This window comes from Oncorhynchus kisutch, linkage group LG24 (genome assembly GCF_002021735.2).
Source record: "Oncorhynchus kisutch isolate 150728-3 linkage group LG24, Okis_V2, whole genome shotgun sequence".
Taxonomy (NCBI): Eukaryota; Metazoa; Chordata; class Actinopteri; order Salmoniformes; family Salmonidae; genus Oncorhynchus; species Oncorhynchus kisutch.
Genome location: NC_034197.2, coordinates 11378672 through 11450760, shown reverse-complemented (window position 1 = coordinate 11450760; position 72089 = coordinate 11378672). Strand labels below are relative to the sequence as shown.

The following is a 72089-nucleotide window of genomic DNA, read 5'->3' as shown; positions in this document are numbered from 1 at the left end:
AGAGAGAGAGAGTGGACGAGAGAGGGGTAGAGAGAGAGAGAGAGAGAGAGAGAGAGAGAGAGAGAGTGGACGAGAGAGGGGTAGAGAGAGAGAGAGAGAGAGAGAGAGAGAGAGAGAGGTAGAGAGAGAGAGAGAGAGAGAGAGAGTGGACGAGAGAGGGGTAGAGAGAGAGAGAGAGTGGACGAGAGAGGGGTATAGAGAGAGAGAGAGAGAGTGTACGAGAGAGGGGTAGAGAGAGAGAGAGAGAGAGAGAGAGAGAGAGAGAAGACAGGAATTTGAAAAGGAAATAGGAGAGAATCTTTACCAAGTTCGATGGATGGGTGCGTAAAAGTAAGCTGACACATCCAAGGTTGGTTTTATTTTCCTTTTTTATTTTTAATAGAATGGAATGTGAAGATTTGGCCCTGTCAATCAGGCCTAGTGACAAGTTTAATCACGGTGTGCCCTCCACTAAATCATGGCTAAATAAGAATGCAAATAATGGAGCACCGGGGCCTCTTATAAATGCTAATCAAGAGCACTAATCAACTGACAGGCCCACAGATCTTCCTCATTCAAGGAGTCACTCAAACTTCATTTCTCTCTTTTATTTCTATCTCTCTTGCTCATTCTGAACTTTTTCTCTCACATTCAGCTTACACTCTTTTTTGGACACAGTAGGATAAACGGGAAATCTGAAAGCATAGTCGGGTCTGCTCTTCTCTCAACTCAGCTGCCATCCCTCCATCACAGTCTAAGGTTATTTGATTGAAGTCTCTCTCCGGTTTGATCTATTTACACAGCTGTAATGTGTCAATTATTATTGCCTTTGATGTTCAAGAGTATTTATTTTTCAACTTCCCGAGTGTAAGAAGAAAGGTTATTCTTCAGTCTTGTAAAGGGAAGGGTATCTATCTGATAACGTATCTCCTTTATTTTCAAGGTGGACCAGCAAGCTGCCTATTTCTGAACCATGTAAATGAAGTCTTGCCAATCCACTCCTCTGTGATCCCTCTCAAAAGTAGAGAGCTCCGTAAAAGACTTTGAAATGTTGATTTAGTCTTGGGGTTTGAGTATGGTGACTTCCCACTGCACTGCACCTTAAAATCAAAATACAATTGATCTTAAGTTTTATATGTGCTTCAAAGTTGTGAAGGTTGCCTTTCTCCCCAATTGTCAAAGATGTCAAAGCTAAATGTGAAACTCTGCCCTGCCACTGTTGTGTCAAGAGTCAGTCAGGACTATCTTTTTGAAGTCCATAACATCATAAGAGATGGGACAAAAAGCCAATACATTGTTATGATTTGGGGCTGTTGTTTTGGATAATGTATGATGTAGATTGTCCAATTAAATCAAGCAATGACATGGTGAAGAACATTTGTTTTGTTAGCAATCTCCATGCTGATACTATAATTTCATGGAAGGTATCTTGGAAAAGATGGAATGGGAAGTTAATAAGAAAAATAATCATCTCGAAATCAAAACACAGGGTTAAATACTAAACTCGTAGTTTTAGGGTCACAAACTTCAGGGTTAAAAAAGCTTCGTCCTCATTTGCTTTATGTTTCAGAATCTATAATTCATTATTTAGAATAAAACATTTATTCAAATGAGTAGAATAAATCTGACCATAATTAAATATGATTTTAGATGGTGTGGTTTGTCAGTAGGAATTAGAGGCTTAGAACTAGAATGTCAACTAGATCTAATATCTTAAAAACTATCCTTCTCTCTTTGCTAATGATAGTTTACAGGCAAAATCTCCTGGGCCTGTGTGAGTGCTTCCAAGATATCTCATCTTTACAGGCAATCGACATAACTTAGTCTGGCAATGCCAAAGGGAGGCATAAAGACAAGTCACGAGTATGAGTAAGAGATGTCAAATACTGCACATAACTCAGAGAAACTAAACATAACCCCAACAGATCCTAACTTCACCTCACTCTTTTTTAGCCCCAACCCTAACCTGACACCTTAAAGGGCGACTGCACTTCCTGATTTGGACTCGTTTTGAAGACTGCTCATTAAAACCTCTACGGGATCAGTGTCCTCCCCACAGGATGGTTGAGCTAATGTGCACTAATGTGATTAGCATGACGTTTTAAGTAACAAGAACATTTCCCAGGACATAGACATATCTGATATGGGTAGAAATGTACAATAGCTATTACAGTGAAATAATACCATGCTATTGTTTGAGGAGAGTGCACAGTTATGAACTTGAAAATACATTAATAAACCAATTAGGCCCATTTGGGCAATCTTGATACAACATTTTTAACATAAATGCAATGGTTCATTGGATCAGTCCAAACCTTTGCACATACACTGCTGCCAGCTAGTGGCCAAAATCTAAATTGCGCCTAAGCTGGAATAATACAGTGTGGCCTTTCTCTTGCATTTCAAAGACGATGAAGAAAGAATTAAAAAAAAATGAATTGTATTATCTTTTACCAGATCTAATGTGTTATATTCTCCTACATTCATTTCACATTTACACAAACTTAAAAGTGTTTCCTTTCAAATGGTATCAAGAATATGCATATCCTTGCTTCAGGTCCTGAGCTACAGGCAGTTAGACTTGGGTATGTCATTTTAGGTGAAAATTGAAAAAAAGGGTCAGATGTCAAGAAATGCTAGTTACCATGACCGAATCCAAACGAGAGTTGTCTTGGGGGTGTGGTTTAATGTGGGTGTGTTATGTTCGCATATTGTACCCTGGTAGGTACTGTTGTTTGTCCCTCCTGAGTCACTGTAGCAATAACAGCCACGTCCTCAAAATAGTAACTTCCTTCAAATAGTCAGAATTAAAATACATCAAGAAATCTGTAATTAATTTACACATTTTTGCTGAGGAGGTCTTAGTCGGGCAATTTTACATCTAGCTAAGGTGTTTGGTGAAGTATTTCTGTCCCGTATAGCCTACCTGAACCTATATGACATGAGCCTTCCTCGCACTCTCTCCCAGCTTGGATGCTAAGTTGTTGTGCATAAAACCAGTCTATTAATGCCAATCTCTCCTTTTTTCTATGTAGAGGCCTATAGTAACTACAGTATGTGACTGCGTCACCTTGCACTTTTTTTGTGCACGTGTTTTCACCACTGAGTATTGACAACCCAAACAGTCTTTCCTGAGCCATTGTGCATTATATGCCCATTGCGCTTCACAAAAGTGAAGCGTGGGCCTGCCAAGATATGCCAGAGATAAGTGACTGTTGATATTGCAACCACACAACTCAAACACCAGTTCACCAGTGTGAACACATTTTTTGTTGTTGTTGCCTTTAAGAACTGTTTGCATCTGCCAATTTATTGGCTGATCAGTATACAGACGACCTGTCCTAGAGCTTACAGGTCGAGGCTGACAATTAAGGAGAATGCGAGAGGCTCAATTAAAGATGTTACTGAACTGCTGTATTTGAAGCACCACTACCTTCTGCCCAGTTTCCCTGATGTTGCTATGGCAATCTAGCTGTTTTGAACCATTCCTGTAGCTGTCTCTTCTGCGGAAAGTCTTCTAAACTAAAACTCATAAAGAACTACCTAAGAAGTGTTAGGCTCTCGGTCTGATTTGCGCTTTTGAACACCCGTGTAAGTTCCACTCATTGCATTTGTTCACCGATATCCCCTTACTTTCATTCAGTTAAATTATTTATTTTTCAAGGCCTGAGGCACTTTGATCAGTCATATTCATGAAGTCCAAGAAACAAATACTTAGCGCTTCCTAGTACATATGGACATTTAAAAGGTTTATGAATTACTTTTTGAAGGGTTAGTGTCCAAATGATTTATTAAAATAAAGGAAATAGACAATAATGTCAGAAAGGCGCATGGACACCCAGAGCTCGTAGGCCCCATTGCCTTGCCTGAGGCAGTGTCTGGTACGCCAGTGTCTGCAAGCTGTCAAACTATTGTAAATAAAGCCCAAGTTACACGCTGTTTATCAGTGCCCAAGATCACTTGCTAGCTAGCTAAGTTCCAACTATGTGTTTGTCAATGAAGCTAGCAAGTAGCAGCTAGCACATTGAGTAGCCAGGCCACAGCCAGCTTATAAAGTTACTTGCGGGTGGCGACGTGTGTGCTTCGGTGACGTTTCGTTTTGTACAACTTTCTTACTATCTATTACCAAAGTGTGTGTCTGTCTCGCAGTGTTCGATAGGGAATAATTTTTACAAAACAGGTCACGGGGGACACAAGATGCTTGCAAATGGGTTTTGGAATATTGAGGAGTTGCATTTGGGATACCAGTGCGCTCTGATCTTCTCAACAAGAGACCACTCCATAAAGGGCTTAGGGCCAAGGGTTATTTCAACATATCATTAGCAATGTGTTGTCTTCTGTAAAAAAAAGTCTGCCATGCTGCATATTGGTCAGGTCTGCCTCACTGTCTGGAGGTTCTGGCTGCTATGAGTGTGCGCAGTTGAAAGAGCGCAATCAGCCCAGCTGCTTCTCTCGGATTTGTGGGCACTGGCAAAGTGGGCATGATTGTAATCCATTCCCAACCCTCCAGTAAATTATGACAAACCCACTTACAAACTCAGTTTCGGATGAGACTGACTGTATGAACAAAATTATCCTATTTACACTTTGTAGTCAATTTTGACACTATAATTCATGTTTCTGACTCATATCGATGCCATGTTGGCTGTTTAAAACCACAGCAGTTGGTTCTAAGGGGCAGTTGACCTTTCATGACTGACAACTGGTCCAGAGGTGCATTGATTTATGTTGATGTTTTTTGATTTGTGAGCTAAAAGCTTTGTGTTAAAATTACCAACATAGAGGGCCAAAAGTGTGGTAACGGTTGCGGCCTAAGATGCACCCCAGAAGAAGCCAGAGATATTTTGATGTCACATATATAGAACCGACATTACGAGAGTAACCCAGACATTCTGTAAGGTCGGCATTGTGCTTCATTGGGACGTCATGTACAGTAATCTGAATGAAGCCTTTGAATCTCTGATGCTCTGGACAGACCCTCCTGTGAGCTGTTACAATCACAGTAAGACTGGAGATGATTATGGGGCTCCCTGCTTCTGTCTGACCTTCAGAGGGGGATCATCCAGCAGACCAACTGAGTGACCAGACAAGACATAACCCGGAGCATCAACACCTTGAAGCCATACCCCTTCTGTCTACTCCCCCTCTGTGAGATACTGTACCACCTCAACGTGTAGTACTAATGATGCCCTGGGTTTGTCAGTTCAAATACAGGGCTGTTTGATCAGGTAGCAGATAAATACCACACCACCACACTGCTCCACCACTCTTCAGCAGTTAGTTATCACAGACATGTAGAGATACTAAGGTTACTGTGAGCCTTTTGACTGACCCATCTGTCAGTTTCAGTCTGTCTGTCTGTCAGCCTCTAATAATGCTCTCTTGTTGAGCCTTGGGATCCATCAGAATGTAAAGAAGTCAAAAAGCTGGAAAAGGAAGATATGTTCTGGATGTTCATAGAGATACAGACCATAAATATACCTGCAACCTAATAAGACCGGTAACAAAGTCTCCTTGACAGAACATCTTTGTGTGCCTCAATACACCTTGGTGTATGGTTTAAAACCTAGGTTTAGGTGTATACAAAGATATGGGAGGGAGATCTTTGCTGACACGGGGTATATTAGCTCTAGCCACAGACACTATAGTCCGAGCGACCCACGCCATGGCTCCTATCCCCCTAGACAAATGATCTGTGTCAGCCATCACATCACACCTTCTAGTCCGTTCACTTGAAGGTAATACCCTGTTGAAACCATTTATTAGAAACACTTTGTTTCTACAGCTTTTGCATCAGACACTCATGTTGCTTTCATGTGCAAACTTCAAAGAAACAACATGTCAATCATTAAAGAGGCACTGTGGGTTGAAATCTTTCATTTACCCTGTAGTTAATTAGTTTGACCTTTGTGTTCATGTGAACTGGCATAACCTGGTTTGGTTTAGCCAATTAAGCCTTGTTGACAGTGGCAGTTTGAAGTGATTCAAAAGATTTTTTTTGCATATCCGATTCAAATATGTTATTTTTCCTGCAGTCTGAACAGCCAAAAAGCACATGGAAAATTATATTTCAAGCCACAAACCTGATTCCTGGCCATGCGACTTGTGTCTGAACGGTCAAATCTAATTTATTTGCCCTAAAGTGATTCTTAGACTTATTTGGCATATCTTGCCAGCTACTCTGTTGACAGTTTGACAAGAACATGGTAGCTAACTAGCTTGTTAATTGTTTACAAATAAATTGAATGTGCTAGAAAGCTAACCAGCTACCTAGCTAGCTAGTTGACTGCTGTGCCAGCCAGAAAATAATTGTTTTGAAAGTTGGATTATCTTATCCTTTCATGCTTTAAAGGTGTTCTTATACTATGATTTTGAACATGCAAAGCAACCGGGAAACATCCATTGCAGGCATTGTTGTCACCTTAGCTTGCTACGTAACTTCTGAATGATAAGAAGCACGAGCACCACCACCAATCAGCCTACACCACTGTGCACGCATCAGCCATTACTATAACAAATAGTGTAGTCATGTCAGCAAATTACTGCTGTCTGAACACACACAAATCCGATTTCGTCACCTGTAACTTGTTTTTTGGACAGTCGGTATTCCAAACACCCCCAAAAATATATAAACCGATTTGAGCAATAAGGCCTGCGGTGTGAACAAGGCTTTAGAAGCCAATTTACAAACTTTTCAAGCACACGAAGACTACAAGATTCGGTTCCGACTTAGGTGTCTGTTAGTGGGGAGAGAGTACTCGTCCCCCTAGATGTTGCGAATTTTGGATCTTGCTATCGGTTTTTGTGTTTGCTAAAAGCTAACTACTTTCTGCTCTGCTTGTGTAGCCAGTGCTTCCTTGCTTGAGTAAGATGGCCAGTGGTAAGAGTAAGTTAAAAAAGGCTCAAGTTTGAACCTCTGACCGTGCCCGGGGCCATGTGGTTTCACAATGAAAATTAAAGATATTAGTGCTGTCCTATTTTCCTTGGGTGGAAACACGCTCAGGAGGCTTTGGCTTCGGTGGGGGAGACTGAACCATTGGTGCTTAATGTGCCTTTGATGGAGCTGTGTCGTAGGGCAGGAGATTTCCTCTCTCCTTAGAAAGCAGGCCATTCAGGTGGTCCCTATGTCAGAAGCACAGAGCGGTTGGTACAGCTGGTACTTCTAAGATCCCAACAGCGATGGAACATTGCGTCCCATCCTGGACTTTTAATCAAGCACCTCAAGCACCTATTTTCATGTGGCTACAGTGAACATCCTCCCCACATAATGTGTCTTGTGTTTCATTTTGAGGGTGCCTATGAGTTTCTGGTCCTGCCTTTCGTGCTCTCCCTATCGCCCACACATTTTCTATGGTGGTGGAGGCGGCTTTGGCGCCAGTGCAATGCCAGAGAATCAGAATTTTGGTCTATCTGGACAATGTGCGTGGGCTACTCGCTTTGTATGGGCTACTCGGAAAGAGGGATTTGGTCAACAGTGCAACATATCTAGGGCGCTACACATTAATTATCTAGAGCTACTGACTGCTTTGCTAGAGCTGAGGCGTTTCCTTTTGATGTTGGAGGACCAGCATGTGTTGGTAAGGTTCGACAACAGGACAGCGATTGCGTACATTAACAGGCAGGGGTGGACGCGGTCTCTCTCTTCCAAACCTGTCCTTTTATCTGCATGTATGGAGCAGGGTGCATTCCTGTCACTTAGGATGACATGTCTTCCTGAATCTCTCAACATCTGTGCGGATCTACTTTCCAGGGGGATCCTATGTCTACGGAGTGTAGACTGCACCCCTCTGTGAATGCCCAGATATGGGACCAGTTCAGCTGGTCCGACGTAGATCTTTACACGTCACGAGAAAATGCAGATTGTCGTTTGTTCTTCTGAGTGAGTGATCTGTGCGCTCCATTGTGAATGGATGCTTTGGTGTATCAGAGGCCTCGAACCTTGCTCTATGCGTTTCCTCCGGTGGACCTGATTCAGTCCATCGTGGTGAGGGTCCATCAGGAAGGTCTGTTGTTGATTCTGGTGGCTCCCCGTTAGCACAGACAACCCCAGTTCCTGGAAGTTATCCACCTGTAGGGCAGGGACTCGTGGAGAGTTCCGTGTCGTTGGGATCAATTGTCCCAGCCGCATGGAGAGTTTGGCACCCACAACCACAGATATGGGATCTATGAGTTAGGTCCCTGAATGGTTGAATTTGAAGGCTAGGGGTTTAACCTTGGATGTGATTACAACTATACAGTCGGCGTGTGCGCTCTTTATGAGAGGATTGTATACAGTTGAAGTCGGAAGTTTGCATATACTTAGTACTTAGGTTGGAGTCATTAAATCTCGTTTTTCAACCACTCCACAACTTTCTTGTTAACAAACTATAGTTTTGGCAAGTCGGTTAGGACATCAACTTTGTGCATGACATAAGTAATTTTTCCAACAATTGTTTACAGACAGATTATTTCACTTATACTTATTTCACATACACTAAGTTAACTGTGCCTTTAAACAGCTTGGAAAATTCCAGAATAATTATGTCATGGCTTTAGAAGCTTCTGATAGGTCATTTGAGTCAATTGGAGGTGTACCTGTGCATGGCCTACCTTCAAACTCAGTGCCTCTTTGTTTGACATCATGGGGAAATCAAAATTAATCAGCCAAGACCTCAGAAAGAAAATTGTAGAACTCCACAAGTCTGGTTTATCCTTGGGAGCAATTTCCAAATGCCTGAAGGTACCAAGTTCATCTGTACAAACAAGAGTACGCAAGTATAAACACCATGGGACCACGCAGCCATCATACCGCTCAGGAAGGAGATGCGTTCTGTCTCCTAGAGATGAACGTACTTTGATGCGAAAAGTGAAAATCAATCCCAGAACAACAGCAAAGGACCTTGTGAAGATGCTGGAGGAACCCCTTACCCCCTTAAGACCTGAAGATCATTTACTACAAGCCTGTCCTGCTCATGACCTTGGCATCAGCCAAGCACTTTGGGTATCTCCAAGCACTATATGTACACCCTACCCGTTTAGAGTTTGTGCCTGACGATTACAAAGTGATGTTATGTCCTGATGCAGCTTTCGCTCCGAAGGTTAGGCCTATGTCTTACAGGTCCCTGGCTTTTGAGCTGTTCCCTTTCTGGTTTCAGTGAACAACGGAGGTTGCATGGACGGTGTCCGGTGGGCCCTTTACGCATGTATATGGATAGAACCAAGGATATCTGCATTTGTTTTGCTAATCCAGCTTGGGGTAGGGCGCTATCCAAGTAGCGTCTTTCTTATTGGATTGTGGAGGCGATCTCTGCGATCTCTGGCTTCTTGGGAATTTTTCAGGGGCATGACAATTGTTGATGTCTGTGTTGCAGAGAGCTGCGGTTCCCCACGTACCTTTGTGAGGTTGTGTCACTCGGATGTAATTGCTCCCAGTGTGGCTCATAGTGTTCTTATGGCTGGGTCTGGGAGTGGGTGTTAGGCAGCGCACAGGTTGTGCATGTAGCTGGGTTATCACAGTTTCCTGTGGGTTTGTGCAATGGGCTGCTGTGGCAGCGTGCCAGTACACAGTTTCCAGGTCACTTCAGGTTTCCTGTGGGTTTGCACCTAGGGCTGCAGTGGTTCATCGACTCCGGTAGAGGCTATGCAGTGCGCCCGTGCGCTTTACCAAACACACACGCGTTGGTCTTGTTTTGGTCTTGCGGTTCCTTGTATGAGTTCTAAAATTTCATGCTCCAAGGTAGATATTGTTCTTGGAACCATGGCTTCTATGGACTTGGGCTGCAGTTGAAGCATGTCAGTGCCAAGTTGCAGCAGGTTCTGGTTCACTATATGGGGCTCTGACAGTTCTCTGGTAAGTTTTTGTGGCATCTGTAACCCCTTTTTGCAGCCAGTGGAACCTGTATGTGTTTGGCTGCCGTGTGCCTTCTAGTTTAGTACCCTGTGAGCTTGGGGCGTGACTATATGTCCCAATAGTATGTTATACCGAGTGACCGACTGAAAGGGAACGTACAGTTATGAATATTACTACTGATCCCTGAGACGAGGTATAACATATTTTGGCCCCTCGCCATCAGGGTGTTCGGACTCACTGAAGAGCGATACATCCATTGGCCCATTGGGTGTGATTTCAGGTTCCTTCAGGTTAATATGATTGGTCGTTGACTCCCCATAGTATATTTGACCTCATTCTCTCCTTCAGGGAACAGTAGTTATATTCATAACTGTACGTTTTTGGGCCAATCTTGTGAACTCTAGGTTTACTGTTGCACAGGACTTTTTGTGGCTTTTGGACTTGTGACTCTGCTCAGGATGTGGGGAGAAAATATAGAAAGACACAATTTGTTGGTCTGAAACGTATAGATCTGTGAATATACGAATTGCGATTAGCAAAATGAATGCTTAATTTCATTTACCTGCTACAAGTGTAGAGAAGGTCAAGTTTAACATCTATCGAACTTACCTGAATTTTCCTAGTTTTGAGAATATAGCTAGCCACTTCAACAACAACTAGCCTAACTTTTGTCGGAATGGGGGCTGCAGAGGACGACTGTGTTTCGATAAGGGGTTGCTCCCTCTGCTGTTTCCTGAAGTCCACAATCATCACCTTTGTTTTGTTGACGTTGAGTGAGAGGTTGTTCCCCTGACACCACACTCCGAGTGCCCTCATCTCCTCCCTGTCTCGCCATTATTGGTAATCAAGCCCACTACTGTTGTGTTGTCTACAAACTTGATGATTGAGTTGGAGGCGTGCATGGCCACGCAGTCGTGGGTGAAAAGGGAGTACAAGAGGGGGCTGAGCACGCACCCTTGTGGGGCCCCAGTGTTGAGGGTTAGCCCAATTGCACAGGGCGGGGTTGAGACCCAGGGCCTCCAGCTTGATGATGAGCTTGGAGGGTACTATGCTGTTGAATGCTGAGTTGTAGTCAATGAACAGCATTCTTACATAGGTATTCCTTTTGTACAGATGGGACAGGGCAGTGTGCAGTGTGATGGCGATTTTGTCGTCTGTGGACCTGTTGGGGCGGTATGCAAACTGAAGTGGGTCTAGGGTGGCCATCTTGAAGCATGCGGGGACAGCAGACTGGGATGGGGAGCGATTGAATATATCTGTAAACACACCAGCCAGCTGGTCTGCACATGCTTTGAGGATGCCGTCTGAGGGATGCCGTCTGAGCCAGCAGCCTTGCGAGGATTAACACGTTTAAATGTTTTACTCACGTCAGCCACGGAGAAGGAGAGCAGGGGGGGGGGGGGGCGCAGTCCTTGTTAGTGGGCCGCAGTCCTTGTTAATGGTGGCACTGTATTATCCTCAAAGCGAGCAAAGAAGGTGTAGTATATGGCCAATATACCACGGCTAATGGCTGTATCCAGGCACTCTGTGTTGCGTTGTGCCTAAGAACAACCCTTAGCCTTTGTATATTGGCCATATACCACACCTACTCGGGCCTTATTGCTTAAATATTCACCTTGCCTGGCAACAAGGGCACGTCCAATTTGATGCATTGTTTTCGTCATTCTGGACCATTCACAAACAAGCAAAACATTGTTAAATATTAATTACGTTGGTAAAACTATTAAATAATGTGCACAGAATTTGAAATGTATTTTTATTCTATGTTGCGAAGAATTATTGAAAAAATTTAAAGGTTTGTTTTCACCTAGTATAAGCACTCGGTAGCAACGTTCATTAGCATTAGCATTCTCATAGAGAATGACTGGCGGTGTTAGGTAGTTCCTTTTGTGGCACAACAGATTGAAAATATCCAAATGTTTCTGTCTTTTGTCATTGATATTCTGTCTAAAAACATTGATACTTCATGCATTGATCTTTGATTGAAAAGGGATACAGCTTGGAAAACAACCATTAGATCGTCTAATATGCTAACTAGCTAAGACCGCCAGTCATTCTCTAGGAGAATGCTAATGCTAACGAACGTCACTATCAATTGCTTACTTGGTGAAAATATTATTTTCCTTAACATAGAATGAACATATCTTGAAAATGATATGCACGTTATTGAATAGTTTGACAAATTTTGTATATATGCTTAACTAGGTTTTTGCCTGTTTGTGAATGGGTCAGAAGGAGGAAACCAATTACATTCGATCAGGAACTGGGTCATGGGAGAAAGCCATCATAAGGAGAATACTGTATCTATTAGGAATATTCCTAGCCTCTTGCATTTTCCCCTAGCGAATCAATATCATATAAGTTAATTTAATCACCATTATTCCCACGCTGATCTATTCGAGTCTTCCATCTATCTATCTACAGTGCCTTCAGATAGTATTCATACCCATTGACTTCCATATTCCATATTTTGTTGTGTTACAGCCTGAATACAAAATGGATTAATATGTATATATATATGTATAATATATATATGTTTTCTCACCCATCTACACACAATACCCCATAATGACAAAGTAAAAGCATGTTTTAGACATTTTGGCAAATGTATTGAAAATGAATGACAGAAATATCTCATTTACATAAGTATTCACACCCCTGAGTCAATACTTTGTAGACACACTTTTGGCATGATTACATCTGTGAGTCTTTCTGGGTAAGTCTCTAGGAGCTTTCCATGCCTGAAAAAATTCTTCAAGCTCTGTTAAGTTGTTTGTTGATCCTTTCTAGACAACCATTTTCAGGTCCTGCCATTGATTTTCAAGTAGATTTAAGTAAAAACTGGAACTCAGCCACTCAGGCTCATTCACTGTCTTCTTGGTAAGCAACTGAAGTGTAGATTTGGCCTTGCGTTGTAGGTAATTGTTCTCCTGAAAGGTGAATAGATCTCGGTGTCTGTGGTGGAAAGCAGGCTGAACAAGGTTTTTATCGGATCTCAGGAAAAGACCCAGATGCAGACAGCTATAGTCACATATGTTTATTGACCCAAACAGGGGCCAGGCAAAGACAGGTCAAAGGCAGGCAGAGGTCCATAATCCAGGGCAGAGTCCCTAAGGTACAGAACAGCAGGTAGGTTCTAGGTTAGGACAGGCAAATCAAATCAAATCAAATCAAATTTATTTATATAGCCCTTCGTACATCAGCTGATATCTCAAAGTGCTGTACAGAAACCCAGCCTAAAACCCCAAACAGCAAGCAATGCAGGTGGAGAAGCAGAGGTTTGTAAACGGGTCAGAGTCAGGCAGGTACAGAACGGCAGGCAGGCTCTGGGTCAGGGCAGGCAGAATGGTCAGAACTGGGGTAACTAGGAAACAGAACTTGAGAAAGCAAGGAGATGGGAAAACACGCTGCTAAGACCTGACAAGACAAGTCAAACTGGCAACAGACAAACATAGAACACAGGTATAAATACACTGGGGATAATGAGGAAGATGGGCGACACCTGGTGGAGGTTGAAGACAAGCACAAAAACAGGTGAACCAGATCAGGGTGTGATAGTTTTCCTCTACAATTTTGCCTGTGCTTATCTCTATTCCGTAGCTTAATATTTAAAAAAATTAAAAACTCCATAATCCTTGCCCATGACAGGCATACCCATAACATGATGCAGCCACTATCATGCTTGAAAACACGAAAAGTAGTACTCAGTGATGTGTTGTGTTGGCTTTGCACCAAACATAATTATTTGTATATAGGACATAAAGTTCATTCTTTGCCAAATTGTTTACAGTTCAACTTTAGTGCTTTATTGCAAACAGGATGCATGTTTTGGAATATTTTGATTCTGAACAGGCTTCCTTCTTTTCACTCTGTTGTTTAGGTTGTATTGTGGAGTAACTACAATGACATTGATCCATCCTCAGTTTTCCCCTATCACAGCCATTAAACTGTAACTGTTTTAAAGTCACCATTGGCACAATGGGGAAATCCCTGAGTGGTTTCCTTCTTCTCCGGCAACTGGGTTAGGAAGGACACCTGTATCTGTTTAGTGAATGGGTGTATTGACACACCATCCAATGTGTAATTAATAATTTCATCATGCTCAAAGGGATATTCATTTTCTGCTTTTTTATTTTTTACCAATCTACCAATAGGTGCCCTTCTTTGTGAGGCATTGGAAAACATCCCTGATTTTTCTGGTTGAATCTACATTTGAAATTCACTGCTCGACTGAGGGACCTTGCAGATAATTGTATGTATGGGGTACTGTTTCTAGGCCGTCATTGAAAATAAGAATGTGTTCTTAACTGACTTGCCTGGTTAAATAAAGGTAAAATAAAAATAAATAAAACAGAGATGAGGTAGTCATTCAAAAATCATGTTATACACTATTATTGCATACAAAGCGAGTCCATTATGTGACTTATTAAACACAAGCAACTTATTATGTGATGTCATGACTGTCCACAAAAACACGCCCTGTTGTAAATCAAGGGAGAAGATTCTGGTCTGCACTCTCAAGATTCACCAAAGAAATGCCCTTTTTTTCAACAGACTTTTCCCGCTGAAACGCTAACACTTTCAAATGCGAATACTGGAACAATATTTCTAACATAGAACGTGGGGAATGGTCAGAGGAGATCTATAGAACACTAATGTAATTTTGTTTCTTATTTTGTGATGTCATTAAAAATGTTATAAAGGAAATACTGTAACTTGGAAAGTATACCCACTACATGTATGATGTTTCCATACTATGTGTTGTGCATGTAATATGAAAACTGATGAAAGTGTTTTGTTAAGAGAGGGGTGTGATTTGAGAAGCTATAAGAGATAATTGTTTTTTTATAACTGTGCACAGCAAGTAGTCACCGACCCTGAGAGAGGTCATAAAGCATGTCAGCCTGCCGGAACTGCCCCTTTCCTGCAAACTGTATAAATGAGCGGTTAAGAAATTAACATACCAGACCAAAAATATGTGAAGCTGCAGCTGCACATTTTTTTACTTTGAATCTCAACACGCGGTAGAGATGATATACTCACCTCCCAGACAATCACTTGCTGCTGATTAGCCCTCCTAAGTAAAGTATCTTTGAAAACAAATTGAAGTAGGACCATCCTGTTATTCTGCTCAAATCAGCGATACAGCTGGCTAGCCTATCTTCAAAGAAGCCTCTTCAAGAGTGAATGGAAGGGAAGTCAACTCTGTAGTTGACTTCCCTTCCTCTTCTGAGGAGGAGTAGTAGGAAGGATCGGAGGACCAAGGCGCAGTGTGGTAAGTGTCTATATTGTTTTATAAGAATAATGAACACTGAACAAAACAATAAACAACAAGGTGAAATAACAAAACCGAAACAGTTCCATGTGGAACAAACACTGACACGGAAAATAATCACCCACAACTTAAAAGTGAAACCAGGCTACCTAAGTATGGTTCTCAATCAGGGACAACAATTGACAGCTGCCTCTGATTGAGAACCATACCAGGCCAAACACAGGAATCCCAAAACATAGAAAAAGAAACATAGACAACCCACCCAACTCACGCCCTGACCATACTAAAACAAAGACATAACAACAGAACTAAGGTCAGAACGTGACAGTAGTTCTGTTTAGGACTACAAGACAGCAGTAGAAGATTTGTTGGAACCATTTCGGACAATCAAAGCCCTACAAGTGTGCAGTGAAAAGGCCCAACTCCCTTTCCAAGAATGCCCTTTTCACCGGGAGAGATCCCCGGTAAACCCAGGTATTTCACGGAAATACATTCATGATTTCTTACTCAAAGCGGGTGGCGGTTTGTGTGCAAAGTATATGGTTACTGAAGGTGAGAGTGCTTTCTAAATGTATCAATGTTAAGGGTCTCTGTCCCTCTCTCTCTCCCTCTCCATCCTTTCTTTAACAAGCAGCCATGTTGTTGTCATTCCGCTAGGGACCTGTTTTCAGCGTATTAAGTCCCCAATCAATAACCCGTACACAGTGTGTATGTTTATCCTGTGTTCCCATTTTAATTAGCTAGTAAATAAATAATTAAACTAATTTGTGTCATACTGAATCATAAGTAGGGCTCGGGTTTTTGCAGATGCAAGGAGGTTACGACTGTTCAGAATGATAAGATGAAAAGAGTTTATGATTAATAAGTTGACTGTTTATAGATGTGATAGGTCAAGACGTTTTAGAGTTTAATTCGGGAGATGGTAACTCTTTAAAGAACCGCTCTCGTGGTGCCCCAGATCCTAATGATTTAATTGTTACATGATTCATTTAATCGGGTAACAATTACACATAGTTAATTAGATAAATAACAGTCGTCAGATTAATGTTAAAGTCAAGTCACGACATTTTTACTCCTGAACTTATTTAGGTTTGCCATAACAAAGGGGTTGAATACTTATTGACTCAAAACATTTCAGCTTTAAATTTTTTATTAATTTGTAAGGATTTCTAAAAACACAACTCCATTTTGACATGATGGGCTATTGTGTGAGGGCCAGTGACACAAAATCTAAATTGAATACATTTTAAATTCAGGCTGTAGTCAAACATTTTCTGAAGGTATCTATCTATCTATCTATCTATCTACTATCTATCTATCTATCTATCTATCTATCTATCTATCTATCTATCTATCTATCTATCTATCTATCTATCTATCTATCTATCTATCTATCTATCTATCTATCTATCTATCTATCTATCTATCTATCTATCTATCTATCTATCTATCTATCTATCTATCTATCTTTCTTTCTTTCTTTCTTTCGTTCTATCTATCCGTTATATTACAACATGAGAATATACAATAACTGAACAATACTATAGAGTAGATTCATTATAGGCACATCATCCCACAGCTGCCATTGGGACTTCCATTAAACCCAGTGTTCCCGGAGACGTTCTGGTCTGATTTGATTCATCAGGACGACGTTGGTTGGCATGATTTATCTATGCCACTTACTTGTTTTCATTTTGCCCGGGGGCTGCTGCCAGCATCAGGGGCTTCTTTTTGCAACCTGACAGCTCCATCTCAAGAGAAAAGACTCCCCCAATGCAAAAACAGTGCATCAAAACAAATAAGGCCCAAGCCACTTAAGAGACGTGGCTGCGATCAGTTCCCATTTTCACAACATGTCAACCAAATGATGCAAGAGAACACATGGAAGTGCACCAATTGTATTCGTATAGGGTATTAGTCTGGCCTTGCCCCCTCTGTCTGGGTTGGTAGTCTTGTGCATGACCTTATAATATGGATTGTAAAAAATATGGGAAAACTATATAGCTGTATATTCGAATTGCACCGAATTTGGGATAAACATTTGGAAATGATCATTTGGAATATCATTGTTTGTATATGAATATTACAAATGTGATATGAATATGTCTTGTGTCTATGTACGAACAGGTTTCCCATCCCTACTGTACCTATCACTATAGCAAAACTGAAATTCTTAGAAAAATTCCCCACCACCTCTACAGTACCTACCCCTGCCCTTCCTTTCCCTTCTCTTCCCCAAATCCTGCAGGCAACAGGACGCTCTTGTACATTAAATAAGAACTGTCACCCTGGGCAACTTGCAGCAATGAAGCATTTATTCTGCCTCACATTTCTTTGCACTTAGAATTATTTCCTTCATGCCTGATAACCAAATTACAATATGGCAGGTCTCCCCGGAGCCACGGGATTGTTAGTGCCAGCTCACAACATACTTTCAACTGATGTGGCATTTCATGTACAGCTGCCAATCAAAGACACTGGAGAAGGGAAAGATGTAAATGAGGGCGGGCCCGACGATGTTCAATTACTGCTCTGAGCCCTGCATAATCCTCCCATCCCTGCTACTGACTGACTGACTGACAGAGACAGACAGACAGACAGACAGCTGCACATTTCCTCTGATTCCTAGTTTTCCTCCCCCAATTTCAATTCCAACATTTTCACTTAGACCAGGATTAGAACAGCCATTGGAAGTACCTTGGAACAGTGTTTACATTTGGCAATTATTGTTGTATGAAATCTCACACTTATCCGAAGGTTCTTAAAATGTATTGCATTGTGTCCTGTATTCTGAAAAATATATACGTTCACAATATTCTGACATGAGAGAAAACATGTCGTGGTACTTTCTGAGACTTTCACATTTTTACTGAATATCTAAGTGTATTCCGCCCAATAAAGATGGAGTTGGTGGATTACAAGACATTGACATACATTTCAAACCCCTCTTTCAGTCTCAAGGAGGGGATGTCTCTTTACCTGAGAGGGATGAAGTGCTCTGAGCTGCCTGTTCAGCATCAACCTTTAGTAAATAGTCAGATTAAGGAGATTCATGAATAGAATTCGTCTTCCTTTTTCTTGTAAAGGGAAGCTTTAAGATTTCCACTAATCCTTGTGTTAAAGGTAAGCCAGCTTAAGCAATGTTCAGCAAGTGTGCCAGAATTCAAAGACGAAGGAAAATATGTCACAGAGAAATGGTTTTATAACGTAGTATATCAACTGACGGACACTGTTTCAGGTAGCCTGACTTCATTCAATTCGTGTGTTTTTTCTCGCCTGTCACCTGATTTCATGTCTGGTGTCTCCATTGTCTTCCTTTTCTCCAACCTTCTCTTTTTTATGCGCTTTTGTTGCGTTCCAAGAGGTTGATAAATCAATCCATCAAAAAATTATTTGCGGTGAAACTCAATCAAGAAAGGTCATGTCTGCGGGAAAAGAACAGATTAAATTAGCATTGAATTAGACATGGAAAGTGAGCTCTGTCAAAACCATCACTGTGCTCAGCACAATTAGAATATGTTAATTATGCATTTCATTAAGGGCCTAGGCGCTCTTTGAATGTGAGATGAAATGTCACTGGTGTAGGCAGCCGAAAAATGGAAGATTGCCAGGCACAACTTTCTTTGTGCAGTGTGTGACACCTTCATTAACATCGGGGATTGCTAGTCTGATTAGACTTTTTTGTATTAGTTTAAGCCTTTAGGCTTTCAAATGCTCTGGCTTTTTTCTGCATTTTGATGTGGCAGCCTGTAAAAAGCCGTCTCTGTTTCCTTACAGATATTGTCTATTGGTTTGATTCTTTCTTAAAACATTCCTGAACATAATGCCATGACACTGGATGTAACATCTTGTTCATGGTGAGGTGTTTCATGAGTATTTTGAGTCAATTTAACAGATTACGGTGGTCTAAAGTACTTCAGTAGAAATACTTTAAAGTACTACTTAAGTTGTTTTTTGGGGTATCTGTACTTTACTTTACTATTTACATTTTTGACTATTTTTACTTTTACTTCACTACATTCCTAAAGAAAATAGTGTACTTTTTACTCCATACATTTTCCCTGTCAACCAGAAGTACTTTACATGATCAGGAAAATGGTTCAATTCACACACTTATCAAGAGAACACGTGGTCATCCCTACTGCCTCTGATCTGGTAGACTCACTAAATATAAATGCATTGTTTGTAAATAATGTCTGAGTGTTGGAGTGTACAGCTGACTATCCGTAAATACATTTTAAAAAATTTAAATGGTGCCATCGGCTTTGCTTTAAATAAGGAATTTGAAATTATTTGTACGTTTACTTTTGATACTTAAGTATATTTAGAACCAAATACTTTTAGACTTTTACTCCAGTAGTATTTTACTGGATGACTTTCACTTTAACTTGAGTCAATTTCTATTAAGGTATCTGTAGTTTTACTCAAGTATGACAATTGGGTACTTTTTTCACCTCTGTTAATTTGTGAGTGATTATTGCGTACATTTAGTGGCATCATGTTTGCTAGTATGAGCTTATGATAATGCCAAGGAAGTTGGGTTGTCATGCTTTATTTCTTCCTTTCAATGTTTTTTTCTGAGAAGCTTTGGAAACGTGTTTGTTATGGCGATGTTATGGCAATGTTATGGGGATGTTATGGGGATGTTCAGGGAGCATTATGGGAACATTATGGAGATGTTATGGTATGGGGACATTATGGGAACATTACGGGAATGTTATGGGGATATTATGGGAATGTTATGGCGATGTTATGGGAAAATCACAGGGACGTCATGGTGATGTTATTGGAACATTGTTGGGACGTTTTGGGGCTGTTATACAGATGTTATGGGAACATTATGGGAATGTTGTGTTGATGTTATGGTAACATTATGGGGGTGTTATAATGACGCTATATGGAATGGTTATGTTGAATGTTATGGGGATGTTCTGGTGATGTTATGGGAACATTATAGGGACATTATGCTGATGTTATAGGGCCGCATTTTTTAAGGAGCTATGGGGCAGTCAGATTTAAATTGTGTTGTTGTTGTCTGTATGATGAGGCATTGTTGCTAAGTCTACCTTTAAAATAAAGAATTGTGGAATATTACAAACAATGTAATGGTTGAAAATCCCCACACATGACAGCCATACAGAGAATACATGAGAGGTCGAAAGAATGAAAAGAAAAACTTGGACCGGAACAGCTTACAGATCAGTCAACTTGAGAAATTTCATTAAAACAAAATGAAAGTACTTGCCAGCACACTTAAATTAAATAGAAATGCTTGGGAGAGGGATGATGAGAGCTCAGAGTGGGAGCTGTCTGACAATTTCAGTGTTCACATTCTTTCATGGCATAAGATGATTCTTTGTGCCGAAAGTGAAACAGAGAAATTATTATCGTTGGAGGACTGCATCCCGCAGATGTAATATAGATGTCTTGAATGAGTGACTACCTGCAGGTCAGGCTACAGTATGTAGCCATAATGGAGATCAGAAATATACAGTACCTGTATGTACTGCCTGGGGAGAGAGCTGTGTTATTTGTCCTGAAGAGCATGATTGAAAACTCAAATACCTGTTAACCTCATATGATGACACAAGAAGAAGATGTTGGAATATGGTGTGACCGGTGTCACTCATAGCCACAACATTTTTCTTTTAACGTCTCTTACTGATCATAATTTCACCTGCATGTATATTGTCAAAAGCAAAATAGTCCTGCAGCAACAGGATTTGAATGTTTAGCTCATAATGTTGTTCGATCAGTGGTTAGGCTATTAGCGAGACAAAAATAGGCTACATGAAACGTGTAATATTGTTAATGGTGTGTCCGTGTGGGTTTTCAGTGAATTTCTGTAAATCACGACGCTCATCCGCAATTCTCGGGCAACAAAGGAGTGATGAAATGAAGATCCTATATCTCTATGACGATTGGTTTGCACTTGTTTTCAATTTTTTTTTTTACTTATACCACCCAAGTATGTTGGGACTTCATGACATTTCTGACTTCATGAACCATTCTGAGAAAATGTATTACACCATGCAACTATGTGACAATTCCATATTCTATGTGCCTATTGTACTTTTTCTCCACTGGTTGGTGTGGTCAGCATTATGTTTCATGTGGTTAATGGTTCTCAAACTCCACAAGGCTGAAGGGCCTGTAAATAATGAAGTCAGATCGTTCACTGTTTCAGCTCCATCTATGTTTTGGGTTCTGAAAGTCCAAGGGTAGCAGGACAGAGAACTCTGATGGGGAACATTCAAACTCTTTAATTTGCCACAGGTGTGTCATTTGCTTTTCTTGCCTTGCTGTCAAACGTTTGCCACATTAAAAACGGAAACAGTTCTGACAGCTACTCCCCTTAGAGAGGCATGATTATTGAAATGTAATGGAAAAACAAATACTTTTTTTAGCTCATACACCTACTACTTCTTGTTTGATTTCATAAGGACAGTTACATCACGACAACTATTGAAATGTTAAAAAACAAGAACCTCTACTTATAACAGCACCAACTGCAGGAAGCACTCAATCAAATGAGAGAAATGGAAGCTCACGTCCCGAGTCCTAAATGTATTCCGTGGCCGGAGAATGAACTTGGCGGCCATGTGACACATGATTTACGCACGAAAGGCCACTGACCCTCTACAATGATAGATCTCCACCTCAGTCTGCTCAGGCTCATTCTATGACATATAATCCTTCTTTTTTAAGCTGTAAAATAGAGATAGATAACAAAACGCTGTATTGATTTCCCTGTCTACAGACTGGCTGGGCTTTTTAAGAGAGCACAAGCACATCATGTCCATGTCTGAATCCTAGGCATAATGACAAGATGACTGCTATTGCAGTTTTTTTTCTTATTTTTCTTCTGTTGTAGATAATGTTATTCAACTTTTTACGACTGATGTTTTTACCGATTTAATATGAATTCCTATATTCATTCAATAACCATTTTCATTTTTGTTTCACATGCTATTATTGTATTGTAAATGTTGAATATAATGCTTAGTATGCATATCAACTTTCAGGGCATTACAATTACACTTTCTATTGCATTCAAATAACAGCTGGCGATGGTATTGGATGGAATTTGAATTTGGTTTTGTGAGTACATTGAAAGCAATAAAGTGGGTCATGAACCTGTCCTGAGGTCAGTGGTTTCAGGGCATGGGGAGTGCAGGGCAGGTTGTTATTTGGCTTTAGGCCTGCTATGTGAACTTGGCCTGTGTTTACAGACTCAGAGAAATGGTTTAAATCTGCTGGCGTCAACCCTGATTCATGTCACTGTGAGTGAAGGGTGACCCAGGAGCCACTGGTCTGACAGTGAGACGGATTACAAGTGAGCAAAACGCCAACAACCTCTGGCCTGCTGTGGGGCAACAGATGACAGGAGAGGAGGGCAAGAGGTGGAGAGGCAACCCTGGGCCTGCACTCGTACTCCCATCCCCCCTTTTATTTATCTCTGTAAGCTCTTAGACAGACTAGGCCGAATAGACAGAAGAGGGGACGAAGAGCATCCTGTATCCTCAATTTCACCTTTCAGTTTTTTCATAAATCTAATCATAGGCACATCATGAAGTACAGTATGAAGCATTTGCCACATATGATGATATTTGCTTATGAATTCTTTCCGAATACTATTATGTAGGTCTTATATAGGCTTTTATAAAGGCTTCATTAAGGCCTTCATTAATGTTTTGACAATATAGCTACATTCAGAGTTGGTTTTGTACCCACATTTTCTTCCCTCAAACAACCTTATTTGATTCGAATGAGCACCGAAATGATTGCAGATGTAACCTCTATTGATATCTCATCCATGTCTTTATCTCCTCCCGCTCTTCACCCATTTTTACAAGCGTATTAAAGTCGTCTGATAAGCATAGGTGTCACCCCCATCTCTGGCGCCCAGCCATTAGCGTTTGGTCTGTGAGTCCGGAGATGCTTGGGAGGCACAAGCAGCCAGTCGGCATGAATTAGGGAGGCGTCCGTGATTGTGCTGACGTCTGCAAGGGGGCTAGGCTGCACATTAGGCCCCAATAAAAATGTGTGATTTGTTGCTTTCATATTTGGGAGATGTCAGCTTCAATTTGAGCCAGCACGCTGCCTTGAGGCACGCTCGGTGACACATTTGAAGGATGCACTGATGAACTGCTGGCAATCAAGTGTTATTTCTCTCATCCAGTATATGATGGCAATGAAACGTTGCCCATGCATTCCTATGCTAAAATTCGTCCACAGTTCTCTGTGACAAACTCATCCTGTAAAAAAAAAATTGGGGGAAGGGGAATACCGAAACATGTGGACTTTAAACAATCTTTTGAATTAAAGCCACCCATGCAGTCTTTATAATTCTATTCTTAAATCATCACAATCACTGTGTGTGTTTATTTCATGAAAATAACAGTTTGGGGAAGGCCCTTTCCTGTTTCAACATGACAATGCCCCCGTGCACAAAGCAAGGTCCATACAGAAATGGTTTATCGACATCGGTGTGGAAGAACTTGTCTGGCCTGCGCAGAGCCCATACATATGGAAGCAAGGCCCCGCAGCAATGTTCCAACATCTAGTGGAATGCCTTCCCAGAAGAGTGGAGGCTGTTATAGCAGCAATGTTCCAACATCTAGTGGAATGCCTTCCCAGAAGAGTGGAGGCTGTTATAGCAGCAATGTTCCAACATCTAGTGGAATGCCTTCCCGGAAGAGTGGAGGCTGTTATAGCAGCAATGTTCCAACATCTAGTGGAATGCCTTCCCGGAAGAGTGGAGGCTGTTATAGCAGCAAAGGGCGGACCAATTCCATATTAATGCACATTATTTTGGAATGAGATGTTCGACGAGCAGGTGTCCACATACTTTTAGTCATGTAGTGTTCTTTAAGAGGGAGGGAGACTCTTTAAAAGTGACTTCAATTGACTGACCGGCACATCGGTGAAGCCTTTCAAATGTTCTTCTCCTCCCACAGAGAAGTAACAACATGCGTTTAGTTGTTGTTGTTGCGTTGAACACAGGAATGAAACCAAATGAATAATAAAGGACGACCATTACCAAGTCGAACCATAAGCGACGGACAAAAAAAAGAGGGACAGAAAATCATGAAATTACGAAAACAAAAAGTTTGAACTATTGTGATAGAAAGTTTTGAAGACAGCAAATGGATTATCACACTGTTCCTGGGTTTTCACCTTCCCTTTATCAACCCGGGTATGTTCTCGTTAGAATCAGGTATCAGGTTACATGATTGATAAAGCATGCATGTGCTATAATTGATCAATGACCCGGGAGTTGATATTCATGATGCACAATAAACATGCAGTGTCGTGCGGCTTAATTGATTGATCAAATGTTTTGCAGTATGTTAATCAAGTGTTTGGCGTGATTAGCAAATTTGCAACAACACAACAATCTCACAGAAAAGACGCAACAGATAGGCCTACCCAAAGGTGGTGGAATGGAGATTGCTATTCATTTTAGACCACGTCTTCCATCCAGTCATAGCCCATGTAATAAAGGCATGTACATGAGAACTGACAATTGAGGCCTGGAAGTAAGGACTCACCTGGCACACGCTGGCGGAATCAACATTGTTGCCATGTCATTTCAATGAAATTACGTTGAACCAACGTGGAATAGACGTCGCATTGACATCTGTGCCCAGTAGTGAGGGTGTGATGGCGAGATCCAGGATGCCTTAAAAAAGGACATCACAAATCATCAAGGATTTCAGGGAAGAAGAAATTAAACTCAAGGGCTCGGTTTCCGTCCCTTTTCGCGAACACTGTTCGACTAACAGGTCATTTTTTGTTGTTGAAAATAGTCATTCATTAAACAAATTAGACGAACATATTATGATGTTGTGTGATGAGTTTTCCACCACTCTTTTCCCTCTGTGAATCACAGATAATGCAGAAAACACATCCTTGTCTAAAGCCACAGAAGGACACAAAGTCAGGCAGATAGTAAATGTTTTGTGCGTATCCAAGCAGGCAAATTCCAGTGTAGATTTGTCCCATTACAGCACATCAACATCAGAGGGAAGCATGCCAAATGTAAGCTAGGAGTGTACACTTATCATTATTTGACAACATGTTTAATGACAGATTGACAAAGGATTTGCAAATGAGAGCTGGCATCAATTTTTGCTAAGTTTGGTTTTCACAGCCGCCTCTGCTATGCAAGCATACTTATGTGCATAATTTGATTTTTCTACTAAGCTATTAGTACGTTTTTTTTTAAAGAATCCCCAAGCCCTGGCCTGTGTGAAGAGTGTAAGCTGTTCTGATGTTTCGTATCCATCAGACTATGAATAATCAGAATCATGACATTTATAGACCTTAAGATGGTTTAAATGTTTCAAAAACAATTTTACAGCTAGACGTACCGCATAATGGTATAGGCAGGCTGTTACTTTTGATTGTCTGCAAAACATTGGGTAAGAATAATTTCTTTAACACGATATGACTAAGACAGAGAATTACACATACTAATATTTTGCTAAAATGTATTTAATGTACTTTTCCTTCATTCAAGTTTCATGGATGAGAGGGAACGTGATGACACATAATACAATCTAACATCGATAGAACACCACAACTTCTGGATGTACAGTACTGTGTATACCACTGTCTCTGCTAACTGTGTATAGAGCCCCACAGTGGCGGTGTCATAATACCCATAAAACCTTGTGATCAACTAGGGAAATGGTTCCAATCGTTTTTCCACCATTCATTTTTCACAAAGGGGATTTTATCCTGGCGTGATGTTTTGATAACATAGCCATGTAAATCTCTCTAGGATAAGGTGACTTTTATCAATATAGAATTGCCTGTAAGGTGTAAGGAAGTGTTTAATTAGGGTGTCCCATATTAGATCAACTGTATTAAAATGAAAACATCTCAAATGAAAAAAAAACATGGATTGTTTGGCAACTCCACTGACTTGATTACTTGATACGAGTCCACTTTTTTTTGGTGCGATGAAATGGCATTTTAACCTTGTGGAATATTTTTTTTGCTCATGGTCACATATACTTATATTTTCCTTATAGGCTACATCTTCTCCGTACAGTAGCAATACAAAGCCAATGTGACACTGACTTATTAAACCAAATTCAGGTAAGAAACAATCCTGCTGATTGCATTGATGACAGCATTTTATCTTTGCTAAGCCTATGCCTAATGTGGATCCCTTGCTGATAGAGCCAAACATTTTCATATGCTTTGAATGATAATATTGTTTCCCCACATGCAGAATTGCAGTGAATTTCTATAGACATTTCAAAAAGGATAAAACAACTCAAGCTAAATTGTGTAATTCTGAATGATTACAGCTGCAGCAGTACAGAGGCATATCTCCTTTTTAATAAGCCAATTCAATCTCACATTTCATTTCCATTAATAAACACAAAAGATCTGACTATTGCAATCAGTGTTTCACTATATTCCACCCATACCTTAGCCTCAATTTAAAATAAGTTGCTCCTCTACAACATAATGGCTCGACAGACGAATCAGGGGATCCATTGGTGGGGCGAGGCATTAAATAATTTATAGCTTTAATCTGTTCACTGAGGTGTGTGGTCTATGAGAGTAATTATACATGCAAGGAGAAATTATATCTGAATATATTTAACTGCATTAGGAGTCATCTGATGAACAATTGAGATTGCCTGCTCATTTCCAACAATAGAGGGCAAGTTGGTGTCACAGTATTCAAATCACCATAGCGCCCATGTGCTCTTTCTCCATTTGACATCAAATGTCAGTCGCCTGTTATAAAACCTATTTGATGGGTGGTGAAGGGTAGTGGTAATTGATGGACTTGATTGCTTGAAAAAAAAAAAGATTCATTGTGTAAAATGTCTATGAATTTAGCAGGCAATTATTTGTATAGCTGTGAAATAAGAGAGCAAAAGGAAATGTTTAATTGCTATGAGGAACACAGTCACTCCCAACCACACATTGGTCTATGCATATATTGTTAATCTATTTCAGGAGACATACAGGAGACTCGTGCAAACTTAAAATGAACACAGGCTGGTAGCAAATGTTAAGTCTTTATTTCAATTGGTAAAAAAAAAGGTGCAGGTATCATTTGTCTCACTGTCATCCTTTTCACATGAAACACTAATAATTTTTTTGTCTTAATTCTTTTGGGGTGTGTCTTTTACATGTGAGACATCCTTGTTTCCAACCTGTCTAAATGTGTTGGGTTCATGTACAGAATCTGAGCCTAAACTGGTGATTTAACATTTATTAAAGTGCTTTTCTGTTCTATCATTGCAACACAAAACATTTTTACATAGCAATATACTGTACAGTTCAGTAAATGTGTTAACATGTGTTTGGCTACCTGTTTAAAAAACTGCATATTTATGCAGGTATCATTGGAGTTAAAAATTACAATTGACCCATTACTTTGTCTTTGAAATAATACAACTGAAATGTGACATATCATACAAATAAATAGTAGTCATAGCCATAGCTATTGCATGCAAACATCAGCAATTATGTTTCAAGCATTAATACATTTCATTACTGGTGATGCATTTGAGCAGGGTGCAAAGGTATAAGTTGGTGTATTCTTTAACATTTTAGGGTTTAGTCTAGCCAGTGTGTCCATGTCATCTTCAATTAAATGTTTTCAATCATTATGCATACTACACAATGCTACTGGAAATATGGTTGAAATATCTGACCCGTGTTTTAAAAATCAATAACAAAACATTTAGCAAAAATGAACAACTCCTACTCTTTGTCCATTTCCACATATTGTGAATGGTTCTCAGGGGATTTGCTGTGAGTTTTACTCAAGTGAAGTTTAACCGCATGGTTACTAGCAAATGTCCTACAGCACAGCTTACATTTGAACTTAGCGTCAATGTCCTCCTCAGTGACTAGCGTCTCTGTTGCCCGGAAACTGAGAGCCTTAGACAGTTCTGGCTTCTCTACCTTCGTCTGATGTTCGATAGGCAGTTTGCACATATCTTTGATTTGGAACCCTAGGTGTGATTCCAGGTGGGAGATGAAGGCTGGTGGTGTCCTGAACTGGGAAGCACAGTCATTGCAGTAGAAGATCGGATGGCCAGTGTCCATGCTCTTCAGAAACTTGGTTCCCCCTGTTTTCCTAAGTTGGTATTTCACATTGGCCAACCAATGGCTGATGGTTGTCATGGACAGTCCAGTAAACTTGGAGATGTGCATTCGTTCCTGAGGACCAAGATCTGAGAGTAAGTACTTGCCCTCAGAAGTCAGAAAGAGGCTGGAGGCGAACTGGGCTTGGAGGATGAGAAGATGCCGGGGGTTCCAGTTCGACTGCCTTCCCTTACGCTTGTGAACTGAGTATACCTCAGCTGACACATCCTCAAAGCATCTCACATCTGTTTCCAATTTCATGGTGGGTATCCTCGATGGCATGGATGATTTTGGTGTGGTGGCTTTAGGAAGAACCTTGACCATGTCAGCAATGTCAGACAGAGCGTGTGTCTGTGGCATTGGGGCAGATGGCCGTAGATGTGAGGAACTTGGCTTGTTAGGTTTATATTTTGTCAGGTCTATTGGCTGATCATTGCCAGTAAACAGAAAGGCATTGTTAACTCTGTTCCTAGCAGGGGTGGCATGCACCACTGCTGGTTTCTCCATACTCCGGTTGAGTTCAGCGAATATAGATTGAGAGCAAGCAGAGAGTTGACTGTTTTCAGATCTTGAATTGGTGGGCTTATTTGCTTTACCCAAATGATTGTTCAGAACTGACTGCAGTGCACTTAGAGGGTTTATGCCCAATATTTCTGGGGTGTCATTGACAAGCTCTGAAGTAGCGCTTCGTCCATTGCTGGCAGGAGGGCTTGGTGTCTTGCCTCTGTCTAAGAACTCTGGGCTCAACTTCCCTTTGATCGCATCACTCCCTTCATTCAGACAGTCTGCTTCGAGCTTTGAAGAGGTAGAGAAATTGTCCTGACAATCGCTGTCATCATTCTCCGCCAGATCAAACTTAATATTCAGACTTTCTTTACCATCGCTAATGCCAACCTTTTCTTTTTTGATGTCCACATTTTGATGCTGTTGCTGTCCCTTCTGAGTTTCAACTCCCCCAGCGCCCTGAAGAAACTTCCCCTTTGGGGCGATCGATCTGAGCTTGTGGTTGAATGTCTGCTTTAGCTGAATAGGGGCAGACGCTGAGAGGGGATTGCTGCTCTTGATGATCCCAGAGAGTTGATAGGCAGCGTGGATACTGGGGTAGGCACTCCAGCTGGGGGTCCCAGTCTGAGCCTTGTTGATTGCAGAGGCCACTGTGTTGGCTAAAGACTTGAGGATATCCCCTCCTCCACCTGATGATCCCTGCTGCTCCAGATCCTCCTCGCGGAGATATGGATATTTAAATGCCCCTTCCCCTGCCTTTTGATCCTTACTCTCTGCCTTGTCATCCTTCACTTGACTTTCTTCAATTTTGTCCATGCCCCTCTGGTTATCTTTCTCACTGTCCCCCGGGGAAGCAGTTATTGGAGACACTTTATCGCCTTCAGTTTCATTAGCAAGAGGCTCAGCTAATACCTGCATCTTCTCTATAGCCAAGGGATCCAGAGCTAACTGTTTCCCCTTTTTAGAGGCGGAGTTTGTAACTTTTATGAAATGTCCAGTGACCATCATATGAGTGGTGAGCTGTTGCAGGGTATCGTGTGAGCTCCCACACTCCATGCATTTCAGAATCTGAGACTTGCATGTCTCAAACTGCCAAGTGTAGCTAGCCCCATTCTGATAACCATAACGATTACTGTTAGCATTTGAAATAGCCGCGGACCGTTGGGCCTCGCTGTAACCAGCTAACCCTGTGGTAGAATCAGGAGAACAAGGTCTATTGGCTTCGTAGGCCCGTTTCTTTGCTGGTGGCAGTAATTTGGGTGAGAGTACTGGGATTGGTTCTTTCAAAGGCACTTTTTGGTAATGCTTTGTTTTTATCATATGGACACTCAAGTCCTGGAGGGATTCAAAAGAATGGCCACAGAACATACATTTCAGAACTTTCTGTGCATCGTCTTTCCCTTCCATGTCTTGCAAATTTCTTTTTCTTGATTTGGAGGACGTGGAGGCATTGCTCGGTTTTCCGTGGTTGTTGTCCTGGTAATGTCCGCTCTTGTTCATGTGCACTGTTAAATCCACAATAGAGTCGTAGGCAGCACTGCAGTCCTTACACTTGAACCGACTTGCTCCTGTGAACACCGTCCCACCTGCTTTGCTGCTCTGTCTGTAGAGGTGGACCGAGCTGAAGAGGTTGGGTTTGGACACAGTCCTTGGGGACTGGGTTTGCTGGAAGGTTTTGGAGAGTGCATCCTGGTGCCAGTCAAATTCATTCTTGGTGCTCCCATTGGTGCTGTCACAGTTGGCTTTGCTGGGTGTTTTGCCAATTTTCAAGTCCATCCCAATCCCTGTCCAGTAGGAATCTGAGAGAAAGTTAGCATACGCAGCCCTCATTCTCTCCAGACTGCTGTGCATGTCATCCTTGTGTTTCGAACCGCTGCTCTCCTCGACTTTCTGACTTTCAGGTGGTGAGGCCATTTTGAAGTCTGAGAGCGAGAGTCTATCGCTGGCGTCGCTAAGGCGTGACTCCAACTCGGCCTCTTGATTGGAAAGGACACTGACGGGTGAATTCTGGTAGCTGTAGCTGTTACTGCTTTTGTTGTCCATCTCTTTGTCCTCTGAGGCCTTGGGACTTGTCTTCTCAGAACTCTCCTCTTCAGTTGGAGTGTCATTCTCTCTGTCATCCTCAGGGATGGTCTCTTGCATGATGCCATCTTCATCAGGCTCATATACTAACAGAGAGGGAGAGAGAAGAGATTCAATTCAGTGACCATTTCTTATTACTCTGTACAAGTCTGCTAATAATAGTAAGAAATCACCATTGGGAGAAGGAAATTATTTGCCTTGCAATCATTACAGGGCATTTGAAAGAGTTCCAATGTAAAACATGCAAGATATTTTTGAAAAACTGGAAAATCCACACAATGCTGCACAATGCAGGCCAGAGCTACTTGAGAGGATCAACGATATGGACGGACATAATGCCTGTACTAACACACTGCTGGTGGTCAAACAGCTCCTTGTGATTCACGGCGGGCCATTGACTTAGTGCTGTGTCAAAGGTTTCCCTGCCTCATGTTGAGATGTTTACAACAATCGTTTGACCAATGACTGACAAAATGCAATTGATTTCTCCTGGGGTTTTACTAAGTGTTTTTGCAAATGGCCTATTCCAAAGTGATGAGTGTCTCAAAACTGCAATGAAAAAGTGTACGCTTTCTCTCTTGGATAATATTTTGCCATGTGTGGACCTACCAGATTGTGTTGCAGCAAATTACACAGACATAGATATTCTAATTTCTCAGAAGTGTTCTATTAATAAATTAAAAAGCCCGAGCCCTGCAAGATGAGAGGGGTTTACTTCAATTTCATATGTTTTTTGGGGGGCTGAAATATATCATTTCTCCATTTAAGTGGTCACAGAGTATCTGTTACAAAATTATTTGACAGACAAATTGTGTTGACAGACAAATGTAAGTGCTTTATGCTAAATAAAACCTAAATATGGCTAATTATTAACAAATTATATTGTTATTCACAGCAAAGAAACAGTGCTATGTTTGAAAATAGATGTACTTATTATAACTAGATCATTATCTAAAATACCAAGAGATGGTCACGTCGTTATATTGCCCTTGACAGTCTCGTAAACAGCAATTATCTATTTCATTATTCACCTGTTCGTTCACACTCATAGGGCACAAATGCTATTACATCAATTAACTGATAATTAAACAACAGTATTTTTTAAATCAGTAACCATCATCTAATTTGTATTACTTGCGATACAGCATATTAGGCTATTTTGATGAGGTTGGTGGATACGTTAGTCAAAAGGTAATATCAGCAAAACTATAATCAATACAATACAATCAAGATATTCTCTGTTGATTAAGTTGCCAATCCACAATATGGATTCACAAAACACATCAACAGCAGTCACAACACTTTCGAAGAGACATCTTACAGTATATGCAGTTTGTCAGCTTTGTCATATATACTGAACAAAAATATAAATGCAACATGTAAAGTGTTGGTCCCATGTTTCATGAGGTGAAATAAAAGATCCCAGAAATGTTCCATACGCACAATTTTTTATATTTTTATATCCCTGTTAGTGAGCATTTCTCCTTTGCCAACATAATCTACCCACCTGTCAGATGTGGCATATCAAGAAGCTGAATAAACAGCAGGATCATTACACAGGTGCACCTTGTGCTGGGAACAATAAAAGGCCACTCTAAAATGTGCAGTTTTGTCACACAACACAATGCCACAGATGTCTCAAGTTTTCAGGGAACGTGCAATTGGCATGCTGACTGCAGGAATGTACACCACAGCTATTTCCAAATACTTGAATGTTAATTTATCTACCATAAACTGCCTCCAACATAATTTTTGAGAATTTATCAGTACCTCCAACCAGCCTCACAACCACAGACCGTGTGTAACCAGTCCAGCCCAGGACCTCCACATCCAGCGTCCTCATCTGCGAGATCATCTGAGACCAGCCACTCGGACAGCTGATGAAACTGAGGAGTATTTCTGTCTGTAATAAAGCTCTTTTGTGGGGGAAACTTCATTCTAATTGGCTGGCCTGGCTCCCCAGTGGGCGGGCCTTGCTCCCAAGTGGGTTAAAGGCCCGTCCATGGCTGAGCCCCTGCCCATTCATGTGAAATCAATAGATTAGGGCTGTTGCATGTTGCATGTTGCGTTTATATTTTTGTTCAGTATATAATCCGTTATGTCCTCTTCAAATTCATGTTTGAAAATGTGCATTTTGGGAGAAGTTATGGCAGATGTGCTTTTAGTTAAATATAAATAGGACACAATGGCCTTGTCCAGGCACTTATGCATTTCATGTGGGTAATATTTTTATTTTGAGTTAGGGGCACTCTATGGAGTGGAATGTTGAATGTAAGTAGCACTCAGTACACTGGGTCGGCCCATAGAATGTAGAATGTCATCCTCCTTCGCATTCTGAAAATAAGCCTTTTCTATCAATATTTCACAAGTGCCGCAGGAGAAACCCTGGAGGTGAACTCCTTGCCAGCTAATGGATGAAGATGGAGATGGGACTCAGCCTTTCAAAACAAACATGCAGAATGGGGCCTTTGTGAACAAGGAGACATGCAGCACACCAGAGGTTCCCCAATGCGCCGTGACCCTGATCTACCGCAGGAGAGATTTCTGGATTGGCCAACCGAGATCGTTGATGGTCTCAAAAACACCCTTCCAGGGTGAAGAGGGAGTGAGTTTTGCCAGAGTACTGAGACATGTTTTATTGATCGTTTTATATATAGTTCTCTGTGAAAAACGAGAATAATATCGGCTCTGACAAGCTTCTAGTTGATGTCTTCTCTTTCGAGTCTTGAGAGAGACTATGGACAGAAGTCAATGTAGCATAGCTTTTCTTGCCTAGTTCAAATGATTGTAGAACCTTTAATTTCTGTCTTCCTTAACTGAACATTGACTGATAAAATGTGCATTATCAAGTCAAGTTTCAAGAGGTTGTCAAGCATGGTCCTATGGAAAATCAATGGAGTAAAGATGCCCTACCGTATAACTGAGTTTTCCATGATAAACGTGCATGCTCACGATTCTGTAAAATTATCCATCCATATGTAACATTTACATTTGAATGATTATTTGAGGCTGTAATACAGTATACTGGTGAAATATTGCAGATATAGCCTAAACTGATTTTCTTCTTCATGGGATACTTTATGGAAATAGCAAGCTCTTATAACTAATTAACGGTTTAGGAATTAGCATGAATAAATATTTAACTAAGAGACACTCCGCAATCATACAGCAATGGAGCATGCGGACACACATCCAATAAATGGTTATTTCATGGCAATTAGATGATACGATTTACCACGTTCAAGTAGCTTTATCTACCCTGCCATAGAGCACTATGAAATCCAGCAATGCTATACAAACAAAAAGTGAATCAAGATAATGTCATTTTATTTTTGATTGGTGTTGACTGAACGCACACATTATGATACAGATTATCACCTGCAGTTTATTAAATAATAATTACACCCAAAAAAATGTTTCCCCAATAAATGGTTTGACTGACAAGACTGATTGCCATATAACATTAGCATAATCACTCATTATGCTATGGATATATTTCCAGATGACAATGACACAATTAACAGCAATTCCTGCCATTTTGCCCCTTAGATCAGAAGTTCTATACATCCAAAGGCACCAATTAAACTTCGGCAGGGGTCACTCCACCCACACGTCTACTTCCACACTATCCACCACTCCAGTTTGCCAACCCTTGGTTGATGCCAAGGAGCATGACTCTTCAATGCAAGATCAAATGCAAGGGCAGAGACATTGTGTAAGCTAGGGCCAGTCTACAAGACCTCATCTCTGACATGAAGAGAATACATGTGTAGCAATAGAACCGTGGAATATCCTACACGAGCAATAGATTGTCAACATAATTCCTGCAGTTATAGAATTATAACTGTCAAAATACGAGACGTAATACTACAAGTACATTTTATGATAATTTGTATGACTTTTATTCATTATTCCTAAACTTCAAACTAAGCCTACTGACCAAATGTTGTGACTTTAGTATGTTAAGGGCAGCATTCAGTTCAACTAGGCTTACAAAATAAGAGGGCTGGCACGCCAGGAATTAGATTTAGCATGTCATAAAACCCCTGTAAAGCCTCCAATCTGTGTCACTACAAATGTATATATTCAGACAGGAGTATGCAGAGGTGAAAAAACCTAGGGTGTCCACCATAAATCAGCTACTTGAAGTGATAATAACACGAATCCGTTTGAACAAACTCCTGGCACAGCAAGGCCTGAATATCCAGGAGTGGCAGCCGGTGTGGGAGTCAAGTGCAATTTTACTCAATGTTGAGAGCACAGCTAACTGAATGGGCAGTGGTAGTAGTTGTATAAGAAATCATGTTCTCATACTTACAGGAATTATTGGTTTTCTGTTAAAGCTATACTGAATGGACAACAATATGAAACATTTTAAAATGTACCACTAGAACTTTACGTTTTTCATTCAATCTACTCTCAACACAGGACAATCAGAGTGCAGAAATTTGTCAGTACGTTTCCCCAGTAACAGTATTCAATGTCCACTATTAGCCTGCTATTAACTTTTGTAATGGCAAAGATATCAACATTTATCCCATGGAAGGTCAACATTTCCCTTATTAAAGTGACAAGGCAATGTGAGTGAGCAGCCTGAGGGGTTTAGCTAATGGACAGCTTGCTTGTAATACCCTGCGATACTCTGAATATCCCAGGAAATACTATCTCACAGAACATTGGGTAATTCATATCTGCAAGTGCCAGGTCTGCATGTCTGTGCCACTTTCCCCAACTGCTCTCCGGTTGTCTCAAGCTACAGTTTTCCCTGCTCGCAAATCAATATCTCTTTTTAGTTCTCATTGATTGCATGGCGGTGGGACTGACCTAAGCAGGACTGTTATGACATTTCTAGATTTCCCCCTGTCCTTGGAACAATCAATTACACGCACATTGCAATCAAAACCTCTTTGCAAAATGAACCTGCTCCGTGACATTTTCATCTCCCGGATTTATGCCACGCTAGAAAAGAAAAAAAAAACACAGCAGACCCGTCCGTCTACGGTGTCCCACATAAGAACGTAGCTTCTACACGTTAACAAAGCAGGTCAGGCAAGCGAAGCAATCAACAGACATCTCCCAGCATGCTAGAGTCCAATCTTCACCCCATCCTCTGGAAGACTGTTGTCGATATACTCGTAAATGAGCCTTCTAATTCGCTGTCACCATAGATTTTTGCTATATGATTAAAGTAAGTAAGGTATGATGTAGGTTGCTTTTCAGAATCCTATAGAGCTGGAGAGCTCAGACGTTTGGAGGGAGACACTACTCAAAACGAGGCTGTGGGGGGGCCAAACACACTGTACTTTAAGGTTGATCAAAGATCTGCTAAAACTATACTTTTGTTGTTGACGTCATACTGTCTGCAAGATGGCTACGCACCTACCAGGGTTTCCGTTACGAAAATGTGGCGCTGGACATTTACCGCAAGACTTTAATTTACCGGACATTTGAGAAATATACTAGACCCATATCTATCGGGTGCGTAACCTGATTAGGTCGTCCACCCACGATGCTCAGAATGACAGAAATCACATTATGAATATGGTAATTCATATTAACAGAACATGCAAGTTGATGATGCAACGATGTGAGTTCTTTCTTACCGAATTCTGATGCTCACTTTGAAGGTGTTAGAATGACTGTACACATTTACTTTTCCTCAGCCAACAAGACACGTAACGAACAGCAAAATCAGCCTATGTCAGTCTACTATCCCCCATAGTAGAAAAGTTTACCTATTCTATTGGTCAGCTTGTCAAGAAAGAAATAGCCTGTTCCAAACAGACTTTGGGACAGTTGTGGGACGATAGATCCCAAATTCATACAACTAGCAGGCCTAGGCAACATAAAGAGTCTGATGCAACAAATCAGAACATTTAGCATAAAGCGAAGCAACGTGCACAAAGCAGTAGGCTACACGCGAATATTCGTTCAATAATGTAATTACTGGGAAACCCGTTGCCAGAAGCGCATCGCACATGCAAACGGTTTCATGTGACAGAGATTAAAATATCTGTTTTATATTCCGAGAGAGGAGAGATCTAGTATGCAATAACTAGCATTGGTTGCTAATATGACTAGGATTGTGACTTTGGCTACTGGACAATGAAAGAAAGTTGATATAAAATAATTTCCTCCATGGATATGATTTTGGCTAGGCTACTTTGAAGCAAGGTCAGACATGCCTCATAATATGTAGTGAAACATTCCGGTTTCAAACAATTAAAATATGTTTTCAAAATGCATACTGCACCCAGCTCATTGCAAAGCGGCGTGTAACGTGCTAAATAAGCTTGCCTTCTACTGCCTATGCATTTGATGTTTACGATGCTGTAGCTCTCGTGCTGTCCGGCTAACGGAACCCCCGACATGACAAGGTTTGTCATCATTATGTGCAGTATTAACTTCTGCTGGATGCACAAGGCAATCATAAAACTATCTGAACCCAACATGCCAGAGATGTAATATTTGACAGAGATGTCAGTCAGGTAAAGCCAGGTGTTACGGTACGCTGTTTTTATCAAGATCAGTCTGAGAGCAGGATACATGGCCGACATTGCATGAATTCATTCTTAACTGATCACATACCGTAACATTGTTGTAAAGCAGTGAACTCTGTAAATACACTCCTTCCTTGTTTCACGTCAAGGTAGAAGACAAATACTCCCCCAAGTGAAGGATACTGTCTATAAAGTAAGGAAATAATCATTGAACTTACAGTAAGTTATTGTCTCTTATTAATTATTACTAGAAGGTAATACGAAAAATAAAAAAACATTTATCTTTATTATTTGATTGTGAATTCAGTAGGCCTACATAACTTTTATGACCTTTCTCACCACCTAGCCTAATGTGTTAAAACGTTTCCTCATGACCCCTGCTGGTTTATATAGCGAGATACAATACGTCAACCCCACAGTCATAGATACACCCAGAACAACACTGTTATGTTACCAACAACCATAAGATGCAGTCAAACAGTGGTTTAAATGCTGTAAAAGGAGTTTAAAAACCTATCTACCTTTCCACAAAGTGGTTATGTTAAGATCTCTCGGAGGGTACTGCCGCAGTGCAAAACCATACGACTCAGAGATTAGTGTTAATTTTTGTATGCATGAAAGGGATGTTACTTAAAGTGCATTACCTACTTCACTAAACAGGGGCTATTCATGCAGATAAATGCCTTGCTTTCATACACCCGCACATTAAATATTTAATAGTCTAATATACTCAAATAGAGAACCTTACCATTTCAAACCAGACAACATGGACAATGTGAAGAAAGGCAGATTGTGAATTTTGCTTAAGGCAGCAGGATGTACTGGGAAGGACTCATACCCAGATTAATATGATAGGATCACAGATATGACACCATATCCTACCATCTGGCTGTTCATTTGGGCAAAAATGATCACAATAATTATGGCAATTAATCAAAGAATGTTTTTTTTTTCACAAACCAACATTCTGTTCATTAATGAGGGTAAAAACTACTTGAAAACGTGACTCTACAACCTTGATAGCAGCCTCTTTGCAATGTCTATAACACATCACAACCCTAACATGCTGCTAGCGTCGCGTTCGCGAGCGTTTCAAAATAAATGCATGTTATTCAATCATTATTCAATCATTGCACTCACACCGCTCGTGTGCGTCAACGAGCGTCTGCGTGTCCAGGTGCTAAAATAGAACTTGGTTCTATTTGTGATGCTTGACGTGCTGCAAGTCCCGCCTCTCCCATCTCCTCTTTGGTTTTTAGGACCATATACCCACGTGAGTGATTGAAAGATGAACTGAGGTCCACACTCCATTGCAGTTGGTGGTGGTAATGCACCTTAAAGTTCATTGCCAACTGCAATATAAAGTCCAAAAAAGAAGAATGAGGAAAGATTACTAGAAACAAACTCGGTTTACCCCTTTACCTGTGGATTAATTGTCGGAGTAGAGGCCCTTGTGCATTTCAGGTAAAATAACAACCCAACGTTTATATCTCAGGAAATATTAGCTAGCATCAGCAAGCTAGCTAGCTAAATTGCCATAAATGTTCAATGCTTTTTCGACCTGTCCCCAAAATAATCTAATTGGTTCAGAGTTCGCTTTGATATTTCAACCTGCGTGTACTGATCGCGTCTGGTGTTGGCAGACAAAATCAACATGCATGCTATGGTGAGCGTTCTGGTCAGCATGTAAGATGGCTGTGTTACAACGCTGTAAGAGAAAAATAGTAGCAAAAACAGCATGCTTAATTGGAGATTTTATCTTTTAGATTTTGGGAATTTCATGTTACAAAATACAAATGCTGGTATTTGCTAGTGTCTCTCCATCGATATTAATCACAATTCTTACTTAGTCACATCAAGCTGTGGCTGCCATCCTACAGTAGCTCCAGGAGTCCCGTCCCTCCCTCCATGATGTCACTGAGCGACGCTGCTCTTTTTGATGCCTGGCTGCTAGAAGCTTCTGCTCCAAGACGCATCACTCGGCCCGCTGCCTAATTGGAAGTGAGCGGCGGGAGAGCATTCCAATCTGCACTCCAGCACCTAAGTCATCATTTTGAGCGTGCCACGGTGCTACCGCCAGCCGCCATGCCGCCTGCCTGCCACCGCCACACAGGCAGTACTATTGCTTCATGTTGCATCTCACCAGAAGAGTGGGGCCACCCTTTCAGGGCTGTCAGGAGAGGTTTTACACCCCTTCACCAAAAAACATGGATGGAACCACGTGAATATTGCCTCACTGGCAGTGGCACTGCTGTCCAAGTTCAAGGATTTAGTTTCTGGCAAAAGCTAAATATCCTTTCTTAGAAAAAAGAAAACTACATTTAATTATGAACAGCAAAAATTGTCAACATAACACGTCCCTTTTTCAGGACCCTGTCTTTCAAAGATAATTCCAAATAACTTCACAGATCTTTATTGTAAAGGGTTTCAACACTTTCCCATGCTTGTTCAATGAACCATAAACAATTAATGAACATGTACCTGTGGAACGGTCGTTAAGACACTAACAGCTTAGACGGTTGGCAATTAATGTCACAGTTATGAAAACTTAGGACACTAAAGAGGCCTTTCCACGGACTCTGAAAAACACCAAAAGAAAGATGCCCAGGGTCGCTGCTCATCTTCGTGAACGTGCCTTAGGCATGCTGCAAGGAGGCTTGAGGACTGCAGATGTGGCCAGGGCAATAAATTGCAATCTCCGTACTGTGAGACGCCTAAGTCAGCGCTACAGGGAGATAGGATGGACAGCTGATTGTCCTCGCAGCGGCAGACCACGTGTAACAACACCTGCACAGGATTGGTACATACAAACTTCACACCTGCGGGACAGGTACAGGATGGCAACAACAACTGCCCGAGTTACACTAGGAACGCACAATCCCTCCATCAGTGCTCAGACTGTCCGCAATAGGCTGAGAGAGGCTGGACTGAGGGCTTGTAGGCCTGTTGTAAGGCAGGTCCTCACCAGGCATCACCGGCAACAACGTCGCCTATGGGCACAAACCCGCCGTCTCTGAACCAGACAGGACTGGCAAAAAGTGCTCTTTGCTGACGAGTCGCAGTCTTGTCTCACCAGGGATGATGGTCGGATTCGCGATTATCGTCGATGGAATGAGCGTTACACCGAGGCCTGTACTCTAGAGCGGGATCGATTTGGAGGTGGAGGGTCCGTCATGGTCTGGGGCGGTGTGTCACAGCATCATCGGACTGAGCTTGTTGTCATTGCAGGCAATCTCAACTCTGTTCGTTACATGGAATACATCCTCTTCCCTCATGTGGTACCCTTCCTGCAGGCTCATCCTGTCATGACCGTCCAGCATGACAATGCCACCAGCGATACTGCTCGTTCTGTGCGTTATTTCCTGCAAGACAGGAATGTCAGTGTTCTGCCATGGCCAGCGAAGAGCCCGGATCTCAATCTCATTGGGCATGTCTGGGACCTGTTGGATCGGAGGGTGAGGGCTAGGGCTAGGGCCATTCCCCACAGAAATGTCCGGGAACTTGCAGGTGCCTTGGTGAAAGAGTGGGGTAACATCTCACAGCAAGAACTGGCAAATCTGGTGCAGTCCATGAGGAGGAGATGCACTGCAGTACTTAATGCAGCTGGTGGCCACACAAGATACTGACTGTTACTTTTGATTTTGACCCCCCCTTTGTTCAGGGACACATTATTCCCTTTCTGTTAGTCACATGTCTGTGGAACTTGTTCAGTTTATGTCTCAGTTGCTGAATCTTGTTATGTTCATACAAATATTTACACATGTTAAGTTTGCTGAAAATAAACGCAGTTGACAGTGAGAGGATGTTTCTTTTTTTGCTGAGTTTAATTAATAAACTGCATTTAAATTGACTTTTAAAAAAACAACTACATTTGTATTTGAGTAAGGGAGAGAGCTGCTGCCCAGTCCAGCCCAGAGTGCTGCAGCTTTCTACTTTCTCTGTCACTTGGTTTTTGAAGAGCTTGTGACATGGCTCTCCAGGAGCGACATGATGAGGTCTGATGGTTCCTTTCTGCAGAATAGCAGTTTACCCCTCATTCACCCTTATCAGAGAGAGAACCCATCATCTTAATGTACGCCACTCATCCAACCCTCGCATATTGGAGCTGACCAGTCAAGCAAACAGGGAGGAACTAATAAAAGACCATCTTGCTTCGGTTCAAATTTCCCTGATTGAATGTCAGTCAGGAATGTTTGCGTGGCTTGGCAGGCAGGCAAGCAGGGTAGGGGAAAGTGGGCCATCGTTTAAAGGACCACTGCCTCATACAGATTAGGCCTTTGTTCAAAGCTTTTATGAGCCACTGGCTGATAGGAGTATGTGACAATCTATTCTACACTTGTCTGATTGGACTGGGAGTTTATGATGCCCAGCAGTTCTACCACATACAAACTCATTAAAAGATCCACAATAATTTAACCAGGTCATTTGATTGCATATGTCTTTTTATATATGTGGATATATTTTGGTTTTAATCTTTTTGGAATATGTTCCAAAATGAAATCAATTAAATTATATTTTGGTCCATTTCTATATGATGTGTGTAGTGATACAGTGTGTTTTCTCAATAACATATATCATATCAGAGAGTATTCAACATGTGATAATACAATATGAAATAAAAATGCCGGTGGTGGTCCATCTCACTCCAGACATAGAGTGCATTCGGAAAGTATTCAGACCCCTTGCCTTTGTCCACATTTTGTTACATTACAGCCTTATTCTAAAATGTTTCAAATTGGGTTTTTTCCTCAATCTACACACAATACCCCATGTTAACAAAGCAAAGAATTTTTGAAATGTTTGAAATATTACCCTTTACTCAGTACTTTGTTGAAGCACCTTTGGCAGCGATGACAGCCTCAAGTCTTCTTGGGTATGACGCTACAAGCTTGGCACACCTGTATTTGGGGAGTCTCTCCCATTCTTCTCTGCAGATCCTCTCAAGCTCTGTCAGGTTGGAATCAAGTCTCTCCAGAGATGTTTGATCGGGTTCAAGTCTGGGCTCTGGCTGGGCCACTCAAAGACATTCAGAGACTTGTCCCAAAGCCACTCCTGTGTTATCTTGGCTGTGTGCTTAGGGTTGTTGTCCTGCTGGAAGAAGAACCATCACCCCAGTCTGAGGACCTGAGTGCTCTGGAGCAGGTTTTCATCAAGTATCTCTCGCTACTTTGCTCCGTTCATCTTTCCCTCGATCCTGACTAATCTCCCAGTCCCTACTGATGAAAAACATCCCCACAGCATGATGCTGTCACCACCATGCTTCACCGTAGGGATGGTGCCAGGTTTCATCCAGACGTGACACTTGGCATTCATGTGCCTTTTGGCATATTCCAAGCGGGCTGTAATGTGCCTTTTACTGAGGAGTGGCTTCAGTCTGGCCATTCGACCATAAAGTCCTGATTGGTGGAATGCTACAAAGATGGTTGTCCTTCTGGAAGCTTCTCCCATCTCCACAGAGGAACTCTGGAGCTCTGTCAGAGTGACCATCGGGTTTTTTGGTCCACCTCCTTGACCAAGGCCCTTCTCTCCCGATTGGCCGTGTGGGCCTCTCAGTTTGGCCGTGTGGACAACTTTTTCCATTTAAGAATGATGGAGGCCACTGTGTTCTTGGGGACCTTCAGTGCTGCAGACATTTTTTGGTACCCTTACCCAGATCTGTGCCTTGACACAATCCTGTCTCAGAGCTCTATGGACAATTCCTTCGACCTGATGGCTTGGTTTTTGCTCTGACATGCACTGTCAACTGTGGGACCTTTATATAGACAGGTGTGTGCCTTTACAAATCATGACCACAGGTGGACTCCAATCAAGTTGTAGAAACATCTCAAGGATGATCAATGGGAACAGGATGCACCTGAGCTCAATTTCGAGTCTCGTAGCAAAGGGTCTGAATACTTATGTAAATCAGGTATTTCTGTTATTATGTTTAAAACATTTAAAAAAATATATAAAAGCCTGTTTTCGCTTTGTCATGATGTGGTACTGTGTGTAGATTGATGAGGAATTTTTATTTTATTTAATAAATTTTAGAATAAGGCTGTAACGTAACTAAATGTGGAAAAAGTGAGGGGATTTGAATACTTTCCGCATGGACTGTAGGACACTCGCTGTTCCATTTCCTCTTCCCCCTGAGATAAGTGAATGTATACAGTCACAGTTACAGCATCATGAACTTTACATGAGCCAAAAAACTGGCCATCAACAACAGCAGACCTCAGTCAAGGTCAAGCCTAGCCTGATGAATCTGATACTGCAGCTGCCTGGACAAGAATGTGTATTCTATTAAAACAATCTGCATTTCACTAACTCTCCCTCCCTCCTCTGACTCTCTATGGATCCTTCATTATATTCTGGATGGGATCTAGCCTAGGCATTCCCTTATACAAGCAGTTTTCAGAAAAGGGAGGCTTTTTTTATATTCCAAATTCATTAATAGTGGATTGTTTTTAATGAAGGGAAGAAGTGGCAATGAGGCTACACAGTAAATTTGCAACAGAAGCGTGGTACTGTCAGATGGTTTCTTGTGGGACCAAAGGCTGTTTCATGGCAAGCGTAAAGGGGAGAAGCAGACCCGCCAAACCTGCAGCAGCTCTGGGGGACGAGACGAGCTAAAAAGTAAGAAAGGCAGAAATGCTTCAAAAACACTCTGCCTCCATCCCATTCATTTTAAAGGCAAATTTGTTGTCAAATGTCCTCTTGCAAAATGATTAGGGCCTGCTGTTTTTCTGAAAAGCGTAAACTTTGGGATTTGCCTGGCGCTGCATTGTCACTTTGACAGCCCGTTCTGAGAACAATGGCTGCCCAAATAGTGAAATGTGTTGGCACCCAATCACTGAAAGTTTCCTCTCAATACAGGCTGGCTTCTTTCTGCTGTTTGTGGATATTCGGTAGCATTGATATCTAGATGTTGATTAGAATGAAAAAAGAAACACGCCAGTGAATTGAAGCTCCCTGAGGAGGCACATCAGCTATTGTTGAGAGATTGACAGTCACTCCATTGAGTCAATGTTTCAGTTCATAAAAACCTATTTCTATAGGAGCTGCTTAAAGAGTGCATTGTTGGAGTGTACGCCTCGGTTTGTAAATCAGTAACATTTAAAGTAAAGCAATATCATTTAGTGGTAGGGGCCTACCACTAATACTGTTTTCACTACAAAAAGAACTGTACATACCATAACCTTGTAACCCTGGCTACATTACTTTAGGATGATATTATTTTAGGTTGTTTGATATTCTAGAGTTCAGTAATATTTGTATGTAACCGAGTGAAAAAAAAAAGAATCTTATAATTTAGAGGGTGAGGCAGTGGAACTAACAGCCAAATACACATAGAACATCTGAGTAGGCTACGTGTATTATTACATGCATATAGAGGTGTTCCAATAATATCTCCATTGCAAAGTTAGTAAACCTACAACAACACAAATGTTGTCTTTGCGCTATATCCTCATTTACCCTGAGCTTCTCAGCAGTGACATTTCTGTGGTGTTCAACCGTAATGGAGGAGGAGGAGGAGGAGGAGCTGCCTGCCTGACGAGTGCAGGGCCTTTTTTATTCATTGGTTCATTTATTGAAAAGAAGGTAGGCGGATGGACGAGGCAGTGGAACGGAACCGATACCCCGTGTGGCTGTAGCTTTTGAACTGAGGGAGGGAGGGAAAGGAGGGAGGGAGGGAGGGAAAGGAGGGAGGGAGGGAGGAAAAGGAGGAGAAAAAAAAGGTTGAGAGGAAGGCGGAGACCAGAGCAACAGAGGAACGTTAATGGAAATGAGTGACAGGCTTTCAGGATGATTTACAACGGGTGGCGCGCCGGCAGAGCCGGAACTTGATGGATGATCCTGAAAGACGGAGACGAACCATAAATCATGTCTTTGAATCATTGACAGAGATAAAGGAGAAGGAGGAGAAGCGGTGGCATTGACGTTCATTCTTCCAATAATGTACATTGACGAGTTACACTACGGAGCCTTAATTAAAAAGTGAACACGGCGGGTTCTCTCTCTCTCTCTCTCTCTCTCTCTCTCTCTCTCTCTCTCTCTCTCTCTCTGGCGATATCAATGGTAATTAAAGATGTAGTAGCTTCCCTGTCCCCTCTCCCTGCTCTTGTCCCGTATAGCCGCATCCTCCGGCTTCCCAAAGCACAGCGGACAGATTAGATAAGTGCACTGCTTAAAGATAATGTCACTCCTCAACAATATCAAGGAGGTCCTACTCCATTTGTTTTTACGTGTGGAAACAGACCCGGCAACACACACTGAGAAAAACATACAGCGGGCCTACACACCTACACAGTGATAATAGCGTGGAGGTACACACTAACCGTTTGTTTGTCACATGCGCCGAATACAACAAGGTGTAGGCCTTATTGTGAAATGCCTATTTACAAGCCCTCAAAAAACAGCATTGTTGGTTAAGTAAGAAAACAGTTGCAATTTAAAAAAATAAATAACACAATAGAATAACAATAAAGAGGTCATCTGTATACAGGGGGTACCGGTACTGAGTCAATGTGCGGGGGTAAAGGTTAGTCGAGGTGATTGAGGTAATATGTACATGTAGGTAGGGGTAAAGTGACTATGCATAGACAATAAACAGCGAGTAGCAGCAGCGTTATAAAGGATGTGAATGCAAATAGTTTGGATAGCCAATCGATTAACTGTTTAGCAGTCTTATGGCTTGGGGGTAGAAGATATTAAGGAGCCTTTTAAGACGTAGACTTGGCTCTCCGGTACCGCTTGCCGTGCGGTAGCAGAGAGAACAGTCTATGACTTGGGTGGCTGAATTTTTAGGGCCTTCCTCTGACACCGCCTGGTATAGAGGTCCCGGATGGCATGACATATTTGGGGGGAAAAAGCTGATTCAATAGAGTAATAAACATCAGTTCAGTCTTTGACCACAGGGATTGGCTCTATGGAAGAAAACAAAGCTAGAAGAACCCTGGAGTAGCAGTGAGGCTGAATGAGTGCCATTCCACATCAGCTGAGCTCTGTTAAAGTGTACACAATGGAGCACCGAGGTGAAAGTAATCCTAAACATCTGCCGTATGTGTCCTACAAGCGCACACTGTTTGTTCAAGTTCTAGGAAAGGTATTAGCAAGCGGAGGAAAGAGAGGGACATCAATTCATGCACTAGTTTCAGGGATTCAGAATGCAGGCGAGATCTGCTGTGCGTTGTGTCACTGCTCAGGCAAACAAAATGGAGACGACTGCTCCGGGTAATGCTAACACTTAGATTTTTGGAAGATTAACAGCAAGGGGATTCTCTTATGGATGCTTTAACACACTGCGACATCAGGTAGTGCCCCGGGGGCGCATTACCGTGTGGGTTGTTGCGTGTGCGCGGCCTACATGGTGAGTATGTAGCAGGCCTGGTGGACTGTCCTAAAGTGTCCTATATTCAATGTCTGTAGGAGACTGGGGAGAGTTGGGATGTATACTGGGTGTGGGGATTTTCACCGATGTTGCCGAAGGACAGACAAAGCACTCTCACTCCAGCTGGGGGAAAATCTATTTTGGCAGGCTAAAATGGAAATGAAGACACAATGGCCATCAAGAGTTGAAAAGCTGTGACAGTAGAACTCATATTGGTGACTACTTGTGAATATAGTATACACAAGCTCACATGCACACTGACACAAACAGCTTTTCAAACGCAGTAGTAATCATTTTCAGGTGGGATTTTGACATTGTATATCAATCATGTTTGATCCAACAACAGAATCAAGACAGTTTGATGGACAACAGAAGTAATTGCTTGTCAATTCATCTGTTTCAGTTTTCCTTTCTCTGTTTTCTTATTGCAGTCCCGGCTCATATTCTTTTTTTTCTTCTTCAAATTCAAGCCACTGAGGGAGTGCTCAGAAGTCAAACAAATAGCATATCTCCTACAAAATAAAAAAGAATAATCCACCGTATGTCATAACACTGGTGGTAGGTGTATTCTGTACAGAGAAAACAAGCCCATCAAAGAAGTGCTGTCCAGTTGAATGAAAGAAAGAGCTTAACGAACCTCTGTGAGTGTTGGAGCAGTCATTACTTGACTCTGTGACTCTGGCCCCTGTGATCTTAAATGGTCTTAAAAGATGATCCATACAGTAATGAAGCCAGTTCTCCTGTTGGCTCCCAGCCCAAAGTGGAACATAATCAAAGTGAAGTCACATGGGGATAATACTGTAGCCCTGACTACTAAACCACAGTGATTTCTTCCTTGTCGTATTTATCTTACAATTTACCAAAATGTCTGTTCTCGATAAAGCATCCTGAATACTTGTATTCAATGTATCCTGAATAATACTGTTTTGTATTCAAAGAGGCAAAATCATATTCAACGAGCCCTACCCACCAGCAGGCTGAACTGAAGTCTACTGCGTCGGTGCAAATGCAGCATGTAATGGCTAAGGCTAAGGCCCACCCTGTCCCTCTTCCTGACTCCTCTGCTCAGCTCAGACCACCCTGCTCGCTGCATGGCTGTGGCTGTAACTGCACGTGACAGGATGATGCTGCTCAGTCCTTGGATCCATCGCATTGTTTTTCCTGGACCGTGGTGAAAGCAAATAGCAGCTTAAGGGCCCCGGCACTCACAGTAAAAACCAAAAACCCGTGGAGTCATTCATCAAAGCGTCAGACAACCTACCCCACCTACAGTACCTCCCACCCCCCAAGACATGGCTATCTCCCCCCACTCTGGGTTTTAACTAGGACTCCAAATAATTCCAGAAATGACAAATGATACTTATAGCTCTTGCCTGTGCTGAATCAATAAGCATGCAGAACAACTATCCATCTTGAGAGGTATTGACAGCAGCGGCTTGACCAACATTGGTGGCTTTATTCAGGAGTAGGATGCGGAGGGAGAGAGACAGTACACACAGTAGATGAATAATATTATACAGTTCCAAATCCAGCCTTTATAAACAAACCTTTTTTAAAAATGGCAGCCGCCTCGAGATAGAAGTGTAAAACAGTAAAACCTCACAATGCAACGCGAAGGAGAACAGGCCATGTCCTCTATCCTCCCACTAAACAAGGACGACTATCCATCCATTCGTGGAAATAATGTGACCCGCTGAACTGGGACAGGGGTTATTTTGACAGGAGCACCTGCACGTGTTTACATGGCAGTTTGTAGCTGGGCTATGAGCTGATGGGCACTGATAGGGCCCCTCTTCTCTCCTCTCTGGGGGTGTCAGTCCTATATCAGAGCAGCAGCTGACAGATAGCACTTCAGCCCAGCTTTAGCTGCAGCTCCCCTTGAGGGGCTGTGATTGATGACTAGCACTGCCACCTAGATCCATTTTCTGCTCCAATCTGACTCTTCTACCCCAGGTAGCGTAGCTGGTGGATACCCTACAAAATCTGTTATTTTTAATTCCCTTTTCTCTTCTTCCGAAATTCAAGGGTTGTTTTAGTGAAAGAGCTTACAAACACAGTCACCGGAAAACATCTAGGTTAAACAAATTATTTAAACTCAAAGCTTGCTAGTGAATCTTGATCTTCTACAGCATTTAGAACCGCAGGATGTTCAGAACAACAATACCATTAGTACTGAAAATGTTTGGACCCCAGACCCCTGCAGGTCTAAAGGCATTTAAGAACACTTAGCTTAGCCATCTGGTAGACAATTACACAGGAACAAACACTCCGCCTCAGCAAATAAGGCTTGGGTCATCAATCACAGAGGATAGCCAGAAGTTCAGCTGCTATTCCTCTAATGATTTAATAACCCCATGAACTGAAGTCCTCTTTTCTACTCTCTACAACAAGGTTTCACTCAACTGACGAGCGACACAAAAAAATAAACCATCGCGTCCAATTGGTGGGGGTTCGATTCTGAAAGAAAGCTGTATTTTAGAGTTTTCATTTTCAAATTGGGATATCAGCTATCCGCAACAAATGTGAATAGCTATACTTTGAAAACAAAACCATTTGTTTTAAGACACAGCCCACGATAATGAGTATGCCAGTGAATTTGCAGCATTATCATTATCTTAATGTGCAACAGGCAACAAAGATAAAAATGGAACTTAAATTGTAGCACAGGGTTATAAGTCAAGGAATTTCAAGCATTCATTGTTTTCCGTTTCAAGCAGTTTACTTAATTAACATTTGGCCCATGCTTTTTAATTGCAATCATGGTTCCCTAAGGGATTCATAAGGGGGCTGTGCAGTAATTGCGAACGTTTATATGAGTTGGTGACACATTCTCAACCCTCCATGGTGAATTTTCAGAGTAGAAAACAGATAGACCAGCAGGTTGATTAGTCATGCCTGTCTACGGAACATCAATACACTAGACACCAGGAAGAAGATGTTCTGTGGCTCCATTCCTTCCACTGTAGTAGTGTTATGTTAATACTGTTAGGATACTTACAGTTCATACACAGTATGTTACTGTAACACTGTAGGGAAATTGGATAATGGTTTGATCCTGTGAAGGCAGTGGCTAAAGGCTGAACAAACCGTGTAAACCACCTATACATGTTTTATGCAAGGAGGGTGTTTCTGAGCCAATGAGAATTCATTGGGTTGTTTCTGGGTTGTGGCCCAGGCCCGCATGGAGACTGTAGAAAAAAGTAGGCCAGCACCACACTACAGTCCTCTAGTCTAGATCTCCTCTGGTACACGTGTCACCTGCTCGCCTGCCTGCCCATGTGGCCCAGTTGAGACGTGACTTGAGCAGGTCTGGCAAGAACCAAATGTTTTCGTTTACCTCAGGGGCGGCTACACTCTCCTTCAGCAGGAAGTGGCAGCCTTACATGTCAAGATACCGGCCCCAGACTCTACTGCTACCTGAAAAGGTTGTGCACTCTGAGTTGGGTTTAGAAGAGTCCCCGACACACCTCTGCACTCAGTGCGAGTGAAGGTTGTGAAGGGAGCGACGATGTCTGTCTACAGTGGCTAATAACCTGGTCTGATGTTTGTGTGTCTGATAAACAGTGTGAAGTAAACCCAGGAAGTTAATGGCACAATTGGACCTTAGATACAAGTCAATTATGCCTTTTCATTGAACTTAGATTCTAATACTGTATGTAACAACATAGTGAAAACTGAACATATTTTCAATCAAGTGCACATTCACAGTATGATCAGGTTTGCTTATGTGTTCACCAGATTTGATGGATCTCTATTCAGCCGGGCAGCAGGGGATGGAGGTACTTTATAACCTAAGCTCAACACATTTATTTCTAGCTGAGGACTTGGTGACAGCACATTTAACATTGTGATCTCCATATGAGAGACAGTTAACACTGTTGACAGTTGAAAGGCTCTGAGCATGCAATTTCCTATAGGCCTACAGTATGTTCGCGTCATTTGTCATTGGATGGCGACAGAGTATCACTTCCTGATAAAACCTTTAGTTGGACCAATAAACTTAGATTTGATTTTGGGGGAAATAAGATGAACAAAGATTGCCTTCCACATTCCAGTAAACCCACAAAAACCAATAAAGTGGTGGTTAAGGGGGTTTTCTTGATGGGGTGGACACAAGAGGAGGGTTGGGGGTTGGGAGGCTGGGTCTGTCTATAGAAACCTGATTCATGATGTACTTAGTTCAGTGTGTGTGTTCACAGGTTTCAGGGATTTACAGTCAATTAGAACAGCAGGGGTAAAAAGGGGAAGGGAAGGAGGTATTTGTCTGAGAATAAGTTACGGCTTGACACATTTATTTCTGCTACTGCAGCTGAAGACTTGGTGACAGCGCATCAGAAAAGATTTTGTGTGATCCCCCATATTCAAAACGTGAGAAACGGTAAATGCTGGAGACAGCTGGAAAAATATTCCAAAAGAGATGAAAATGCCTGCAGCTCCTCATCTTACAGTTGGTAGTGTGTTTTGATTGTTTCGAGTATGTTAATGATTATTCAATGTTTGGTATGTGTCAATTAAACAAAAACCTACCACAGAAACCACTGGATATCAAAACAGTTTACAGATATCAGTTCAAATCAAATAAAACATTTCATAATAATACCAGTAGCTCTATTTGATAACTAATCAGAATTCAACACACCTGGGCGTTTTCACACCCGACAAGGTACTGCTATTAGCCCCTTCAAATGTTATGTAATTATAAGCAGATGTTAGAAAATGATTGTGATACCAAGATCATGCTAGATTGCCAACCCAACAAGTACTGCAATGTTCAGTTGTGGATCTACCAGCAGGCTGAAAAATCCTACTGCTAACGACATGTCACAAGCCTTCTGTCTCCATTGAGATATGAAAACTCTTAAATCTTCTTTCTGGAGACATTGAGTGATTGAGCCAACCAGTGCAACAGGGCACAAAGTAACATCTAGGAGAGGTACTACTCATATCCCCCTTTGAAAAACTCCAGCGTTTAATGATCCCCCACTAAGGAGAATCCACACACCTCCGAAAGAATTCAAAATCTCTTTTCCCACAGCCTCGTTCAGCCTTTATGATAAATGACACCCGTCATTCCGCCGTTGCCAAACAGCACAGAGGGGAATTGTACTGATATATGATTCACAAGAACAGGAAATAAACTCTCCCTTTCTCTATTGCTGCGTCTCTTGCCAAGTAGGATGGACCTGGACAGTGTCAGTGCTCAGGCTGAAAGCTCAGCTGAAGAACTGAGGCACTGACTAAACCTAAAAAGGAATAGACAACAGTATCAAAACCTGAACTCTACCCTTTCTCAAAGGCTTGAGCTGTTACTAACTGATGACGAGAGCTGGCTCATTGTTTAAAAAAAGAAAATCCCTAACAAAAGAATGTATGAGAACAAGCTGAGGAAAAGACAGAGAAAAAAATTATCAAGCTGGCTTGAGCAACCTAAAGTACGTCATTATAAAATACATGTTAAAAAAAACATTTGAGAAAGAGCAACCTCCTCCTGCCCTCAATTACTATAAAGCAAGTCAGGCTAATTACCGCTCCTTGATTATCTCAGATTCCTGTGTGAGTGAGTGAAAGAGTGAAGAGGAGAGATAGAGAGAGAGAGATACGAGAAAAAGCAAGAAACAGAGAGAGAGAGAGAGAGAGAGAGAGAGAGAGAGAGAGAGAATAGAGAGAGAGAGAGAGAGAGAGAGAGAGAATAGAGAGAGAGAGAGAGAGAGTCCTATTTGAAATTGAAAGTTAGCAGGGCACACAACAAATTGTATTGATATTTTATAGTATGTGTGAGGCTAGGTGAAGAAACATTTATCACACAATCTACTAAATGTTTTTATGATGTTTCTCCACTACATCCGTGGTAACAATATGATTAAACACACCGATTTTCACATTTCATAAATGTATGTACGTTTTTCCCCATAAATGTAGGCCTAATATCAGACAAAACCCCATTTGCTCTGTGTTCACAGTGCTGCTTCTATGCTGTGTGTGGCTGTATGACTGCTCCTGCTCGGCCTGCTTTAGGAGTAGAGCCCCTTCAGGCCAGCCAGCCAGCCCAGTGCTCTGCTCTGCTCAGCGGTATGCCTCCCACTCGGGCACTGAGCACAGGGATGTGCCCAGGGCCAGGAGCAAGAGCACTCAATCATCCAGACAGCGACATCCTTTCGCCATCACCATCAGAGGGGCCCCTATGGGGGGACGGGGATATTTATTAGCAGCACGTTCAGACACACGCCCATGCGGCTTGCGATTCCGCTGATATACTACCGGCTGGACTGTGGGATGGAGACATATAGTTCATCTACTCCTCATCCCAGAGTCAGAACTCTGGAAGTGCTCCTCAGAGCTTTGTACTGCAGGTTGGATCAGCCACATGTAAATCTGTTCAGGATATGTTGTTAGGATGTCTGACTTGAATTGATGTAATAGTTAACACGGACGTTGTTAACAACGCCTTTAAAAGTGAGAATATGTTGACCAACAAAATACTTAACTATCTGTGATGGTAAATAAGGGCAAAAATGTTTCCATTGCTGTGATGCATCTGTATTATCACTAAGTGCCATTTTGTGTTTTGATTGCATCAATCTAAACATAGATGAAAAAAAACTTGATTTACCTCAGAGTGTTGTGTCGGTATCTTTCTTTACTTATATTTCAGCGAGTAGAGTGAGACCAACGGAAACCATGTATATAACTGACAGTAGGAAATGAATTGGAAACGGCTTAAAACTGTTACTATCAAGAAAATGCTACTTTGCACCACAAGGGGTTTCTTTCCTCCGGGCGGGTGGGTGGGTGTGTCGAGGGATTAAAAAAAAGCCATAAAAATGTCTCTGTAATGGCATTAGTAGTGTTTCACTGCCTTTAAAAATGTTGAGAAAAACATCTGCTTTGCATTTTTCACTCCCTCTGTAGTAATTTGTCTTCCAAATGATATCTTTGTGAGCACTGATTTAAATTGCTCTCACCGTTTTTTTAAAACAAAACAAAAAAAGTATCAAAAGTAATTTATATAAAACATACCGTATGATATTAATCGTACAATGGAAAATTGTTTCACTCCCACACCTGAGATAACTATATGTGTCTACTACTATTACATGAATTCAGAAACCAATAAAATAACCAACTTGTGATTCGTTAATCGTAATTGTGTAGACACTGTCAATCTGTGGCGTCAGCATGTACGGTGCCTTCAGAAAGTATTCATACCCCTTGACTTTTGTTGTTGTTACAGCCTGAATTCAAAATGGATGAAATGGAATTTATCACCCGCCTACACATAATACCCCATAATGACAATTTAAGATTTAAGTCAAAACTGTAACTCGGCCACTCAGGAAAATTCACTGTCTTCTTGGTAAGCAACTCCAGTGTAGATTTGGCCTTTTGTGTTAGGTTATTGTCCTGTTGAAAAGGTGGATTCATCTCCCAGTGTCTGGTGGAAAGAAGCCTGATTCAGATTTTCCTCTAGGATTTACCTGTGCTTAGCTCAATTCCATTTATTTGTTATCCCAAAAAACTCCTCAGTCCTTAAGCATTACGAGCATACCCATAACATGATGGAGCCACCCCTATGCTTGAAAATATGGAGAGTGTTACTCAGTAATGTGTTGTATTGGATTTGACCCAAACATACCATTTGTATTCAGAACAAAAAGTTTAATTGCTTTGCCAAATTTTGTTGCACTATTACTTTAGTGCCTTATTGCAAACAGGATGCATGTTTTGGAATATTTTCCTTCTTTTCACTCTGTCAATTAGGTTAGTATTGTGGAGTAACTACAATGTTGTTGATCCATCCTCCGCCTGATGGTGAAATCCCCGAGTGGTTTCCTTCCTCCCCGGAAACTGAGTTAGGAAGGACGCCTGTATCTTTGTGGTGACTGGGTGTATTGATACACCCTCCAAAGGTCATTCATAACTTCACAATGATCAAAGGGATATTCAATCTATTATTTATTTTGAACCATCTACAAATAAGTGTCCTTCTTTGCAAGGCATTGGAAAATATTCCTGGTCTAGTTGAATCTGTTTGAAATTCACTGCTTGACTGAGGGACCTTACACATGTGTGGGGTACAGAGATGAGGTAGTCATTCAAAAAACATGTTAAACACTATTAGTGCACACAGAGTGAATCCATGCACCTTATTGTGTGACTATTTATGCACATTTGTAGTCCAGAACATATTTAGGCCATAACAAAGGTTGAATACTTATTGACTTAAGACACTTCAGCTTTTAATTTAGAAATCATTTGTAAAAAAAATTAAAACAAAACATAATTCCACTTTCACATGATGGAGTTGTGTGTGAGCTAGTGACAACAACAACAAAAATCTCAATTTCATCCATTTTAAACGCAGGATGTAACACCAACAACATGTGGAAAAAGTCAAGGGGTGTGAATACTTTCTGAAGACTAAACATCCACAAACAACATGATGTTTATGTTATTTGGATTTTCTCGCCTCTCCTCCTACTAAAAGAAAGAATGTATAAAGCTTAGCATTCACATTCACACCCAGGTCACATAAAAGGAGCCAGTGTTGAGTAAACACCTTGATTGCTTTATGGCTGGCCCTCTAACCATCAGCTACAGCAGCCCAGTCTTGTCTGTCTGTCTTGTCTGTATCCATCCTCTGTTTGGTTCTGGGAAATCCAGGCCCCGCAGTAATCTTTTCCCTGCTAGCCCTTTAATAAACCACAGGCCGCTTCATTAGCCTGCGCTCACACAGTGATTGATTGCTGCCAGTCACAGAAACCCCATCCTACCTCTTCTCTCCCTCAACCCACAAAATGAGCCACTTCTTCAGCTACCACCCATCACACTATTAAAGGAGAGTATTCACTTGGAGCCAGAGAGGGGAGTGGCCTCAGCTCTCTAACATGGGCAATGCAACAGTGTTCCTTTTGTTCAAACGCTTGGGACAACATCGGTTTATGGGATGCGCTATACAGCCTCTAATTCTATTATTTAGGAGTTCACATTCTGTTTTGGTACGAGTAAAGACATCAGAATGATCCAATGAGCGGGTTCAACAATGAGCTGTTCATTCTCATAAAAAAGACAGTTGAATGCACCTTGATTGTTAAAGAACCAGTTGCCTTTAGTAGGGAACGTTTTTGTAGATGACATTTAAAGAAAAAGTCATATATCCTAATCTCAGTTGTAATTCCAATTTATTTTGTGCACCACATTATAGTCATTGGCACACATTCCTATTTTGTGTGGGAAAGTCTACTGCATTGTAGTAAATTAATTCATTTCAGAAATAAAACAGTTTTATTTATGGTGACGTTGGTGCTTATAATATGGAAATATCGACCATAATACAAACAGATCACACAATTTAGGTTCATATTATAAGGTGTAAACAAGTCGTGGCTGGAGAAAACACCACCATTACTACCAAGGGCCACAACTACAGTAATTTAACAGAAGACCAGGAAACTGTATGACGCCTTTAGCTACAACAGTGATAGAATATACAGTATAATGGGTAATAAGGTTTTATGTTTGGGTGGCTTTTCATCCTCCTATCCTGCACTGTACCGAAGTACCATTTCAAATATTCCCTTATCTAAAATGTATGGGCTATGCGATCCTTCACAATACTAGAGAGAGATACAGAGGGGAAACGTGCTAGATGGTGTTCAGCTGCAGTAATATCACTATCTCGCTCTCCTCACCAAGAATTGCTATAAAGCTATTTCGAAAATTGCACCCATATATTTCTGGGAGACAGTTAGCTCCTCTTGGTGACAGTGCATCTTTTACATTGAATTATACCATTCAGAGGAGTTATCAGAGCAGGTCAATTACTCACAGCACAGGCCGGAGCCCAGTGCCTGACGCCATAGCCAGCCTACTGCCCACAACCTACTGCCTTCTGCCCCTGCAGAGAGAGGACTCAAGATAGACATTCACAGTCACACCCCTATGGTGCTCATATCTGTCCACACACCAATTCAACACAACACCTTCTTTCGCTCACAGAAAGGCGTCTGCATGCTTCTCATCTGAAACAGCTTGTGCATACAGTGCATTCGGAAAGTATTCAGACCCTTTGACTTTTTCCACGTTTACAGCAGTATTCTAAAAATGATTAAATCGTTTTTTCCCACATCAATCTATACACAATACCCCATAACGACAACTCAAAAACAGGTATCTAGAAATGTTTGCAAATGTATTAATAATAAAAATGTGAAATATCACATTTACATAAGTATTCAGACCATTTACTCAGTACTTTGTTGAAGCAACTTTGGCAGCGATTATAGTCTCTCCCATTCTTCTCTGCAGATCCTCTCAAGCTCTGTGAAGTTGGATGGGGAGTTTTGCTTCATAGCTATTTTTCAGGTCTCTCCAGAGATGATCGGGTTCAAGTCTGGGATCTGGCTGGGTCACTCAAGGACATTCAGAGACTTGTCCCGAGGCCACTCCTGCGTTTTTTTGGCTGTGTGCTTCGGATCATTGTCCTGTTGGAAGGTGAACCTTTGCCCTAGTCTGAGGTCCTGAGTACTTTGGAGCAGGTTTTCACCAAGTATCTCTCTGTACTTTTCTCCGTTCATCTTTCAGTCGATTCTGACTAGTCTCCCAGTCTCTGCTGCTGAACAACATCCCCACAGCATGATGCTGCCACCACCATGCTTCATCATAGGGATGGTACAAGGTTTTCTCCAGACGTGACACTTGGAATTCAGGCCAAAGGGTTCAATCTTGGTTTCATCAGACCAGAGAATCTTGTTTCTCATGGTCTGAGTGTCCTTTAGGTGCCTTTTTGGCAAACTCCAAGCGGGCTGTAAAGTGCCTTTTACTGAGGAGTGGCTTCCGTCTGGCCACTCTACCATAAAGGCCTGATTGGTGGAGTGCTGCAGAAATGGTTGTCCTTCTCTCATCTCCACAGAGGAACTCTGGAGCTCTGTCAGAGTGACCATCTGGTTCTTAGTCACCTCCCTGGCCAAGACCCTCCTCCCCTGATTGCTTGATTGCTCAGTTGGGCCGGGCAGCCAGCTCTAGGAAGAGTCTTGGTGGTTCCAAACCTCTCCATTTAAGAATGATGGAGGCCACTGTGTTCTTGGGGACCTTCAAATGCTGTAGACATTTTTTGGTACCCTTCCCCAGATCTGTGCCTCGACACAATCCACAATGTCTATGAGCTCTACGGACAATTCCTTCGACCTCATGGCTTGGTTTTTGCTCTGACATGCAGTGTCAACTGTGGGACCTGATATAGACAGGTGTGTGCCTTTCCAAATCATGTCCAATCATTTGAGTTTACCACAAGTGGACTCAAATCAAATTTTAGAAACATCTCAAGGATGTTCAATGGAAACAGGTTGCACCTGAGCTCAATTTCGAGTCTCATAGCAAAGGGTCTGAATACTTATGTAAATTATACATGTGCAAAAATGTCTAAAAACCTGTTTTTTCTTTGGGTATCGTGTGTAGTTTGAGGAAAAAACACATTTTAATCAATTTTAGAATAAGGTTGTAACTTAACAAAATGTGGAAGAATTCAAGGGGTCTGAATACTTTCCGAATCCACTGTATATTATGACAAAACATTTTGACGTTTTTGTTTGTTTTGATCTTCTGCAAGGCTTTTTTCGGCTGTTTGTGCACACAAAAATGTATCAAGAGGCAAGCCAAAGTCAGTAGCCAAAGTCTATGCCTCTTCGTCGGTGATTGGTCAACAGTAGAGATTCTTCAACGAAGTGTTTGTTGTCATTCAACAAGGGATGACTTGTTTTCATGCATATTTTTTCATTGAGAAATACTGCACCAAACATCTTAGTTAGATGTAAAATGAATGGCATATTTCTTGAGTTATTTTAGATTCATTTGAACTATATTAGCTACGGCGTCTCAAGATTGATATACAGTATTTTTTCTCGTTTTTTCAAGTGAATGTTGGCTACAGTAGGCGCCAGCCGAACCAAAACACACTGACGCCTTAACACAGTTAGTACAAAGCAACTTTGCAAGTGTTAAAATCTCGGTGTTAAGGTAAAAATGTGTTGTGAGCGTTATATCTGAGTGTTGATTCTAGGGGGGTTAACACCAGGGGGATTGAAATTGACACATTCACATGCGGTGAATAAATTAAGTGTTATTTGAATCACTGTGGAATCAACACTTGATGGTGTTGTTGTTACTTCGACTGTGTCGAGTTAATTTCCATTAACCCTCCCAGAGTTAAAAAGACGTGTGAGGGGCCTCATTATCATTCTTCCTAGAATGCTTTGTTGCAGGTTGATTTTTAGAATAGTTTGTTTTAATATCTGTTTCCGCATGCACATTGATTGATTCATTAATCAGTAAATAACAAATAAAAATCTAAACTAATCCAATCTGTAAGGAGATGGACTTATTTCACCCTGAGACGATTGTTCCAGTTTAGATGGTTAAGGTCGTCTTGAATGCAGGTTGTGGATTATAAAATATTCCAATTGTTGGATATCCTTCCTCTGGCTCAATTCTGATGGGAATTACTAATCATTTGACAAACCAGACAACAACAACCCCCCCCTCCCCCCATCCCAATAGTTTAACACTATTTTGGTGGGTCACATCAAATTTCTAAGAAAATGTTGAAGGTGTTCAATTGAACTCCGTGGCTGTTAAAATTCTGACCTCAAATTTGCTGTGTACGATTCCATTACTAATGAAAAACGTATATAGGCACTGTAATTATACTATTTTTCTATTATATTATATTTAGTTTCAGTTTCCATTTAGTAATCTGAATCTGGCCTTTATAACTGTCACAGCTGCCAATACAGTAGGTACTACATTATGACTGTTAATATGAATCACATCACCTATTTCAAAGAAGAAGGAGGTGTCTTTATAGTAACTGTAGTGATGTTTCTGTTACTCAGATCAAAAACACACAGTTCTGTTCTTGCTAGAATAAGCATAAACCATCATATGACTTTCTGTCATGAATAATGATCAATGTGGGCTGTTTGCAGACCGCAAACACTCTGTTCAATGTGCCTGAAGGCGGGAGGGAGGCAGAGAGCAGGGAGCACATTCCTCTCTGACTGAACAGAGCCGAGACAGAGACCCCTCATGATCGGAGCCAGAGGTGGAGATGATCCTCTCAAAGCTAAGGCGTTGAGGTTGTGTGTATGTGTGTTTAGAGTTGACATGGCAACCATACAGAATCACAGAGCTATAGCGAAGCCACCCAGCCCAGGCCTGCATATGTAGAAGAGGGGGGAAGGATACTTTTTTTGTGCTGATGACACCGGAGGTTTGGATAAATAGGGTGATGCGTATACTTTCTGTGTCATATCATCAAAGTATGCAAGTAATTACAGAGTTGAGTAACATGACTGACTGACTGTTATTTTCATTACCATTCATTTCCTCAGTAATATACAGCCAGCAATCTTATGATAGGGTTGGCTATTTATTTCAAACCATCACAGTTATCTCTATGATATCATCAGGCACTAATAGCTTTATTATATAAAGCAACTAAGAATGTAATTTCAATTTTTTTTCAGTAAGAACCTGTACGCTCTAAATACGAAGGATCTCAAATAAAAGAGGTCAAACATTTTCTTCCACTTAGTCACTTCCCCAACACGACACTCCATCCTAACATAGAGCTTTCCTTCTTCCCTTTGGCGTGGCATGACGATCATGTGTAAATAATCTAGGGTCTAAATCCAAAGGGAAATGAGTGTGCAGGTCTTTTCAGATTTACATTGTGTTGTAAAGTTACGCAGGCAAACTTGGCAGGAAATAAGAGAGGGGGGGGGGGGGGGGGAGAAACTCGCCTTTCATCATTTCCCCCAAATCAGAGAAGGAAATGAATATGGATGCCCTCCGGCAGGCGAGAGGGAGAAGGAGAGTGGGGAAGGAAATTCAGTGCCTGATGAGGTCCCTAAAGAATGCGTCTGGACACAGCCGGAACCTTCTCAGCTGGGTCCGTGCCAGGGTGGGAGGGCTACATGCAGGGAACATGCTAACAGACACACATGTATGTATATGCACGTACACACACAAGCACATGCGCAAAAATACAGTGTTGTCAAAATACGATGGAAATGCAGTTCAAATGTAAGATGGATAGGCCTGCATTGTTTACAAACAAACCCCCGATCTATATAAACTACATCAAATGTGTTCCATCTGGTATATAGTTTCACGTATCAAACAGCCAATCACAGCCAATCCCTTTTTCAAATGTAATCAAATGATAGAGGTTCAGACCGTTTAGATGTATGTTTATAGTACAGTAGATATGAAGAGATAGGCAGTTCAGCTGAGAAAGAGCCAGTCCAGTGTTAATGTCATGGCTCCGGGCGATGGGCTATGATCTGTGTATGACCTCTGTGACGTTGTCGTGGAGATGATCTCCCCACAGGCAACGGTTACCAAAGAGACACCAAAGCCCTGAGTTCTGGTCATGTCACTCACAGACTCACAGACGATTGTTGTGGCTTATGGCCAAGGTTCGTGGCTGAATCCAAATATGATCACTCTCACCACCAGACACAATGGCTTTCCTCTGTCCCAAACACTATACCACAGACAGTCATGGAGAAAATGGACAATCTTCCAGAACTTCCCAAAATAACCTGAGGGATCTGTGAGGTCATTCAAACAAACAAAAAGGAGAATGCTGAGCTCCCACAACAAGACGTCCTACAACAGTTTCTGATCACGCCACTGTTATCACAATGCTAATATTTAATGCCAGAGTATACCTAAACAACTACAGGTACTCAAAAAAGTGTAAAGGGAAACAATAAATAACAAAGATTAGTCATAGATTTCTTTTTGTTAAATAACTTCCTATATTCTATTAATATAATATCCCTTTTCCTTTGTATTTGACATGTTATTGAAACGCATACAAATCGACACTGTATGTTCAGGGAAATATCTAGATCTGGTATCCATTGAAATGCATATTGTCGTTATCCCTCAGAATGAATTGAACTACAGTATGATGTGGAACAGGATCCTACTAACACTTAATGACTCCCTCTGGCAGTGTAATGGCAGGTATTAGAGTGCTGATCCCACAAAGCCCTGCCTCCCTGGCCTAGACACACACACACACAGGCCCCTCAGACTATTTGCCATCATCAGACCAGACGATCTGGTTAGCTCTCAGACGTCACCCGCCTTCTCACTCAGTTCATTTCCATGTTCAGTACAGCAAAGTGTTTTACCACAGAAAATGAAAATGAGCGTTCCTTATCAGGCAGGTTCAGGTACTAACTCCCTGTTTCACTGTTTCAAAACGTTTTTTTCCCGACTGCTTTTGGTTTATGAGTACAATCTGAAAGACAGGAAGAGAAAGGTGGAGATACTTCACTAGCATGACAGCATAACTTATGAGGGGCCTGGTTAGTGACCGCTTGAATGTACATTACGTGATGTGAAATATGACGAGCAGGGAACACAGGGACAACCGACAGGGGATAGGATACAATATACTTTATTGCCCATTTACATGGAAATTCAGCATACAAATACACAAACAACACAATATACTATATGCAGTACAGAAAACTGTAAAGTTAGTACACAAGTCATTACATTTTCACATATTCAAAGTCTCTGTGGCCGACCGTGTATTGGGCCTGCATCTGTCCAATGTCCAACTCTTCCCTGAAATTCCTGTATCAGAGGGCACAGATTAATCTATATCTGCTCATACTGTATTGTACGTGGATACTCAGTTACTAATGTGTAATTACTAAAGTAAGTGGTATTCAATAGATAAATGTTACCTTGAAGACTTGTATCCAATAACAAAAATCTTACTTTGGTTTCATATTAATTCAATCCCTTTTCAATCACAGTACCTACCTTTTTAACCAACTAGTTCTTTGGAAAAAGTTGCCTGGGTGTTATTTAGAACTTTGTAGAAATGCCAGAAATGCATTTGTCCAATCAATCATGAAACATTTGCGGTTCTCTAAATCTCATCTGTGACATCATCACGGCATCCAACACCCACATGAACCTTTCCTGATGACAGCTAATGTTCTTTCTTATGTGTGAGATGATCATCTTAAAGAAGAGGTGAGGAAAAGGCTAAGAAAATGCCTAAATAATCAGGGGTTCGCAGCGAAGCTCTGAAACCTATTTTTATTCTTTTTTTTATGACATGGTCAAATAACTCAAGCATAGATTGGGAACTTTTTTTTCTAATTTGACACAGAAAGTAGAGGCCATGAGTAAGTTGGTAAAAAAATAATGGCAATGATTGGCCTATAGGGGGCAATGTTATAAGCATAATAGCTATCACCGGGTTTGACCTAGAGATTATACCATGCGCTAATAAGCTAAAATATGCCAAAAAAATACATCAAAAGTATGACACCACTACCATGGTCATCCCTAAGATGAACCACACTGAATTTGGTATTGATATCTCAAACAACAAGGAAACTATTAACAACTCATTCTTGCATAGGTCACGCTAAATGCTCAAAATCATCTGCAATCATCTTCTTCTCATGATCCATACGTCAGATTCACTCATTACATCAGTCTTAATGGTTTTGATAAATAGATGATGCATTAAAATATGGCTACACTGTACCTATAGATGCACGTTAGCACATATGCTAATGCTAAAAATACTTTACAAATATTTGAATCATCCACCTGATGGGTGTGCTAAATAAAGCTGACTAAACAGCATGATCACTACACAGGTGCACTTTGTGCTGGGGACAATAAAAGGTCACTCTAAAATGTGCAGTTTTGTCACACAACACAATGCCACAGATGTCTCAAGTTTTGAGGGAGTGTGCAATTGGCATGCTGATTGCAGGAATGTCCACCAGAGCTGTTGCCAGAGTTAATTTCTAAACCATAAGCTGCTTCCAACATAGTTTTAGAGAATTTGGCAGTACCTCTAACCAGCCTCACAACCGCACACCATGTGTAACCATGCCAGCCCAGTACCTCTACATTCGGCTTCTTCACCTGTAGGACCGTCTGAGACCAGCCACCCAGACAACTGATGAAACTGTGGAGTATTTCTGTCTGTAATAAAGCCCTTTTGCATGGAAAATCTCATTCGGATTGGCTATGCCTGGCTCCCCAGTGGGTGGGCCTATGCCCTCCCAGGCCAACTCATGGCTGCGCTCCTGCCCAGTCATGTGAAATCCATAGATTAGGGCCTATTGCATATATTTAAATTGACTGATGAACTGTAACGCAGTAAAATTATTGTCATTGTTGCATGCTGCGTTTTTTTGTTCAGTACATGTATACTCAATGAATTAGCCTCTAGTAAATTTGAAAATAATAACCAAACTACAGCACTAGTTTATTACTTCACTTGTGTCATCCTTGTGGTATTATGAGATAAACATGGGGCAATGCTTTCACTGATTGCACATAAAGGAAGATAGTTCCTACATGATAGAGTGCTTACTTTGTTATCCAAATGATCTTGTGTCCTTTCTGTCTTCCTGTGAACCCCGTTCATTGCTGCTTCCAGCTAAATTATTTGAAAATGTTTTTGCACTGGTCTCTAAACAGAAGCATAACATATCCTCATAAATATAAAATATACTATCTATGCCCTTTTCATGTATCACACATGTGAGACAGGTTACCACAAGACTATAACAATGTTAGAAAATATCTACTGAGTGACTTGCTATCATAGATTTCTTGGGATATTAAGTGGAATTAGTCAATCTTCATGGTGTATCAAAATGCAACAGAATCATTATATCTTGGGTTTGCCCGCATACATTTTCTTTCCTTAAATTATACCATTCATCATACGCTCATTACAAGGACAGTCAATTTTGAACCAACTCCAATTTCCTTTCATTGCTAGCTTAGATGATACAGGATGCATATTTTTCAAAACTCTGTCTCGACTCTGTTATTGTAGCTAAGAAAATACATTGTGACCTGCATGAATAAATACAATAATAACTTAACATGATTCACATGTTAGGTTGCATGCAAATGGGCCTGTTACTGTATGTCGAGTATGTTGAGTATTCACAGTGACACTTAAGTTAGGTTCCAGAGTAACTACCAGTGGAAAAACTTGTGTAATTACAAAGTAACAGGCTATTACAAGCTTTTACATACATATTACAAGTTATTACATACATATTATTAACGTATGCAGTAATTACTCAATCGTTTGTGTAGTATTGTATTTTATTGCAAACGGAAATAACAGTGATAAGTACTATGCACGTAAGTAACCTATAACTGTTACCTAATATGTACATATGTGGTACAAAGTCATTATACAGGTTATTCCCTTTGATGATTTACTTATGAATTCCACATACCAGGGAAGACCAAGGCATACAACATTAATATGTTCTCTGGGTCCTCTTAATCAAGTTGCAAGTACAACAGAATTATTCTATATTCAACACGGACACCTAAGCTGTCAGTGCTATTTAATGAGTCTCAATTACGATGTTAGTTTCAACAGACTGGCTCAGCAAATGCAGGCAAATTCTCAAGGCTTGAAAAGCACACCAATGGAAAGTGAAGAGCAAGGATAGTCTTACATTATCACATTGTATGGGTACTCGTACTACATTTAACGTATTTCCAACCATGTCACATTTGAAGGAATATTGTACAGTATGAATCTTTACTACCATGTGTTATTAAAGAGGCCCATTAACTGACATTATGAACCGAAGCTACCATAAGAACATGGTTTAAAATGGCAAACATCAGAAGAAATCGATATATGGTTCTGCTTAGGGAATCAAGGAATTGATTGGTTGTCAAATACAATATGTATACAGTAATTGACATTGGAAATATCCTGTTTTTATTGGCCTCTGTATATTCCTGGATCGGTGGTATACTAAGAGGTTCAGGTCCCAGCATCGTTCTTCTAGACACCAAATGTGATTGAATTGGTGAACATTTCAAAAGTGAAAGCCCCACCGTTTGACACCAGTCTAGAAAATGGAGAGCATAGGCCAGGGAGGTCAGCCTGGACGACAGAGTATTGAGTTGATTCATCAAATTAGGTCCTATGTAATTACACTGTGGAACGACTCACGAAAGGTGTCAGCTATAAAACAGCCAGACGGGCAATCAGTGCTCATATTAAATGAAAGTGCAAGGTGTCCAACTTCCTATTCCTCTGGCATTATAGAGATGAGGTGTTTTAAGCCGGCTTGGGCAATGTAGCAATTAAGCCATCTGATTACTTCAACAAATGCAATTTTCATAGATGAATTTGCTAATCAATTTTGTTACGCCTGTCAATTTTGAGAAAGCAGTACAATAGTTTTTCTTAAAATAACACATCGTAACAGCACATTACCAAAAAAAAATAACAGTTTAAACCTATGAAGAAATGTAGTGAGATTGTTTGGTCCTTGTTCCAACTTTCTGAACATAATTAGAAGAATGCAGTCTTTCCAATATACTAATAAACTAAATAAACAACATTTAAATGCAAATTGAACTGCCTGTTAACCTTTAGGAAAAGCATAGAGGCACAGTATGAAATCAGTTTCCTCTGTAATTGTTGCAGATCACACCATTAGCAAAATATTGTCATAGCTCCTGCTACTGCAGACAGTAACTACTGAGGGTTAATTTGCATAATACATCTTAATTGAAACCCATTAAGGATTTGATTAGAAGCAAATCAGGTACGCCGCAGAGAACTTCAGATGAATATTTTCCCTGTGTTTGGGCTTTTTGTTTATCTTGTATAGTTCATATAGTTTCTCTGTCCTCCATTTTGCATTTGCTCTATGCTATTATGTTCTTCGCAATTTAAGTAACTTACAATGCAATGCAATGTAAGTCCTTGTATAGAGCTGAAATAAGAGGACATCTTTGTATCTAGGATATTCTTCTGTGAATTGTGGCAATTAGAACAGATATGGATCTGTATGGATATCTATTTGAGAGGCATATGGTGGTGGATACCTGATCCAGCCCTGACTTCAGAGCCATATGGCCGACACTTTGGTGTACAACTACACATTTCAGTCAACAACTCATGAAGCGGTCCTATTTTTTTTGAAACTTCATTGTGTAAGAGTAAACTGTGTTTCAGAAGGTGATGTACAGGGTAAAAGTGCTTATTACATTCTTATAAGAAGGCGGTGCGCTTTGCAAGTAGACAAACTCCACTGCACTTCATCATGGACAAACGTTCTTCATGTCATCAAAAAGCAGGACCACAGAGTGTTGTTATATTATCTATAATAGTCCCTTCCCAATTTTTCATCCTCAAAGTACATTTGATGAACTGCCTTTGCTCTTCAGTCTTTTCATCATTTCGGTCTTTAACCCATTGTGTCTGTAGGGATCTGGACAAAACACAGTGCCGTGGCATAATTTCCTTCATACTTGGGATGTCAGGTAGAAATAATGAGATTTAGCCTGTTTACAATAAACTCTCCCAATACTCTTGTTATTGTCTGCCTTAATGAGGAAATAAATCATAACATGAAATAGTCTTTTTCTGCTGTGACGATCACATGGAAACATTATCCACATGAATCACCCAGCCCAATAGCATATCAAATTGTGTAATTTGCCTGGAAACTAGTGCAGGTCTCAGAGGGAACACAAGGTGAATGAGCGGTAGCAGGCTGCAGTTGCGTTGTGACTGAGGAGCAGTCAGGCACTTGCCTTAAGACCAATCATAACAGTCTGTTTTCCACACAGGGGGAGAGGAGGAGAGGAGAGCGAGATCAGTACGCTGGAGGGCACAGTAGTCTGTGTTCTTATCACCTAGACAGTGCACCGCCCTGTCTGACTCCCTCTCAGAAAAACAAAAGCCTTCCAAACTATTAGCTATCCACACCTGCTGTCACCTCACCTCACTGGCATGGCATGCAGGTGGAAATGCAATGAGATCAAACAATACAACCCCATATTACTCTTACACCAAATATAAGCGAAGGATGGGGGCAGCTAAAAAAGGGCAGCAAAACCAAGCCACCAAAATCCAAGACATGCAGCAAAAGTCTATATTTTTGGAACAAAACATGATAATAACAAAGGTGGTAATCTTCGACAGAAAAACAGATCATTTCTCACAATTTTATTTGGTGGTGTAATTTCCTTTAATCCATGTCAAATCAAACAGATGCAATGGACTTCTTTTTACCTAAACTAGGATCAACAACATCTGCCTTAATGGTAAGATGTTTCCAGAACAAACCACTTAGGAGGAATTTCAGCTAGCCAATTCCCACAAGCTGCTGTCACTCACTTAATGGTACTGCAACACTTAATGCCTTTGTCTGTTCTCCAGTTTATCTTGTTAACAGCAAATTGGGCTAACGGTTTGAGGCACAGCTAGAGATATTGTAAAACCGATAAGATAAATACTTCCACTGACGCAAAATAAACGTAAGGCCACTTTCACTCAGAAATGTATTTAGTCCACTAACCACTTATAGGGTTAAACGTGTATCCAACATATGAAACCAAAATACACATTTCATAAATGTTTACTATATTCCTTCCTATATTCATTAACTTTTCTATTTAAATCTAAAGGTTTAGTGTGTTCTACAGTGTGCCAGGAAGGAATTGTCACTTTAAGTTACCTTCTGCTCAATGAATGTTGAAAAAATCTAATCAAATTTACAAACATACCTATTAATAGTACTATTCTCCAAGGAGAAGAGAAGCACCCTGAAAACCAAATGTCCCATGAATTAATGTGTTGTTGCTTGAGGAGATTGTGAAAATTAAAAATGTTAAGGGGCAGTAAAGACAGAGGGATAGGCCAACTACATCTTCAAGAGCACTACATATAAATGAAACCTATTCCTTGCATCTCTTATTTCAATACCACTCTCTCCTTGTTCCCTTCCACACATCATTAAACATATTATTATAACATGACTGTCAGCCCACGTCTCTCTTCGCTCCATTCTTGCTCTGCCAGGTAATCAATTTGTCGTCACTCTCTGTAACCCCAGTAAAGTCATCAAGCGAAATGAGTTACAGCTGCAAAGACCTTTCAAGAATACAGAGGAAAAAAAGCGAGCGAGAGAAATGACAACACAGCCCAGGAATATTCTGCCGCCTGATAGCACATCCCAGGTCTTGAAGATGAAATATTAATGCACAATTTGTTTATCTGCAGGCCCACATCTCTCCAGTGCCGAGCTGTTAATTTTCTATCGGCACAGACAACGGATCAGTCAGTCATGAACTCTTCACAGCCATTACCGGGAGACATTTTGATTAAGTATTCCTAATGTAGTGGATAGGAAAGAATGAAAACACTCTGCCTGCCAACTTTTGATTGACCATTAAGCCACTGATGAATGTGCCTGTCAAAGAGGAGACAATTACCTCAACAATGAAGAAACTCTTCTGGAAGGCTTATTTCTCTATAGGGCTGACACATTTACCAGATTACAGGCGAGGCAGCTGAGAGCGTGTAAAGGGATCGCTTAGGAACTCTCAACAGTTCCCAGAATAATAGTGGGATAAGGCTTTTTTTCAGAGTGGAATGTGGGACAAATATTTTGTGTATGAATATGAGGATGAGTCTCTGTGTTTGGTGATGTTTTTTCTTTCTCTCTCTCTTTAAGTGTGTGTGTGTGTGTATGTGTGTGTGTACATACACTTGAGTGTGTCTATTAGATAAGGGGTTCACTATCTGAAGCGGATACAAAGATCCGCCATTATTGGCAGAGAACAATCACCATCTGGTGTCTACATCGCAACCATAATAAGGACCGATAACTTCTAAACCCACTGAACAGCATCCCACCACCTCCACTGATAATACCCTTCATCAATTCATTCATATCCATCATCTCAATGATTTTGATTCCCTCTTTTTAATAACGCAGCTTGGATGCACTATAGTATGCCATTGTGTAAACACCATCAAGAACAAAGTCAAGGTTAATCATACGAGTGATGAATTACTAAGCAATAACAATAATTATTTTGCAGTGTGGGATAACAAAGGATACTGGCCTATCTGGTCTTAGTAACCAGGTTTGTAAACACTCAAATGAGTCGGTCACCATAATAAACCCTGCATAGGCACACTGATGACCCAAAGCACTACAGTAGGCAAAAGAGCGTGGTCTACTCTTGTGTTTATATTTTGCACATTGTACTGTAAGTGTAGGCCTACTGTATGTATTCAGCTGACTGAATCCAGATGAGTGACAACCAGGTATAACTATTTACATAAAATGTGCATTACACTGTTACAGTGTTTGTCAATGATTGTCTCGGGTGTAATCCATCTAGGAAAAAGAATAATTGTTTATGAACATCATAAACAACACAGTAAACACACACACACGCACAAACCAAAATGTGACATGCTTGAATAATAATAATCATATATATTTTTTTAAATTTAAAATAGATTCTCTCTCTCTGCGTGTGCGTGTGCGTGTCCTCCATTTGTCTGGGCTATAGATATAAAGAGTTCATCGGAAGTTCAAATGTTTAGGACAGCCACCCGAAGCACACGTGAAATATACATTTACGCAAGTCTTAATTGTTTATGGCAATACAAACCACTTTTGCGTTATACTAAAACAACTTTTGAACGACTTGGAATAAATTACAATACATGTCCTTCTTCTTCAAAAACAGAAAATTAAACAAATTATAGCCGAAGATAGCCAAATATTCAAATATGATACTCGGCTATAAAAGATTGCCGAGTATCATATTTGAATAAATTGCACCTTCGTCATCCGGTATTACTGTCACTTTGACATTCGATTTGGGCCAGTGTACTACCCAAAACATCATACAGATCAAAGTCTACTGCTATACTGTTTTAACATAAACAATATCAGTTTGATAACAACAACATCTAATATTGTTTAAGACTAATATGATAGGTGTGAATGTCCTCTTACCCGCAGCCCGTTTCGGCGCCTGCTGTTTTCTCCTTGGCATTTTTGAACTGGTAGTTCACGTAGCTCACTCACTCTGCCCAGGTGAAATCGGTATGCGGTCTAGTATGATAGTCCATGCAGAGAGAGCGACTCTTTATTTAGAGTAGCCTACTTCTCTCACTATAAAATCCAGAGTCAGAAAACGTTGTCTAGGCAAAACAGATGTCAGAGCAGTTATTCTTCTTTCTCCTCCGTTCCTAGATCATCTAGGGCGGATTGTCTTCTTTTCTTTTCGTGTTGGACCACCAAAGCCATGGGACTACGTCCGTCAGATGCCAGGCAGGTTTTGAGAGCGCTCTGTATTGAATAGCGTGTGTTCAAGGAAGAGCGTAAAACGTTGGGTAATGGTAGGCTATCACGCACGGAGCAGGCAGGGTGAGGCGATGCCAGCAAACATCGATCCATAGAACAAACTGAACATTAAAAACTCCTCCCTCGCCTGGACTTGATGATGGCAGCGAGACATTTGTTACACCAGATAATCATGAGTTTATTAAAGGGACAGGGGCCAGAGAACACACCAGGATATGTAAGGGCTGTTTCAGCGATAATAATGTGCAAAATGTCATTGATTTAAGTTCCATTTTGTTTCTACCAAGGGTTCTGAGATGATGGAAGAAAGGAACTTAAATTATTTCCATAGATAGTAAATGCTATATTACCAAATCAAATTGTATTTATCACATGCTTCGTAATCAACAGGTGTAGACTAACAGTGAAATGCGTTCTTATGTGCCCTTCTCAACAATGCAGAGAGAGGGAGAAAAAGATCAATAATAGAAAAAGAATAACATTAGGAATAAATGCACAATGAGTATGCTAACTTAGCTATATATATATATTTTTTAAAGATGGCGCCAACAGAGATGGTCACCTCGCTCGAGTCCTTAGGAAACTATACAATATTTAGTTTTTTTTAATGTATTATTTCTTACATTGTTACCCCAGGAAATCTTAAGTCTTATTACATATAGCCGGGAAGAACTATTGGATACAAGAGCAACGTCAACTTACCAACATCACGACCAGGAATACGTGAATATCCCGAAGCGGATCCTCTGTTTGGACCACCACCCAGGACAATGGATCTAATCCCAGAAGCCGACCCAAAACAACAGCGCCGCAAAAGGGGCAGACGGAACGGCCTCCTGGTCAGGCTCCGTAGACGTGCACATCGCCCACCGCTCCAGAGTATACTATTCGCCATTGTCTAGTCTCTTGACAATAAGGTAGACGAAATTCGAGCAAGGGTTGCCTTCCAAAGAGACATCAGAGATTGTAACATTCTCTGTTTCACGAAAACATGGCTGTCTTGGGATATTTTGTCGGAATCGGTTCAGCCACCGGGCTTCTCCACGCATCACGCCAACAGAGATAAACACCTCTCTGGGAAGAGGAAGGGCAGGGGTGTATGTTTCATGATGATCAACTCATGGTGTAATCATAACAACATACAGGAACTCAAGTCCTTTTGCTCACCCTACCTAAAATTCCTTACAATCAAATGCCGGCC

At 41.1% G+C, this 72089-nt stretch overlaps 1 protein-coding gene across 1 annotated transcript; it reads right to left on the bottom strand.

Moving 5' to 3' along the window:
- Window positions 1-27114: 27114 nt before the first annotated feature.
- Window positions 27115-71062, bottom strand: tshz2 (teashirt zinc finger homeobox 2). The gene is made up of 2 exons (XM_020460098.2): window positions 70538-71062; window positions 27115-30883 (listed from the first exon to the last, which is right to left on the bottom strand). The coding sequence occupies exons 1-2, from the start codon at window positions 70575-70577 to the stop codon at window positions 27825-27827; spliced, it is 3099 nt and encodes a 1032-aa protein (XP_020315687.1). The 5' UTR covers window positions 70578-71062; the 3' UTR covers window positions 27115-27824.
- Window positions 71063-72089: the final 1027 nt, after the last annotated feature.

What these genes read in the sequence shown, in the direction of transcription:
- tshz2 (XM_020460098.2), bottom strand. Translation starts at nt 70,577, where the DNA reads ATGCCAAGGAGAAAACAGCAGGCGCCGAAACGGGCTGCGG. An exon ending in GGCGCCGAAACGGGCTGCGG is followed by an intron (nt 30,884 to 70,537) that starts GTAAGAGGACAT and finishes CCTCTCTGTTAG; the next exon opens with TATATGAGCCTGATGAAGAT.